Raw genomic sequence first — 64,702 nt, forward strand, 5'->3', positions numbered from 1 at the left:
TTGACTTCAAGCATTTGGTGAATCAAGTAAAACTGCAGGACGGTAAAGGAACACTTTGGGTAAGTCCAACAATTCATGCTAGAAACCTGACTCTTTTGAAGACGTTTAAAAATCACACATTTCTAAATGTTCATATAATCTGACATGCTTCATTTCATTTGCAGGACTGCACAGAAAATTGCGATAAGGTAAAGGTAAGTACTCACAACCCGTTTTTGATCTACTTGATTCAGAGCTTTTTGGAGTGAGTGCTGGGCTCCAGAATGTGCTCAATTTGAAACGTATAGACGTTAATACGCTGGATCTCATAAATGCTGTTGAACCACAGACTAATGCTTATCAGAACAACATGAGATAGCATCACAACTGTGCACTGTTCAGACTTCCTTTCTATTTGCATGGTCGTTCCATCTGTATAAACTGAAATCCTTTTGCCACCATAAGAAGAACTTTTGTTTTGACACAGCAGGTCTTCTCATTATTTTTTTCTCATCCTGCTGCTGCTAGACTAAGAAAGATTTTGCTTTAGACAGACAATACTTTAGACAACAAGTCTGCTTTAATAAAGCAATAACAATGGATTCTTTATCTCATCCAGGAAACTGCATGCAAATGTGTCCACTTCGACCATTGTAAGGTAAGAGATGTTCATTTTACATCACGCTGAACCACATTTATTAATTTCGATTTTCATTACTCAATTTTGCTTAAACCGTCTTTCCGTTGTTTAGAAGAGCACAATTTTCAGCTGCATTTCAACTGGCCTTCATAGGCTCAACTTTTCCTCTTCAGATGAATCAAAAGACTTCCTCGAAAGACTGGTATGTTTGCCTTACATTACATAAAATTATTTGTTTGCCTAATATTACAGGAAATTATGCTTAAAAAGCTGTTATGATTTACACAGTTAACTGACATGAATAATGTGCAACATAAAAAAAAATGGCCTCATTTTGTCACAACACATTGTGTTCTATTTAAAAGTCAAGTTTACTGTGTTGGGACTACATGAATAATTTTGGTTGAGATAACTGGGTCTGCAGTTCCCAGCATGCTTTGCAAGGGACTGAAATATGAGAGTAAATTTAGTTGTGGTTTTTTTTCATTAAAGGGAAATATATGTTCACTATTCAGTTATGTTGGATATTTAGAAGAGTTTCTGTAATGTTTTGGGATTTTGTGGGCAGCTGTGATAGTTATGCTGTGAGATTTGTTGCTTAATTTAGTGAGTAGGCTAATAACAATACTATGTCAGTACTAGTCTTCAAATTATTTTGGCCCTCTAGTGGTAAAAAAACTACACTCATTGGTCGTGATTCGGCTCTGCGTGACTGTGGATGAATATGAGAGAGAGAGAGAGAGAGAGAGAGAGAGAGAGAGAGAGAGAGAGAGAGAGAGAGAGAGAGAGAGAGAGAGAGAGAGAGAGAGAGAGAGAGAGAGAGAGAGAGAGAGAGAGAGAGAGAGAGAGAGAGAGAGAGAGAGAGAGAGAGAGATTACCCTACTGCTCATAAAACATTCACTACTATGCTTAAGAGATATAACCAGTTTAGATGAAGATGATCTGGACTCAAGGTGACTAGCTGAAGACGTTACTGTAGCTATACACATTAATAGGTACTTACTTGAAAATAAATTCAAGCACAGCTCTACAACATAACCAAATTTTGAATAAAAACGGTTACATGGTGTTCCTTTAACCCACAGTAAAGTTTTTTGTTTTTAAGTTGGGCCAACATAAAAAGTTTAGTTTGACAAATGTTATGAAGTTAATTTATACATACAGTACATTCATTTTATTTAGTAAATAAAAAGTTCTGAATTAGATATGCAATTTTGGTTGCATTTTGATTGTCACTTCAACAGCGTCTTGTACTTTCTCCATTTGACAGATTGATCAGATTCCTGGCCTGCTTAAAACACCAACAGACCCAGAGGAATGGCACAAACCGGTGTCTCCTAGAGTCTTCCTCAACTACATCCTAGAACAACATCAAAAATCAAATGCGCAAAGGGGTTGATATTTGTAATTATCTATTTGTTTGATTTAAAATGATGTATGTTTGTTTAATTTATTCATTATTTATATATGTATTCAGTTCAGTGTGAATTTTTCTAACTGTCAAGATAATTATTTTTATTTAATTTATTCATTATTTATATATTTATTTATTTTTTAATTCTTGTCAGTAAATGTTTCTAACTGTCAAATTATTACACAATAAAGTCTTTAAACAAATCCTCCGATGTTTGTGTTAAAATTCAGCAAATAACGGTATCTCATTACAAAACTGTTAAATCATACACATTAGGCCAATGTGTTAGATGCTCTTCGAGTTGAACTGAAATCAATTTGAGGCAGTGTATAGTCTTGTCAGCACATAGGCTATATGACCATTCCTTTGTATTCTGATGCTCCACAAAGATAGAAATAGAAATATACTTGAATAAAGATGTCCGAAAATCACTATTTTCTTCACCTTGTCATGTTAAGGTTGTTATTAAGCAAGCAGCATGCCATATTAATATTTGATATGTTGCCCCTTTGACATGGTACAAACTGTTGCTGGAATTGAACAATATTATAATATTCATATAGAATAATTTATCTTAAAACAAAACCTTCTTCATGCACTCATTAAAATATACATGTGACCTGACCATCATTTCTCCTATGTAAAAACCGGTTCCCAAATACACATTTTCCAGCACTAGAGGGCAGCAGCGGACAGCAGGACACACAAACAGAAACTCCAAACACTATAATGTGTTGTGTGTAATGTGTAATGTGTTATCAGTCATGTGTTCAAATTTGAGAAAATAACAGTAGCCTAACTGCTAGTTATTTGTGCTTAGACAAATATGAGAGGACAATGATGAATGTGAGAGTTTGGAAATTGTAACAGAACATAGCTACATACAGTATATTTAAATGATATATTGATTCTATATTTAAGTTATATATTAAAATATAGTTATATATATATAATTCATAAAATATAAACATTGAAATATAATCACATTTAAATACATAAATGTCAAATTTATGTAATATATTAAATACATATTAAAATGATATATTAGGCACAAAATGATAAAAACAATCAAATAATATTGTTTTGTAATATAGAATATTTTGAATTTAGTCCATCCGCATGAATGTAATTTTGCCTGATTTACGTGTCCAAAATATTTTCAAACAGTAGGTACATCTCTTGCTTGCATAAGAGTTGCATATTTGTGTGTCCTAGTGGATAAGTTCTTCAGTTTTTTGTTTTTTTTTGCTTTTTTTTTTTGTTTTTTTTGTTTTGCTTTTTTCGAGGTGCTGTGAATCTGAGTGTCTTGCTTCACTTGAAATCAGAGGATGGGACAGAGAAAGTGAGAGCTGCCTTTAGGGTTCCTTTTGGTGAAAGGTTTAAGTCTGTCTCCCATCCTCCCATCTCTCTCTCTCTCTCTCTCTCTCTCTCTCTCTCTCTCTCTCTCTCTCTCTCTCTCTCTCAGCATGGTAGTTTTTAATTCTGTGTTTGTGCAGATGGCTGGTTGCCCCATTAGCATTCATTACAGATTCCTTGAGCACTTAATTATGGAACAAGAGAGAAGAGTGGCAGACGGAAACATTGAAGAGTCTCTCTCTCTTTCCCTGTCACTTCATTGCACCTTTAGGTCCGTGTATGGCACGGAAAAGATCCATGAAAATGTTTTTCAGAATGCCAAAATACCATATTCTTGATGTGCATGGGGAATTATAGATATGAAATATAAAAATATAATTTGTGCGACATTTAGTGCAATTTATGATTCACTGCTCATTTTATGCAATGCTGTGGACACAGCTCTGTCAGAAAGGTTGAGCATATAAAATGTTGAGCTTTGTAACCAATTATGGTCCATTAAAAAATTCACCACATCTCAAGGATAATAAACCGACACATTAATTAACACTTGAGTAATTGTTATGAACAGAGATGTGAATGCTACCTTAATTTCAGATATTGAGAATATCTTTAAGTCATTACTCATTTTTTATGGCTAGATAATGCAGGCAAAATGTTTACAACTGCTGCATTGCAACTCATTCAATCAAAACACTAAATGCCAAGGGCACTTGAAAGTACTGGAAGTTTTAATTAAGTGTAATTTAATGTAAGTAATTTAAAGACTCAAATAAACAAGTGGTCTGTCTGACTTAATAACAGGACATCACAGGAAAGGCAGTCATGTGCAAAGGCTAAAGTTGTGTTTTGATGGGGGGAAAACAATATTCACCAAGACCAATTTAGAGGATATTGTTGTTTTATTTGCCATATAATGTTTAGTAGGCCTACTAAATATGCTTCTTGTTTGTCAGTTATGATGTGCATAAAACATTTTTTTTCGACGTTCAACAAGCCTTAAACAATTTATTGAATGATTTTGGCACAACAACTAATAATAGGCCTAACATTTGAACAATAAACAAAACGACCTTTATTCCTTTGATAGCGCAAAGAGGTCCATCTTAAAGCATGACTGTGCGCATTCACGGGTTTTTGCTTTCTAATTAGGCGCTCAACATGTTGTTCTGCCAACTGTAATGATTTTCTAATGCGCACTGGAGTTAACGAGCCAGTCAAACATTTAGCCTAATCATTACCTTTAAAAACACAACATGAAACGTTCGCTGAACAGCCACTCAAGTCCCTAAATATACATGGGCTTGTAAATTAATAGCGAGTCAGAAGTTTGTGAGCTATGCCGCTTGCAGGCTTCTTCCCAATGTTTGCGCATGCAACTCTTGTCAAACCCTGAGCTGAGACGGAATATTTTCAATAATTGACCCGCCCAGTCGCATGAGCCTCATAATGCCGCGTTGTAGGCCAGTCCTCTGCCCGCGGGTGAGGGTCGGGGAACAGGTGCAGGAGACTCGGCCTGACATGAGATCTTATCGATGTGCAGTTCTGGAAACACGCAGTGACCAAGTTAATAGGTTACTGCGTAAACGGGTCAACGATTCCCCATTTTAATGGACAGGCACTGGTTAAAGACTAAAAACGAAGAGTGTAAAAGCCTACAGTTTGTACAGTTCTTTAGGCTGGTCAGGCTAATGTCCGCGTCATCATGCAAAGCTTATTCTGTTTTCTGTTTTTTTTTATTTTTTTTATTATTAAGTGCTTTATTCTATAGCTCTAATAAAATTATAGCTTCAAAATAGTAATAATAATAATAATTATTATTATTATTATATAAATAAAACGTCATTTAATACATAGGCCTACAATATAATATAATAATAATAATCTTCCGGCGGCATGGTAATTATTATTATTATTATTATTATTACTAGGCTATTAGCCCAGTAGCCTGAATAAAACATAGGCTATTTTTATTCCGAAATTATCTAATTTATCATCTATATAATTATGTAAGTTAGGCCTATTAAAGGTGGATGAATGATAATAAATAAAACTCATTGCAGGCATATTTATCAGAGAACTAGAACAGAGAACTTTGGTCCACTCTCAACTCTGTGGACGCCAACATTATTAAGATTTCAAATTTAGTACAGCAGGGATGTGGATTTTGGGTTTGCTCAATTGAAAAACTCTTATATTTGTTTCATAGAAATGGTTTTTGTGGCAACAAAAAAACAATCAAAGCAACAGAAAAATCCACGTTTTTACTATTGTACTAGGCTATATTTTGGATTACTAGGCACAGCATCGTCGCTGTAATTATGAATAGGCCTAGTTGGACTTTTTTTTTTATGTTGGCCCATATGCTTATTATGAGTTAAATGAAGACAAGCTCAAAAGCAAACATTTTGCTATAGTCTCCTTTTAACGAAAGGCTGGAATGAACTGCAGATTGTAGTAGGCTAGTCTACACCCTGAAGGCTTGCGTAGCCCATAGTTGGAAGTGTGACAAGGAAAATAGTTTTTGATGATCTACCAGCGTAGGAACTGACCTGTTGGAGGCAGCCCCATTGAAGTGAATGATCAAACTAATAGAGTTCATTATCTGACCCAAATGAACATAGGACCCGCCCACCGCCCGAGCTCTATGCGCCAAGGGCTTTCATCCAATGAGTGGCAGTCTCACACGACACTGTGACTGTGTGGCGTCCCTCAAATCCAAATCCATATCCATGGGTCTCGAGCTTCTATTCTCACTTTTTCTTTCATGATTTATGGACACTCGTGGATCGATGGATTACACAGCAATCGGCAAAAGTAGGGAACATTAAAGTGTTTTATATTTAGTTTATGTCTGACTTAAATACTGCTGCTGACAGAGGACACTAAAGGAGTTGTGAAAGGACGTAAAGGCGAACCTCATCTGTTGGACTGTACTGGTACCGTCACGGACAATGTTCTCGGCAACGGGAAAGCGCTGTTTTACCATTGAGTCTTTGGTGGCGAAGGAAAGCCCTTTAACACCAGAAGACCCCATTCGCCCTACCGCCCTAAGCTACTCGACGCCTGCTGACAGTTTTCTTAACGGGTATCAAAGCCCCGCAGGCCGCGCGCTCTATCCAAACCCTGAACTGGTGTTTTCGGAGAGTGTGAACCACGCACCTCTGAGCATGCACCCACACCCGCTCGGCAGCACACACCTGCAGCACCCGCACTTCTTTGGCACGCAGCACCGTGAGCCACTCAATTTCTACCCGTGGGTCTTAAGGAACAGGTTTTTTGGCCATCGGTTTCAAGGTAAGAATCTAACTCGGTATTTTTGTCAATTACGCATTAAGAGATGTTCAACTTTTTCACCTAAATAAATATAATAAAACAGCCTATGCATCATTTTTATACGTGTCCAATAATAGAATAGGTAAAATACAATGCTGTGCGCCGGTGCGCGTGTCTCTGAACTTTTCTTGAAATAGGCTATTCTCGTAAATGTCCCCCGCGGCAACAGGCTATTACCACTGTGGAGCGGGATAACACTGATAGATGGAGTTTGTATTGGAAGGTAATTCCGGTTAAGCTGCAAATGAAAATCACAAATGATATGCTTACAGCTTTGGCCATGTCCTGAGGCGCTACTTAAAGAGGGACACATAGATTTAGACAAAGCTGTCCACGCACAAAAGCTCAATGTTATATCTCCCAAAATGAATGCATTATGTTCGTATAAGCATATAATAGCAGCATTGGAGAACAGCTCTGATAACATTTATTGCTTGATCTTGAATTCAGAATTTCCACCAGTTTTGTGTTGTCAGCCTATACGGCAAAATGAGAGATGTTTAAATATAGTAAATCTTAATGTCGTTTGTGAGGTTTTATTTTTAACGTCATATTAGGCTTCTTCTATTTTAGTGTCTAAGATAACCTTTAATTGTTTATTTTTTATCTTATTGGTTGACTTAATTATTGTTCTTTTGTAAAACCAGCTATTGCACTGCCTTCTAATGACAGATGACGAATCTGCTCTGATGAACTCGTTACAGCTCATCATTATCACTATTTAATTTCCATAGGTCATTCGATAAATTGTCCTCTTCTGGTGTTCAAGCTGTTGTCCAAAGACGACGAAAGTAAACGAATGTAGCCTATGAAATGAATTAATAGGCCACAAAACGCTTAGCCTATATAAAGGTCAAATATTTATTAAGCTAACAGTGTTAATAATTTAGCTAACTGTGATGACCTTTAAAGAAGAATATAATTGATGAGGGTAAGTGCATAAAAAAGTCTAAACAATAAGCTGTTCTTAAAAATTAATTACCGTTAAACAACACTTGTTCGTGAAACCTTTTTAAAATCGACAGACTACTTTTGTATACTCCATCATACGGTTGCAAAGCTATGCGTAATGAGTGTCTAACTCATTACATGGCCATTAATTATAAAAATTGCAGGCCAATTTGTTGCATAGCTATCAATTTTAATTAATGCTTACATTATTTGGACTTTATATTTTATAGACAAATATATACAAATAGACAAATATAGAAAAACATTTTATTCTATTTTATTATGTCCTAGCTGTAGCCAACTGTCCGCCAATTACCGTGATTTAAAAAAAAAAAAGTTCCAATCAGTTACAAATAAATCGCTTAAAATAGGCCTAATTATGTAGTCAATCATTTAGACTTTTCTTACAGAATTAGGCTCAGGCTAAAATAGCAGGGATAGCTAAAATTACAAAAGCTCAAAAACAAGTTGGAATGGCATAATGTTTACAAACAGTTTTCAAATATTCTAAAATTATAACGAATACACTAGTTCATATTATTTAATCAATTAAAGCCCAAATAATAAAGCCATTGAAGCAGGGTAGTCTACATTTTTGACACTTTTTGATAAAGTCGATAGTTGGTGTTAACTTTTGTCTAGGCTAAGGCTAGTTTTCTTGGGTTTAATTAAGATTAGCAACTTCAAGTTGTCCCGTGCTGTAGCTTCAATTTCACTGACCTAGTCTATCTCAAAAAGAATCACATTGCTATAATCAAGCTGTCTTTATTGATTAGTATTATTATAATTTCAGGGAACGACGTCTCACAGGACACGCTGTTACTACACGGACCTTTCGCGAGGAAGCCCAAACGGATCCGCACCGCGTTCTCGCCCTCTCAGCTCCTGCGCCTTGAGCGCGCCTTCGAGAAGAACCATTATGTAGTCGGAGCCGAACGGAAACAGCTCGCTAACAGCCTCAGCCTGTCCGAGACTCAGGTAAACATGAGGAAACGCATGCTATACCACACAACAACAACAAAAACATGCTGTTCCCATGCTCAAATAATATCTAGACTATTAAAACACAAAGTAAAAATGGTAGGCTATTGTAGCCGCTTACAATAGAGAAATTGCCCCGTGGAACTAACTATTTCACAAGTATAGTTGCAGACAAAAAGTAGGATATTGCTATTGGCGCAGTAGAACTACATGCTCGTTTAAAAAAATAGAATAAATAGCTATGTTTAAACGTGCAATATAGAAAACTGGGGACTAGCCTATATTAATAAGACACTGCTTTATTTTGAATGATTAATGTTGTACTGACATGCTGTTGCTGTTGGCCCACATGATAATGTAAACAACACTTGGGCTGCTCGCTAAATCCAGAAACGGGCCAGAATCCCCGAGTCTGAAAGGACGCTGGCTGGCCATGTGTCAGTTGTTTGCGGCGCTCTGACTGTGATATAATTTTATTTTAGACCAAGACTTCAGAGGGATGAGTTGCTATTGCTTTGCACAAATGCCACTAGGAATAAACCCATTCTCCCTGATCCGTTAAAACAATGATGTAAAGCAGATTTTTAAAGCGTAATTCTAAATGTCAGAAGAAAATATATTTGATTTGTTGAGTTTTACATTTCCAAAAATCCAAACGGTGGCAAAGTAATTGTTTTCTTCAATGTCCGTCTACAATCGCCATATGAACTCGTCAACTGGCATGATTTGAAGCATCGCAACATAGATATTTTAATTTACAAAATCTAGGTTTGACGCTGGGAATGATCATGTTCTCTTGCTGCTTTTTTAATATATTTTTTTTGTGGTGGAGTTTTATTGCAAAAACTAACCTAAAAACTAAAATAACAGCAAACAGGCTTGACGCGGCTAGCCTATTCACACATCTCAGGAGAGGCAATTTTGGTAAAATACAGGCCAATACATATAGCCACGTGACGTTTGTGAATTGTTTTATTAATTCATAGGCTAATATGGAAAGCGATTCAGGAGTCAGTCAGCATCTTGAGAATTTATTCAATGTATAAATTAATGTATAATGCGCGCATGAGACCACTTAAGAAATAAATAAATAAAAAATTATGGTAAGCTATTTTTTCCCCACTTCTGCACGGTTGTTTTCAACTACCCTATGTTCCTTATGACAGTATTAATCTCTTGAAATGTGTGAAATGTGAACCGTTGTTGCAAAAATAAACCCGTGTCTTTTTAATTAGAAGGCCAAATACACTAAATGCCTACTTTATATTTTGAAAATCTGTTAGTGGATGTAGGCTATTTGAATTAAATTAAAATGTAAAATCTAAAGACCTGTATGTTTTAAATGGAATTATCTAAAGAAACGTTTGGATTTCTTCTGGTACACAACAGTTCTGAAACAAGTTAAAAAAATTACATAAGCATTATATAGGCTAACATGAATGAATTCGAACGTATAGGCTGTCTCGTCGTGGACTGCGTGTCACGTGGTGTAAAAATGATTCGATTAGAACTCTAAATGCGTTTGAACTTTCTTGCGTCACTCACAGTCTGTCGCCGTTTACCAACTGTGTAATGTATAGCCATACTCACCAAAAATGGCTCTGATGTCCTGTCTTGTGCTCCCCTCAGGTGAAGGTGTGGTTTCAGAACCGCAGGACCAAGTATAAGCGACAGAAGCTGGAGGAAGAGGGCCCGGAGTGCACACAGAAGAAGAAGGGAAGCCACCACATTAACCGCTGGAGGATTGCCACCAAACAGAACGGATCTGAGGACATAGATGTCATGTCTGATGCCTAAGACCAACCTAAACACTGCCCAAATGAACACACAAGACCAAGAAAAGAACTATTTATTTAATGTTATTAGTCATGGCATTTCAGATTCGAAACCTAACTGCAGAGGACCTGACCACGTGAGTGTGGGAAACGTGAGTTATGGATGAATTAAACCAGTCAGCAAGTAATTTTAACCCAGGACTGAACACTATAGTTGTGTAACATACCTCTGCTGGAATTATCTAATGTTTGAGACATGCCTCACCTGTAAGAAGAAATCACTTTATAGGCTATGTCTTTCACTTTTTTTTTTTGTTTTTGTTTTTTTGGGGGAAATAAATTGTATTTAAAACTAACAATTAAGTTAATTTTCACAAGTCAATATTTTTAATTCTGATTATTTTGTTGTTTCTGTGCATAGTCAATTAGTAAATTTAGTTTTAATGGATATTTTTTATTAAGTTCAAAACTATGTTGCCTAACTTTATTCAAACAAAAAAGTTTGAAATGCTTTAAGACATGCTAATGAAATTGGTGGCAGTTTATAATAATTATTTTGTGATGACTCAGTGATGACTGATGTAATTAAAATTAAAATGACTGAAGTGATGTGAGGAATCAGTTTACCAGCCAGTTTTAACATGAGCCATCCTGTACCCACAGCATAGAGGCAAGGTGTCTGTGTAAATAATGGTCTCTGTATCTAAAGAAGTTTAGGAATTTGTGTTTCAAGAGCGTTTGAGTGTGTGTGTGCGCGTGTATGTGTGTGTGTGAGTAATTTGCGTTCTGTCATTCAGTAGGCCTACTGGTAAATACAGGCTGATGTATGCAGGTCCTTGATCATTCTACTGGAGTCATAAACAAATGAATGTTTGCCAATTTACACATTAGCTTCTTTATAGTGTTCATTCACCTATACTTTTCAAGAAAAACATGATAAAGAATGTCCATTATTAATAAAGATGTTTCAGAGACAAACCTCATTTGTAGCTCACACCTTATTGTTCTAAAAAATATATGTATTTTTAACTTCACTGATTGTTTTTATAACTTAAGAAAAACTATTTACTCTCTCAAAATGTTTGCACACACACATACACACACTCAGACAAAGGGATAACGCCCGCTGGAAATTTTCCTCTCATCTCACCCTGCTAACTTCCTGTCAAAAGACATAAACGAACCCGCAGGAGACCTTTCACCTCAACATTTGACCCTGAGCCTTCAGAGCGAGCAAGGGTTGTGAGAGTGAAATGCACAGACTGATGACACCTGAGTATCACTGTCAAGTACGACAAGAGCCAATTGAGATGGGGTGAAAAAGATTGTTTTGGTAGGTTTGTTTTGAGGCCATCAGATATCCAATCCTGTGTGCAGGTGCACACATCACATCCTCTGTAGCTTTACATCACACATTCCATGCATTCCCTAACAGCACTCTTTCCTCTGAGAAAGTAAAAAGACTGAGAAAAAGATGGATGTTTGTTTGTGCACACGCGACACAAAAGAGTGCAAACACGCATTTCATTTTGTGCGATCGCAAAAACTGAATGTTAGTAAATTTGATTAGAATTTTACATTTTAATGGCAAAATGCTACAGTAAAAACTTAAGTCATCATGGAATCAATTTTTTTTTTTTTTTTATGGAATATTGCAGTTGTTACAAATTATTTATCCGAATACTTTTTAATTAATGTGCTCTAGTAATCTTTAATCAAAATAGCTTCCCCTCCCTCTTACAATGATATCTCTTCTCTCCTCTGATGATGCGTTTACTGGCGTGAGGGCGGGGCAAACTGTCACTGACTTGAGATCGACCAATAGCAAACCACAACAATCCAACCATTCAATCAACTCCTGATGGACAAAATCAAATCCCAACCTACATTTTTTTTTCTTGTTCAAGAAGCCGTTTATAGGATATATGTCACAATAGGGAAAAAGGATGATCATATCTTCCCTTTCATCAATACGATGAAAACTGTAATAGATCTACTGAGATATTTCATGTAATTTAACATTAAAATATTGTTAAATGTAGTTTTTTAATTAAAAAATGTAAACTGACATTCCCAGAATTGTATGGAAGCTCATATTTAATGTGTTTTCCATTGAACATTTATTTAGCTTTCTTGTATGTACATTGGGGTTTTGTTGCATCTTATGTTGTTAAATGTATGTCCATTGCATTATTTTAGTATTGTGTGTTACCATGATGGTGTTTTGCAATTGTGTGCACCTTTTATTACTATTTACCTCAACTTGTGGAAAAGCTATTTGTGATTCACTTTGAAAAAGCAGATTTTATTTTATTTTTGTCAATTTAAAGGTGCTACATGTAGAATTCAGAAAGCCTTGTTATTAGCGACACCGGTGGTCGTTAAGTGAACTGCAGCTCATGCGCACCCTCCATAGTGATACGAGTAAGTCTCGGATGGCCAAATCAGTCACATAACGTACAAGAGACTGAACATGATTCAAGGCCTAATTTACTCACAGGGAAGTTCTTGTTCGTTCTTTGCTATAAGTAAAAGGAAGTTGGAAATACCTTTGTTGTAATATACTGTTAACGCCATCCTGACACCATGAGAGCGACATTTAAATGAGTAAATATGTGCTGCACGTTTTCCTCTCAATAATTACAATTACAATATTGATTATGTTTGGTCTTGGCGAAATAGATCTGCTAAGCTGTTATTGCTGCTGCAGAGCAAGTACGGGACTTGCTACTGCCAATAGTCACACTGCTGTGAGCAGTAAGACATGCTGTTGCTGTACAATATAGTAAACATGAATTACCTGAAGCAGATCTATACAGGTGGAGCTGGGGAAGGTGGAGGGTTTCTGAAAGTGCGCTGCTACAGCAAATGCTGACCAAGTATTTGAAAGTTGAGCAACGAGCTAATTGGCTACTGATACAGCAGGAACCAATCAGCTGTGCTCTATTGATGTGCTTGCAAGCAGTTAAGGACCTATATCAGCCTGCGCCATCTAGTTTCATGACAGAACTTTGAATTTAAGAAAGCACCTGATCATAGCGATGTGGATATTTTTGCACAAGCTCTGGAATTCACCGGCATAAGTTTGATTAAAAAAGTATATTTGAAACTATAGTTTGAATTAATCCCTTTTCTTTGCATTAAACACTGACACAGTACAGAACGGCTCTTTTGGAATTATCCTGAACATTTTATAAGCATTCATTTCATTTGTCATTGAACGGACATAAACGTCACATCCTTTTGATTTTCCCGGCAAAAACCTCCCGAGTCATTACATGAAAATTCTTACATATAACCCCTTTAAGTTCAATCTATAAAACTTAAATTGTTGCTACCATATTTTCTACGGTAAAGTTCTGGCAACCACAGCTGCAGGTTTTTTATGATTATTAATATTTTTAGGTACATTTCACAGATCTTTACAGTGTGAACTGCTTTAAGCGCAGTGGTGTAATGGAGAACCTATGGTAGGTAAACAAAAGCTTGTTGATGTAGAGTGCCACTCTAGTGGAACATGCTTGGCTGCTTGCTGCAAGAACTCAGTCTTCTGGGTTAACAAACTATTATTTAAAAAAAAATGTTGTTGCAATTGAAAGGATCCAGTTGAAAACTTTATCTTATGACAAATTACTGAATATATATGACAAGTGCAAGTGTGACACTACACAGTGGGTGCATGTACAACAAGTAACTACACCAACACTGGAACAAAGAAAATTGTATTTTATGAAATATTTAGATAAATTTATTGTTTTTTTCTGAAGATGAGAGTAGATAAGCCAGACCTGTCTGTCACAGGACAGATCATATTAGGCAAAACCCCATAACCATTTTTATCTTGATTTTGAAATTAAAGCAAAAGCTAACAAAAAGGTAAGAATAAGAATGTTACCCTCATTAATCCGGTCGTGTGCATGTTGTGCAACTGTTTCTGTGTATGGAAGCCTAGCACGGTTAATGATTCTACATGCGGCTTCATGTCATGTCTCTCCTCACTACTGCCCACTGTGATCTGTTCCCGTGACAACCAGGTAGAAAAACACACAGGTCCACTCCCTCACTCTAGCGATGGATCTAACGATAAAATAGAAGTTTACAGGAATCATTTTACAGCCCTGTCAAAGGAACTCAAACACATCCAAATAAAAGAAGATATAATCATCTAAAAACAATAGAACGAATGGATAGAAGAGGAAGAAAGTAAAGCAGGAATTGTAGACTTGTGTGCATTGTTTCCATTCATTAACCATGATAATAATGTTTTAAAGGATTTCTATGTATTTTCTCGAACAAAGCCAAAAGGCAAAAGCATGTGATTTTATCATACATTTGAGTGCTTGTACTTACTGCATTGAAAGAAATTCTAGATAAAATCTAGATAAAGTATATAGTTTATAAGTTTAAATCTTATAAAGTATGTTAGTACTAACTTGTATTAAACAGTTAGAGAATAATCTTTCTGTAGCAATAGTGCATATTCTGCTATATATATATATATATATATATATATATATATATAGTACTGTCAAATCATTTAATCGTGATTAATCGCATCTAACATTAAAGGTCTGTGTATGTGTGTGTGTGTGTGTGTGTGTGTGTATATATACACACACACATATATATTATATATATATATATGTGTGTGTCTGTGTGTGTGTGCGCGTGCGTGCGTCTATATAATATATACACACATACACACACACATACATTCTTCAGACTACAGTAGTTGCAGTAGTAAAAAAAAAAATATGATAATGACAAAAATGTAACAAATAAGGTTTATTAAGTAATATAGATCATAACAGAATATATCTTTTTCATATGTGAACTCATTTTATTTTTTAAATTTCAGTTTACATTCCTATTCATTCTGAGAATGATTTGTGGTTTGTAAAGGAATTATAAGAAAATAACACAAAGGCAGCTGAATTCTGTGTAAACAACATTTTTTCCTAATTACAATACAGTTTAAAATATCAAAACTGGTTATTTATCGTTTTAAGGCAATTACTTTGCAAACATTATAATTACAGGCAGTTAGTACAGAACTGTTTGTGTGAGAAGGCTGATAATTATGTAAAATTGTAAGTAGATCAGAGGGAAATTCAAATATCCTCTATTTGCCACTGCCATGTTCAAGTACAAGGCAAGAGGATGATTAGCACTGGTGTGAGTCTGTCTCTGTGTGTGGCTGGGAGAGGATTCACACACAGCAGGAACAATCCAGTGAGACGCAGTCAAGATTTGCATTTTTACTGTTCGCATTAGAGTTTTACAGTGAAGGACAAAGAGATTAGTTGCTAGGTGTCAAGCATTTACTGGTTAAAGACCCTTGTTGTAGGTCAGGATCTTGCACTCTGTTGCAGCAGAGATCTCTGGCTCTAGCTCTGACACGTGGATCTGAGAGACAGAAAGCAGGTGCAGTCAAAACACTCTTCAGGTCAGCGTTTACAGCTCCATTAATACTTTATTAAAATGCTAATTTATATCTCAATTATATTCATTTAATTCAGCTTCAGCAGGAACAGAAAAACAACACAGATATCGAAAGTCGTAAAATAAAATCGCCTCATATATGAATCTGCTGTTTTGATTACGGAGTGTTTTTATTTTTGTACTGACATTAAGATTCAGATCTTTTGGCTACAGTGAGACAACCATTCACAGCAATCGTTAAGTCATTAAGATGTTTAAAATGTTTCATCAAATGAGAATTAAAAGTGTGCCATGTCTTTCCAGCTTCGAGCATTTTTCACAGTCAAAACTGACACTTCTGCCATCATAAAAAGCTAAAATGAAGCAGCGAGCACTGGTAAATATCCAAACCAGGGCCAAAACTTGCAATATTTTGCTCAGAAACAGATGGCAATGAGCGTGTGAGTGTGTGAGGCAGAATCTGAAACAGACATCCTGTGGGGTGTGAAAAGGTGGGGGGGGACAGGAGTGGAGTTTTTTGGGAGCGTTCGTCTGGAACCCTCGGAAAAGTGTAAAGAGGGAGCGAGAGAGTGAGAGGAGAGGAGGAGGGGAGGGGTGGGAGAGGAATAGAAGTAGTTGGCAGCACATATGTCTGCAGTTCAGTAACCATATGGATGAACAGCTTAATAAACACCATTTTAAACCATAACCGTCTTCATGGCAGACAAAGAGAGGGGACGGAGAGAAAGTAAGAGCGAGAGCGGATGGATGGATGGAGGGAGGCGTGTGCGAGTGCTCACCTGACTGTGTTGGGGGAACAGGCTGATGGCAACAGGCAGCGCCAGGCCGAATGCAGAGAGACACACCATGCTATGAACAGGCAGCGCAAGACGAGGGTGCTTCTGCAGTGAAGGGAGCCTAATGCACAAACACCCACAAAAATGCACAAGTTATTGGCAGAACGCACACTGAAATCATGAGCATTCCCGCCATTATCGTTATTGAACTCGCTCGCTGACACTTTGGAACTGCTGTGCGTGATTGGTCTCTGACACCTCCCCCCTTCCCTCCCTGGCCGCAGTGTGTGTGGGGGGGGTTGTGGGATAGCATGCTCTGCAGGAGTCCTCCAGAGTAGCCCTGTTTTAATGAAGCCAGCGACTGCTTAATGATGACTTCATCAACACATACGCATGATGAGCTTTAATTGGCCACCAGACACTCTCTCTGTGCGCGCATGCTTGTGTGTATGTTAGGGAGAGAAAAGCTGCGGTGAGAAGGATCAAAGTACGTTAAAGACCTTTCATCGTGTCCGTCAACTGTTCTAAATAAATCACTCATCCGTCACACTTACGTGAAGAGGTCAAAGCCAAACTGAAGTGACAGAGCAAACAGTAGTGCTGACTTTACACGAAATATACACATAGGAATTCAATGTTTGCAAGACAGCCAGTCTACTCAGATGATTTGATCGGGGTGATGTATCCTTTGCTGCTTATGATATCCAGGACGCACAATATTTATTTTCATGTAACGAAAAAAAAAAGTTAAAATGTAAACTAATAGGCTACTAAAAACTAAATTCCATTTAAAATGCTGCAAGTGAACTTACAGTATAAAAAACTGGATATTCATCTTGAGATTACTAAAGATTACATTTTACAGTTCCACACTATTATCCACAGTATCCACACTATTAATTTAATTTTGTTTGCATCATCTTCCTGTTTATCACTGTAAAGATCCTTTGAAACAATCTGTATTGAATTAAGCGCTAGAAAAACAAAGGTGACTTGACTTGACTTATTAAATTATTAGTGTTTTTGAAGATTATTTTTAAGTGGGTATTAGATGGCAAAGGTTTAAAAAAAATCAATGTAAAAATGGCATTCACAATTAAATATTTTTTGGATAATCTTGACATGGTACAAATTAGTATATTATATATTGGTAGTCAATCCCTTTAAAAAAAAGCATCTGAAAGTAGAAAATTAAATCATTAATATCCTTTTTTTGTACTTTTTAAACCAACAAATAAGCATTGTAGTAATTAAATATTTGCTTGGTTATGGCTTAAGCTCACTTAAATTTCCTCCAGATCATTTGATGTGAACCTATTTTCCCTATGGTCCTCCTGGGAAGTTCATAATTACAACGTTTAAGTCACTTTCTTCTGAGTAAGATGGCAGTGTTCCTTCTCTTAATTACCTACACAGAAATATGGCAAGGTTTCTTAACTCTACTTCTAGAAAATGAAGAACAAAGAATGCTCATCAGGTGTATTTTGCTTTTTATGTTTTTGATTAATTTATGAAAATGTACTGTAAACTAAAGATGTTGATTCCATTGATTCCGCAATGTTTCTCACACACACCCAACTCGTAAACTTGGAGCTCAAAGAAAATCCTAAGTTTCTCACTCATAATTCCGACTTTGTTCTGGCATTCATGTGCGCTCAACTCGTAACCACGATATTTCCGACATGACTTGAACGCACCATTAGGCGGTACCTTCATGTAAAAATGCCGTCAATAAAGCCACTGACTGTTCAGCAAAGCAGCTGCCTTTGGACAAAGCAAGAGAAATAGGTGAAAGGTTGAAACGCCCCACATATATCACACAGGCTCCTCTCAGCGCTCTAATTAATCAAGGATACCCCTGCCACTCGATCTCACCCTTAAAGCAGTGACCCTCCTGCATCACTGTTCTTGCTCCATTGAGAGCCAGTGAGGGTGAGCTGACAGTCGGCATAGCAGAGGACAACTCACCATTTACTGCCGCTCACACAGACACACCTACACACACACATAACCGTACACACCTGCGAATCAGAGCAGCAAGAATTTGAGGAGGTTGCAACATAGTCTATCAGTCATAAAACCAAACAAATTCTGTTGAAGAGTAGATCCTATACATGCAATGAGGCCCAGAAGTCACAGAGCAAGTGATAATGTGCGTTTGCCTTTTATAATTTGATATAAAAGGAATTATATTATCAGCATAGCAATTTGAGTAGTTAATAAAACTTTTTTTCCCCATACATTCTAAAACTTCTCTTTAAACGTTAGTTTAAACGAAGAAAATCACAGATTTTTAATGTGGACTCCAATGTCACATAGCCTACAGGACAGATAGCCAGACACTATATATATATTTAACCTAAGAGCTAAAGTATCTAAACATAAAAGTATTAAAACTACTGTTTAAATGTTTGCGTTCAGTTTCAATTCTTTTGAAAGGAGTCTCTTAAGCTCACCAATGCTGTATTTATACTGAAAATCCAGTAAAAACAGTATGCTGTGAAATATTATTACAATTTAAAATAATGGTTTTCTGTTTTAAATGTATTTTTAAAATGTAATGTATTCCTTTGATGGCAACGCTGAATTTTCAGCATCATTACTCCAATGTTCAGTTTCACATAATCCTACAGAAATCATTCTAATATGCTGACTTTCTGAAATAGAAATCTTTTGTAACATTATAAATCTTTTTTACAGTCACTTTTTATTAATTTAATGCATCCTTTCTGAATGCAACTATTCATTTCTTTCAACAAAACTACATTTTGTAGAATGCTGACAGTAGTCAATGTGACCTGTGACTATTTTAACTATATTTTTATTGAATATTGAAGTTGCACAAAGTATATTTAAGAGCTGTGGTAAAGGGGAAGATTTTTGTGATTTATGGCTTCAGAAGCATATTGTATATACCACTGTTAAGGAACTTTTATAAATCATATTTTGAGCTTGACATACAAACATCTTTTGTTTTTTTGTGTGCCATTTTGCATTAAATTTGTATGTAAGCTACTCCTTTAAACACACACACAAATGTGTTCACATCAAACTGTGAAATAAAAATATTCAAGGACATATGGTACATATGGGTGTGTGAATTCCCGAGGTGATGGAGCTGTAAAAATAACTCTGAAGTCTGAAATATCAAATTCACGAGATTTTCTCTGACCTCTCCAGTATGGCCATTACTAAAGGCGGCAGCAGGAGAACAGGCATGGGCAGCACGACACGCGTCAGGGATGTCTCCATCAAAGCCTGAACAAAAACGCATTAATCAGAGCAGAACTCAGCTCTGTCATTTGCTAACAACCTTTCCCTTAACACATTTTCCAAAACGTCCATACTCACATGCCTGGCAGCCAGCTTTGAGGTGCCCACCACATTGCCTTTGTCGTCCAGTACACTGATGCCCTCTGATAGCTCGGTGTGGCGCATCAGCAAAACATTACACACGTTGGCACTTGCTAAATGAAGGTAGAATTGCAGTTAGAAAACAAAGGGACTTCCATTTGATGCCCAACTTTTCCTTATTTGGATCCAACACAGACAACTGATTATGATTGAAGAGAGAATCGTGTGAACTTGACTCTCTTTGTACCGTCACTATCCCGGATCCGTTTTGAAACAAGAAATGTAAGAGGCAGTCAATGGATGAATGTCGCAGTGCATTTTAACTTAGGGCAGAATAATGGGGTAAGCTGTGCAATTTTATTTTTAAAATGTCCTCTAGGCCAGGAGAAATGAGACAAAACTAATATACCTAATTATATTTCAGAATATATCCTTTCAATTAGAAGAAAGCTTCTATAAAGTGGGGCCATGGAAAAAAATAGTTAGGGGTAAGCTGTGTCACGTGAAGGGAAAGTTAAATCACTGGGGAAGACATTAACAATTTCCATTTGAAACAAAAAATATAAACAAAGTCCTTATTTAGCAGAAGACAACTTACCATTTACTGCCACACATCAACTAATGAACTAACAATGAAAAATATTTCCAAAGCATTTATTAATCTCAGATAATGTTAATCTCAACATTTAATAATACATTATTAAAATCAAAAGTTGTTTCTGTTAACATTAGTTAATGAACCTGGACCAACACATTGGGGTAGATTGGGGGTGACACATCTTACCCCACTGCTATATACTAAAAATGCAATAGAACTAACAGAACAAATTAGAGTACTAATAATCTGTTAGAGAGTCACCGCCTGTGAATATTGAAATAAAAGCAATCAAAACTGGAACACATTCTTGATCTGGAACGTCTGCGTTAAGAGGGGTTAACTGGATATAAAACAAATAGTTTCATATGGTCATGTCAAAGTGCGCACATGAATTACAAGCGTAAAAATGATTAGAATAATGATTTACTTTCTGGCATTATCATCTGTGGCATGTGGTGAGATTGGTGTGGGTGTGTGTGTGTGAACAGAGAAATAAAGAGAGCCTGAAGCATTTTTAATTTACAGACCTTGTGTTGTGAGTTATCAGTGTTCAGTGCTGCAGTGTTGTGGGGCTGAGTTAATTGGCTGAGTAAATAGCTATTCACCTCTGAGGGGTTCAGACCCAGGCCAATTAACCACACACACACACACACACACACACACACACACACACACACACACACACACACACACACACACACACACACACACACAGAGAGAGAGAGAGAATCAAAAATGGATAACAGTGAAAAACATATGCATACTAAATTTTACAAAGGAAGTCCTGCTTTAGGTCACCATATGGATGCCAAAAATCATTATAAACTGTCTTTAAATAGGCGCTGATTCCAAGTGTGTCATTTTGAGGTTAAGAAAAATGATAGACGAATGCTGTTTTACATAAAAAGTATATAATTGTGAAGCAAAATAAAATCCAAGGCAAATTTGTTTCCACTGCGTTTCATTAGCTGAGTTTGATTGCCATTTATAACTAAACACTGAAAAACAACAACAACATGGCGGCCTGGAGACAGGGAGCCCAGTGCTAACACAGAGAGCACTTTAGGCCTAATTAACCAATTAGAGAGCGGCAGCCGAGAGCTAACAAGGTCCCGTTACTCCAGTCCAGAGAGGTGAGGGGGGAACCTGCTGATTTAATTAAAGGGGTGGGGTGGGGGACGAAAACAATTTAATTACAGCCAAGGATCCCCAAGGCATTGTGGGACAGTCTCCCTCAGCCCCTCTGGACCTGTTTGAGCCTCAGCACGCTAATGGAACACTGAGATAACATTTCAGTAGCGTCCCCCTCTGACAACAGGATCAGTCAAAACACAACATGAGAACAAACAACAATAAACAAACGCTGGAGGTTTAATGAAAGTCTGAGCCAATGCTCATTTAGAAATTGAGTGTCATTACAAATGCAAAGACGTGCGCTTTCAGACAGCAAAAGAGCTGATAGAAAACTTCATGCATTAATTAATATCGTACATTACTGAATCAATCATTTTTATGTTTTACTAATCAGCAGTTTAGCAAGACCACATGACAGGAAGCCGTTGCTTGATTTCTGTCATAAACACATAAGGGCAGAGTAAGTGGTGAGGGAAATCAAGCTCACATTAAACACGTACATAAGTACACGCTCGCACACATGCACATACCAACGGCAGGAAACGGGATGAACCTCTGGACCAGGATTCTTGTAGCCGGACTGAAATGCTCAGCTTTCTTAATAAGAATATTCAGCCCCACCTGTGCACATAATTTCATTTAATTTTAGTATTTTAATTTAAAAACTGTTTATATATATATATATATATATATATATATACTTTTAACATGATAAATTCTTACATTTGTAGTTTTGGGTCGGTACGATTTTTTTATTTAAAAAAAAGAAAAGAAAAAAAATTATTCAGCAGAGGCATATAAACTGATCAAAAGTGAGAGTAATAACTTTTATAGTGTTACAAAAGATTTTCATTTCAAATAAATGCCTTTTCTTTTGAGCTCTCTATTCATAAAAGAGACCTTAAAATGTACCACAAAAATATTAAGAACACTAATATATTGTTATTATTACTAATATTCTATTACAACATTGACAATAATAATAATAATAATAGTAATAATAAATGTTTCTTGAGCAGCAAATCATCATATTAGTATGATTTCTGAAGGATCATGTGACACCGAAGACTGGAGTAATGATTTGCATCACAGGAATTAATTACATTTTAAAATATATGAAAATGATAAAATATCTATTTTAAAATTAATTGTAAAAAATATTTGACAATGTTACTGTTCTACTGATTTTTAATCAAATAAATGCAGCCTGGGTTAGCATAACAATTTTACAAAAACACATATACACATATATATATGTTAAAAAAATCTTACCAACCCCAAACTTTTGAACTGTAGTGTGTATATATTTTTTTATTAGAAAACATCATTTTTATTTTTTTTAAATTGAATTCGAATTAGAGTGCCCATGAACACAACAGCTTTCACATAAAAAAGCTGTGCCACTGTTCCACAGCTCCGAACTGAATTGTTTTTTCCATGTCTTCAAATTCAAACTCAAATGAAAAACAGAAACATGTGCCTAGTAAAACAATGAAAACTTACATTAATCTAATATGGCAAGTACTACACGTGAAGTCAATGACGTTATGGGTGACAATGAATACACATTTGTTTTCATAGTGACCTTAAAAAACTCCCAGTGGGCTTTATGACAGGTCGTGACAGGTTATGTTAAGTTGTTTCTGGTCTCGCCTTGTGAGTCTCTGGTCATCTCTGAGAGCCCGTCTAACAAACATCTGAGAACACATCGCTTCCCTTCTCAGCAGGGGTGTTCAGAGGGATTGTAGTTTTAATTAGTGCCCCCCTCCCATATTTCTCACAGGCATGGGGCCATTTGTAGTTGTCGTCACCATGGTTCTGCTTGTCATGCCCCTGGGCATCAAACTGCCACCCAGCAGGGCAGCTAATTGGCTCTAGAGGACACATGGGCGTGACTAGAAGGATATGCAATTCAGCAAAGTGAAATACAGCATAGGGCTCTGTGTGCCTATATGTGATGCTATTAGACTCCATCAGTTTGCTTATTAAAATTAAATTCACATAGTACCAGAAAAGTCACGGATAACATTATTCTCTGTTAGCGTGAAATGGCAATTCAAAATTTAAGGATTAAAAGAGAATTCTTTCTACACATCAAAATTACGTAATTTTGTGTAGCAGACATGTGAACTCACTGCAATAGTAACTGCACTGCTGACTGCACCAAGATAACCCTGGAAAAATGTAGACATTGGTGTGGGCTGAAAACAAACAAAAAATATATAAATTAATAAAAGAAATGATTAATATGGCATTTTTGCTAACACTTTCCATGAAGCCTGTATTTATAATGCATTATAAGTGTACTCTTACGGCATTATAATGCATGAATAATGCCTTACAAAAAAAAAAAAAAAAAACGAGTATCACTTTACAATAAGGTCTAATTTGTTAAAGTACATGCAAGTAAATAAAAGTAAAGTAATTTTACAGCATTTATTACCATTTATTACGTTAGTTAATAAAAATACAATTGTTGATCACAGTTCACAGTTCATTAACTGATGTTAACAGATACAAATTTCGATGTAAAATGTATTAGTAAATGTATAAATTAATAATTGCTAAAAGTTTTGTTAATCATTAGATCATGTTAACTAATGTAACTTAACATTAACAAATGAAACCTTATTGAAAAGTATTACAAAAAAACACATGTTGTATCATATCATGAATTGTAACAACAGCTACAATAACTTTTAATTACATATGGGTTATAAGTTGCAATGCCAAGATGTGAGACTTACAATACATTATAACTATGGGAACTATAATCTATTATAATTTAAGTGGATATAACATGGTGTTCAATGTGTGTTTTATATTATCTTACTCCTAAAAGTTATAACCACGAGTATTATTATGTATTATAATAGTATTATAATAGTTTTTACGATTATTCATAAGATGATACAACATAGTACATTTTGCATTTTAGTACTTCCAGTTCCAAAGTTTTGAAGTCAATGGGTTTTTTGAATGGGCGTTTGGTTAAATATCTGAAATAAGGTTTGTGGTTAACAATCTCAAGAAATTTTCATGTTTTATTCTATGACATAAAATACATCCATAATACCACCTTGTGATTTTTTTAATGCTTATAATTTTTATACTGTGTTGATAACATGTGGTTAAATGGGTTGCTGAGGACAAGTCGAACAGGTAAACTCATCCACTCGCTAGTCCGCTTTCACAGTCTCGGTGTGTTTAATAATCACGCTCTTGCAAACTATTCTTCCTCAACTAGTCTTCAGAAGCTTAATGGTGGTGACGTTGAAGTCATGTGACAGTGGTACAGATCCTTTATAGCCTAGTTTTAGCTTTTTACTTGTATTTAGACCTCAAAAAGTTGTGTTCATATGTGAAGAATATTATGATGAACAAAATGCGTAAGAATAATAAACTTATTTTCTGCAATAAGCTAAAAAACAATGTAAAAATCCTGTATTGGTTTTGTCGAGGGAACCAGGGTGATGCTAACTTATGGGTTGGCCTACAAAAATATATTATCTCTGTAGCACTCGTTTAATTGCTTTTTAATAACTTTAGTTTGCTTTCCATGTCATCATATGTACTGGTCAAAATTACATTAGTTACACCATACCTTAGTTGCATTGCGGTTGCAGTAGTTGACACAGGCGTTGTGACTCTGGTTCAGCCACTGTGAGAAACAGTGAGAATGAGTTCATAGCAAAGCGAGCTTGAGGTTAAAGTCAAGCATAAAGACCAGAAAAACACGTGTGTACCATACCTGCCAGAAGATGGTGGAAGCAAATGTCTGATTGGGTAAAAGAAGTCCCACAACCTATAAATGGAGGAGTGAGTGATTTGACATTGATTTAAAGTTAACATTTGGTGACCAAGACAAGAAATGTTTAATTTTTTTTCCACATCGACCTACCACTGGAGTACCAAAGGGCACAAAACCTGAAAGAAAAAGGAAAAACATGTGCCAACACAAATAATAGGAAGGAGATGATTTCAGAAAAAAAAAAAAAATCCTTGATTCAATAATGGAATAACACTAAGAATGTAATTTTGACATTTGAATATGCTGGATCAGGCCGCAGAAGAACATTTCAAGTCATGTTTGGTTTAATAATCGGAATTATAGTCTCTCATATGACATTATGACTTTATTACTGACCTTTAACAGATTAACAAAATCCTCATTACTCATAAAAGATAGCATTGTTCAGAGGTAGCCATCATAATTGTCAGGCAGGTCTCTCCCTATCTGTTCTCCCTTTAAATAGTAGTGTTAAGAGAAGACTAAAATACTCCTATTTCTGAGAGGCCCAACAACACTTCCAGACAGCAGGAGGGAGAGGGTTTAATCAGAGCCCAGCTGAGTGTGACCTTTGCCAACAGATCGGTCCAGAGAGACCCCCTACCACCAAGCTCTAGTCTCCAGAGCTGGTAACAAGCAGAAAACTGCCTACCACCCATGACACAGACACACACACTCACGGAAAACACACTCACACCCTTACCTGACATGCGAAAGGGCATGGGGATCTTCTCTCCTGTGTCTGGATGGATGATGGCCTGAGGACATAATGAATCCACAGACAGCAGACAGGATGAAGAGGAGAAAACGAGAGAGAATAAGAGGTGAGAGCGGACTGATGGGAGAATTACCATGCTGAGGTTCTCCGCAACTCTCCTCTCATTACACCACTATTCAGAACCACAGCTTGCGAGTGTGTGTCACACTGCGCACGAAGATGTTGAGTGATTTGAGCGGGTTCTTTCATCATAGGAACCTGTAAAAAGGCTTTCAACGCTGTTCACACTCACCTGTTTAATCTTCTGTGCTTCCCAAAGCTATGCGAAAAACAGAGAAACATGCATGACACATACATGAAGCATTCTTTACAAGTGAATTGTCAAATTCAGATAAATTGATTGGTTGATTGGCTATTATGCTTACATTCTCATTAGCTAGACACACTCTTTAAATACACTCTTTAACTGGCATATATGGCTCCATGAATAGCCTTTTACATCCATGGAACCTTTTCATTCTTCATAATGATTATTAGATTATTAAAATGTTCTTCACATAAAAAAAACATGGTTCTTTTAAGATCTGTTTGCTGAAAGGATCTTTGGGAAATCTAAAATAGTTCTACTGTGGGATCACTGTGAAAACCTCCATTATGTTTAGGAGTGTTCCAACAATGTACTTTTAATGGGCCCCAAACTTACCTGTACATTAGTCACACCCGGAGGCAGAGTTCCATTTTTGAACTGATCCAGAAGTTTCATACATTCATTTAAACGTTTCTAAAATAAAAAAAGAGAAAACAGCATTCACAGATAAACTATCAAATCAATTGAGGCTTACATTTCAGTAGACTCTCGCTTACCTCTGAAACAAAGAGCGTTCGAGGGTCGATCACATTCAAGAAGTGTCTTAATCTGCCAGAAAATGAACCCTGAAGTAACAAAGAAACATTAAGAAATAAACCAATAAAATGCACTCTCATGAGTTTCAAAACACTCTCGAGGCAATTCAGAACTACATTTTGGTGAACTGGTGCCTAATTCATATACATTTTTCATGCAATCAGCTTTTGCTCCCCTAAAGATTAGGTTTAGGCATGGACCTTCATGCTTGCCTTTTCCTTAAAAATCGTGGGGTTTCATACGAATCACATGGACCGAATTAATACGAACTTGTCACCTTGTAAAATAGTTCAGTTTTCTCATATAAATCAGTTAAAGGCTTATAGATTTACAGATCTTAAAATTTAAGATCTTAAAAGTTGAGAGAATGCAATAAAAGAAGTAAAATCATCATGAAACCCCACTTGTCCAAAGAATATTAATTCCACCTAATTAGATGATAATATCATCTAATATAATTTATAAGTTAAACATCTGCAGTGCAGTGTGCAGTGCATACCTGGTTTGTTAAGAGGGTCCATTGCAATAGAGATAAATGCAGCATAGGAAACATATAGGAAAAGTAAGACAATTTTGTATTTTATATGTCTTCCTTTTTACTGAGTATAGTGTAGTGGAGCTATTTAACTGTTTAAAATGGCATTGTTTGATAATCTAAGCCATTTGGCATCATATTTTAAAACGTCAATGACAAATAATCAGATATTTGTCTCAGCTTATTTGCAATAGCCCTATAACCACCATATCTTATAAACTAAACTATCCATTATTTGTTGGTTAATTTTAAGCTTGTGATTGTTTAGATTGATTTGTTTATTTATTTATTGTGTGAAAAAAAAAAAAAAAGATTCCCCCCCTCAAGAATCCAATGAATTCTACAAATATTACAGGCAACTCATCTTGAGGAGCAGATTTGTGTGGAACAAGAACAGTTCTCCCGAGAATAATGAGCATGATTATTAATAATCATATGTTCACAATTTCTTTAAATTATTCAACAGATTATTTCTGAGGTCCCAGAAACTTTCTCCAGACGCGGGAGTCAGCTGCTGATGCAGACTCTGACACCAGGGCCGAACCAGTTGTTTTCGCACGCCAGGTGTGTCCGCCTCATTATGCGTGCGCACCAACTGCTGCTGGCTGATCTGTGGACCTAAAAAAACTTCTTCCAATGCAATTAAAATGTTCAAATGTGTGTGAGAGAGAAAGATTTCAAAGCAGCACGCAACATATTCTCTGTTTATCACATCTAACAGGCGGCCCTTTACACATATGAAGGACGGTAGCGCTAGAGCAATAACAGCAGATGTGAATCATCTGTACTAAATAAATCAATGAATAAATAAATTACCTCTCAATTCCTCTTCCTCTGAGGTTAAAGTTATTGAATCACTAATGCATATAAAATGGCTTAAATTGTTTTTTTTGTCGCAGTGAATGTTCGAGTTTCCACATGTTTTAATAGAGTAGTGTTGCTAATGAACTTGCTTTGGCAAAAAATAGTTGACGATGCTTATCTCTTCATATTTGATGCTGAAGCTTGAAAATAATTAATTGAGGCCGGGGTTTGAATTATAAGGGTCTGGGGCTTGACTTCAAGTAAAGCTGAACTACTAAAGACTGTCAAGAAAGGAAAAAAAGTTTGCAAAGGGTCTCTAAATATGTAGTTTTTACATACAAGTAATATATATATATATATATATATATATATATATATATATATATATATATATATATATATATATATATATATATATATATATATATATATATATATTTACAAAAAAGTAACTCTGAAAATAGTAATCTGATTACGTAACTGTTACTTATAATGTGCTACCCCCAACACTGCGTGTTTTATATGTATATATATATATATATATATATATATATATATATATAGTAACGCAAGTTATAATCAGATTACTTTTTTCAAATGTGAGCATGCATTTACTCACCTCACTTGCACAAAAACTTATTCAGTATTCCTCAAAATTAATAAAAACTGTAAAATGCAAACTCAGAATATTACACAAACCTGCAATAATTAAATGTTAAATAACACAATTTGTGTACTATGTATTTAAATTCACTTTATTAACCAATGTCTTTGCCTCTGACCTTCGATGATCCAATTCAACCACACTAAAATGACTTAAGATAAACATCACATTTGTGTTTCTTTTTTTCTTTTCATTGCTTAAGAGTGTTGAACTTTCTTCTCCTGCGTCCTATTCTTTTGCAATTCAGAATGACAGAACCGCTGAAAGGTTTGTTTGAGCTGCGCCCTTTTATACTGTTATTAAAAACAAACAAGCAAGCCCAGCGAAAAGTCATGCAAAGTAACATTACTTTTTATAAAAAGTACTTGTTACTTTTGTAAGTAACTCAATATTGTAACGCATATACTTTTGTGGCTATGTTTTGTTGAAGATAGATAGGCCTAAGTATAATGTAGCCAGTAGTCACACCAGTTAGATTACAAGTTAATCAGGGCATACTAGACAGAACTTTACGAACAGGGGCCAGTTGCATAAACATAACCACTAAGTTATACTGGTTATACTGTGTCTTAAAGTTACAATTAAATAGACAATTCCTAAATTCCTATTTTCATGGAATATTGCAGTATTTTTTATAAATATTTAATTATAGACTTCGTTATATTTTTTTGCAAAACTCATTTATCCTCGTAATCTTTAATCAAAAATAACCTCTTGCAGCGACATCTCTTCTCCTCTCTGATGACGTTTTTACTGGCGCGAGGGCGGGACAACCTGTCACTCACATGACATCACAGCAATATCAAACCACAAAGATCCAGTCCTGCACTACATTTTTTCTAGTTCGAGAAGCCGTTTTACTCGGACATAGCCAACGTCACAATACAATCTTTAAAAAAAAAAAAGTTATTTATTATTTATAACCTTTCTATTCCACAAAAGACTCTTTATAGTGGAAAAAGATCTTCTTTAGATTATTATAATGCTTTTCACACTAAGAAAAAAAGTGCACCTTTAAGAAACTGTTCACATAAAGTTTTTTGGGAAAACCCGCTTTTGGAAGCATTATTTAGCTAGCTAGAGTAGGGAAGAAAAGACTAACGTTACCGCAACTTCTCGTGCAGAGCAGTTAAGTTACCCGCGGTGCAATAATCTTACTAAGTCTTACTTTACAGATTTAAACTAGATTAAAATATTTGTACGTAACTGACCTTTAAAAGTTATGAACAGTTTTGAAGAAAAAATGATGACTAACTTTCATAAGCAGTTCATCAGACTAGTCTAAGCAGTTCATGCAGCCGGCCACTTAAGGGGCCGCTCACATATCGCGCCTAAAAACGCGTTGAAAACGCTAGGCGCGCCGCGTTCTCCTTTTTTCCAAAGCGCTCGGGTGGTTGCGCTCCGGAGGCGTCTGTCGTTGCTAAGCTTGGTTCTTGTCACGTGACCTGCGGTGCGCTTGCGGCATTCTGAAAAGTTGAGATGTTTTTATCTCGATGCGGCGCGGACGCGCTTGGAAAAAACGAGCGCGTCGCACCGCGACCGCGTCGCTTCCATTATGAGCGCGCATACCGCGCGGCTACATTTGAAATAACGAACTTGCGCGCGCAAAAGACGCGATATGTGAGCGGCCCACTGATCTATATAGAATAGGCTTGTTTGAGATGAGCAAAATCTGCGCAGAATCGATCACCGGTGATCAGCGCGAGATGCATGCCGGTTAGAAATGTGTCCGAGTGCGGTCCGCCTTGCTCTGATGTCATGCTGACGTATGTCAAAAATCTCTCGCGAGCGCAAGGCGCACCTGTCGGATTCTGCAGTCGCGCGCAGTTGCTCTCCACCGACTGCGCTGATCAAAAGCATGATGGGAAACGACTTGCTGACGACACAGCTTAATGCTCATTGGTTTAAACAACCGTGATGTATTTGTTCTCTTTTAAAATGTTTGATTTTAAAACTCTGATATCATGTTTTATGTGTATAAATTATGTGTGAATATTCCCAAACTAACTAACAGTGCGATCTCTATGGGTTATGCAATGTATTTTTTATTTAAAAAAAAAACAAGTCTGTATTAAAGAAAAAAAGACTGATAAACATGTATTTGGAATGGAATTAAATAAGTAGGCTACTTTGGGTGTCTTGTTCATTCTATTTATTTTCATAAAAGCAACAGAACTTAAATTCTATCCAGTTTATTAGCAACACTGTGCACAAGCGTGAATCCGGTGAATCCCGCGATATCCATCTTTGATCTCACAGGTGTCAGATCCACTGCGAGAAGAGAGAACTGTCCGTCTTGCCTGCGCTTTTTTCACTCCTCCTCTCACTGCAGCCGCCTACTCTCGGCTACATTGCAGGCGAGGCAAGGCGCATCTCAAACAAGCCTAATGACTGGATAGCTCATGACGTCATAAACAGTGAAGCCACCGCGCCGCCATATTGGTATTCCCTAGTGAGCTCACGCGTTCTATTGAATCAATAGGAAATTTTATGATTTGACTGAGAAAACATTGCCTAACGAGACACAGTTTTTAAATCTAAAGTCTCCTGTATATTCTCACAACGCAAACATCCTAAGCATTTAAATGGGTATTTGTTTAAAGTCGGGAAATTTTTCCTGCTTATTAAAAAACGGCAATTTCTTTGCAAAAGGAATAAAAAGCTGTACGAGAACTAGCCAGCCTTCACCGAAGAGCTATCTTCACAGGTAAGAAAAACAGTTTGATAATATTAATTAAATAGTGAATGCTACTACAGACCTATATTTGTGTGAATTGGTGAATATTCAGGTGAATATTGTTTTGTGGCCACGAATTAATAATACCTCAGCACGTTATCTTGTGGCCACGTTGTAATTCGTTCAATCAAAATGAGGGAGGGAATTAGTTCAACGTGTCCACGATTTATTAAAACGAGGGAACAAATAAGTCGTCGTAACAACGAATTATTTAGATCAGTGGAAAGGGCGCATAAGAACAAGCAGAGAGAGCCCCGGCCGCGCGCGCGCGCACTCTCACCGCCTTCACACAACACGAGCGCTGTATGTGTATTGCTCTCTCTCCCTCACGCATAACATCAATTGACACAATAGTAAAAGGTCGGAAGACCGATTGTGTTTTATAGATTAGTAGTTTGTTCATATAAAGTGTTTGATTAGCAAGTACATGTTCAGGAAATGCATAATACAAATTGTATGGGTTAATGTAACGGTAAACGGAGTCTGCACGAAGCTCGTTTGAAGCTGTCAAACGGTTTCGCTATTGCACACTTACCGTAATTGTGATTATTGCTGCTCTGAGGTTTCTTATAGGCTACTGTTGACTGTTTTATCGTTGTTTTTGAAGAAGCAGCAGCATTACTCTTGCCTCGGAGAAAACAAAACGGGCATAGCGACAATTTTGCATTTAAATTATTACTTATAGGGCTTGAATTACAACCTATGGGCAGTTTTTCTACATCCTTTTATGAACGTCGTTTTACACTTGTTTACTGCACAGCGGGTCATCTTAAAAGTGCCGTCGGAGCTACCAATCTCTGTATTATGGGCGTTGGAGCCCTCTGCTGGTAGGGAATCGTAAGATGGCCGCTCGAACACTTCCGGTGGCTTCACTGCCTAGTGGCAGTTTAGAACGTGATGAGCTATCCAGTCATTATATAGATCAGTGGAGCGGCCCCTAAATCTGGTAACGTTACGCCTTATGAAGTAACCATAGCAACAGTATGCAATTGGTACAAGACGTGCATGTATTTATCACAAGAAGTAAAAAATATATATTGTAGCTATATGGCATTTTGGGCTGACCCATTGTTTGAAGTTATACTATTGTATTTGACTTATTCTAGGCAACAACATCAATATTTATCACATTTTGCAAAGTAGTAATATAACCAACAGAGGTCACTGTTAATGCGACTGAACCAGAGTGTGAGGGAGGCAGGCGGAACAGGCAAACACTGCAGAGCACTGTTTGGTCTTGTTTTGATATGGGTTTAGCGAGTAAAGTGAACTGCAGCTCATTCGAGCAGCAAAATGAGATTCCACTAAAACATTTCACTTGAAACATTCTGTCTCCAAACCCGTCTGCAGTGCGCCTGAAGAAATCCACCAGATACAAAAACACAAAGGTCTCACATTCGTATGGACTGGGTCCGGTTGTTATTTACCTGATCAAACCGAGACTCGCCGAGTCTAAACGGAGGGCACACAGTCGATTCAGGCATGGCAGGTTTTGCATTCAATAAAGCTGTTTTACTGAGCTCTGAAACTAGAGTAACGTTAGACTTCCCTCAGAGTGGGCGAGTCATCCGTATCGATGCATTCTGGGTAATGTCGTTTTCTAACAGGTCAAATGATAAATTACTTTACTGTCTATATGATAAATTACCCCCGTGGGTGTGATGAATATGGAAGCTTGTTTCCGCCACAAAATAAAAAATTAAAAGGGTAATTGTGACTTTTGTAAAAAAAAAAAAATCTAAATTTAATTTCAATTTACATTTCTGCAATTACGAGTTATAAAGTCAGAATGCGTGATACGCAATTCTGAGGGGGAAAAAGTCAGAATTTCGAGATGTAAATAGCCTATTTTTTTTACCATGGCAGAAACAAGCTTCCATAGATGGATGACGTTTGAAGAGTAGTTTTAAGATTTGTCATAAACGTCAGTAAAACATTGCTTTTCTTTTAACAAATTAGTTAATTAATTAATAATTACATTTTCAATCGCCTTAACTACCTACATCAATGTGGTTCAGTTTAGTCATTATGACCTTGTTATTGCACAGGGTGTGACATATAGCTACATAATTTATCCAAGATAGTCATTCCCCAATTTGCTTGTCTACAAGCTGTGTAATATTAATTGTGCTAAAAAATGATGTTCTCCTAGTAATACTCTCTAAAAATATATAAAAAATTAACCCATTCAGTGCAAAACACTTGATCACAAATGTTCTTGGGGAATCTTTAGCATATTTGTTTCACTTATGATTGCTTGAAAGATAAATATATCATCTAATCATTGAGGCAAATATATAATACAGTAGTGTAGTTGACAGTGTTGTAGTGTTTGAATAGTGGTTTAATTTTCAATATCACTGCATACAAAGACATATGAGTGCTTTGTTTTTTTTGCCAAATAAGGACAGTCAGAGATGCATCCCAAAGTGAAAAGTTTATTTCATCAACAGAGACCTTTTCCTAGCAGAGATGCATAAGAGTACACCAAAAGTCAATTGAACATCTCTCAGATGAGGCATTGAATTAAAAAAATACATCACAACCTCCAGTGGACACTCATGTAACTACACCCTAAACATCCAACCAAACAGCACCTCAGGGAAGCACTTCAAATATTTTGCACCGAAAACAAATTGTTCATCTGAACATTCCTATCATGTTCGGTGCTTATACGCTACTTAATATGTGAGGTTAATTTATGCCATTCTCATCCACTGAAATTTACAACCAAGAAGGAAGAATTGAGCCTATACTTTTAAGAATGAGGATTCGGGCATCAAACTTCTTTCCAATGCGTTCTTACAACTTTAAAATAACCCCTTTGTAATTCTTTAAAAAATATCTAGGTTTTAAAGTACCTTAACAGAAAAAGGACATTCCGCACCTCTAAAAATAAAATGAAATGTAGTCTAGTAAACACAAATTTTTATTTGCAAGTTCCAGAGTTTGTACTACATAAAATGTAGCTTTGATTATCAACTTCACCATTAAAAGCATACAAATCTTCTTCTACACACACATCTCATGACACATCTCATGATATCATTCAGCCAAGGGCACTTGAACACTTTCTTAATAGGCTGCAGGCTGTGTGTGTTTGTGAATATTTATTATATAAACTGTTGTTCGACACAGTGGCAATCTAAGCAAATATTTCATATTACATTCCATCTGTTTAGACCTAGAAAAGTATGAATCTCTTAAATTCTGCAAAAGCCTGGCCTTCACATCTATTGCTTTCTGTTACTACTGACCTTTAGAAAGGGAATCCTAGGCTTAGTAATCATGATGTACATAAACAGCATTCAACAAAATGAGCAAAAAATAATAATTACCACCCCCAAAATAAAGGTGACAGAAGACCTTCCCACAAAGCAAAATACAATAAAAAACCATAAATAGATATTTGCATGATTAAAACGTAACATATTCTTGAAAACTTGTAAACTTTTAAGTTTAATCCTTATTAAATGAACATTCATTGATTCACCTTCAATAGTCTGAGAGACAAACCTTCAGAGCACACAAGTCCTTAAAAGCTTCTAATCAGAAATATGTTGATAAATCTCAAGCTTTCTAGAAGGGACTAGCACTGAAACACCGTTAATATCCTGTGTTTAGAGGATTATTAGTCTGTGCAATGAACGTGTGCGTTTGACTGTGTGCACTTCCTAAGCTGTTGAGAAAGAATTGTTGCAAATGCCTCAGTGTGAGGTTTGAAAGTGCTGCGGCCTACGCCTCTATCACATATCTACATATAGTGCTACATTGTACACAGACAGTGGCAACACTGATGGTGGCAACATCATAAAAACACCAGAATAACATTACAGTGACATTAACAGAGCCGTTGCGGTATTGACAATCCTGTAACGTTAATTTAGAGCAGATAGTTTCTGGCATTTGCATTCTCATGGCTTTCGTTCTCTCTTCAGATCCATTTGATCATTTTGTTATTTAACAGTCTTGGGGAAAGTTAAACTTTGAACACTTCATCACCTTTTTTTTTGTAATATAATGTGCAATTTAATTAAAAGTGATGAGTTAAGCGACAACAGAATGGAGAAAATACTGTATGATAAGGCAGCATTTGGCATTTTGTCCGAGTGGCATATATGCAATGAATACAGTATTATATATCCTATTCATTACACCTGAAAGCACTGGCAGCGATGTACGTGCATTGGCTCAAGCAAAGGAAGGAAGAGGAAGGACACCGACCTACAAAACAAAGCTAGAAGGTCGGCTGGTGTGAGCCTCTGCCCTTAAGCTCTTAAGTAAAGTGCAGGGACATGTAGGGAGGCACAAGCAGATTCAAAACTGGCTGATTCGTCTCACGCTCCCTCTCGCACGCTTTCAAGCCACCTCGAGTTCTCAAACCTGTTCTTTTGTTTAAGCAGCTGAGCGTTACATGTCAAAACGTGATAGAAAACAAAACGCAATGCTTCTCTTCGTGCATTAAAAACCATTCACACTAGCACTAGAAGACTGGCACGTCACAGTCTTGCCTTCCTTTCGACTGGCGGGTGGTTTTGGTGCTTAGCTGGACTATCATGTATCTTAGTGACATGTCTGGTGAGTGAATGGATCAAACCAGCTTTGAAGTTTAGCAGCAGAGTGCCGACCTTTAACCATCAATGCAAACCTGCAGTACTATACAGACCCCATAGAAGCCCAGGTATTTTCGGACACAGTTAAGAACAGCAAATCTACACCCTCTCCTCCATGTCCATCACCTAGCTCCAGATACCTCTCTACATTTATATGGTTGCTGTAGCAGTGCAAGGTTGTGACGTACACCTGGGATTTATGGAAGGATGGTGAAGGCGTTTGTTGTATCATTTCATCTTGTTGCGGACCTGCAGCAGCGTGGGGGTCTGCTCCATGATGCGTACGAGCAGCGTGTCGATGTAATCCTCGAGATCTCGGATCAGAAGCTTCATCTTCTTTATCTCCGTCTCACGTTTCTCCAGCAGTGCCCTTCGCTTCTCGTAGTCCTCCCGCTCCTGCCTGAGCTCAGTATCTCGCTGGATCAGCAATTTAACCAGATCGCTGTGGTTCAGGTGATAGTACGAGCCTCCTCCCTCCACTAGCGGCTAAAACAAGAAAGACAAGCAAAGATTTACATTGCAAGACTATTTTGATGTTGAGAAAAAAGTCACTTCTGAATTATATTTTGATTTGTGATCATGGTGATGGATTTAAATGACAGAACTATCATAGAAGTACAGTAGTACACTGCAAAACCAAACAATCAAATTCATTAAATGAAAGGGGTTAATTCAATCAAATATTACTGAAACTTCATTGCACTTAATAGAAAAAGTTATGTGAACTCAATTACTGATTATATTAAGCAGAACTCAAACTGAATCAAGCTTAAGGCAGATTTCTAGTTCCCAGCATACTTTGCTTCAGACTCTGTAGAGAGAGTAAATGTTAAAGGTATAGCGGAGGATCTTTCCGAATTTTAGATAAGACCCGCCCTCTCCACTTTTTGAAAAGTTTGATTGATTCACCAGAATGATTGGCAATTAGGAGGACCAATAGTATAGGTGATCCACCTGGAAGTAAAAAATCCTCCGCTATACCTTTAAATGAAATGCTATTTTATGTTTTTGCACAAGATTAATGCAGGCAGAGATCTGTTAGTGTTTATTGTTGCTATGTTTAAAAGGTTTTCTGTTATGTCTGAGTTTTTGGGGAGTTACCATTGTGCTGAAGAGTAGAGCCTGTGGTTAGATCGAGGATGGGCCAAAACATGTTAAGACTATACATTGCTTTGTTTAAAAGTAGTAACTGCACTTACCAATGCAGTGATACGGTGCCACCAAAATCATGTACTGTCTGAGTAGGTATTACATTTGCATTTAAACTTACTTCGCGAAAAAGGATGTTTTATATAGTATGAATGTGTGTAGTATGAATGTAATCCGGACGTACTACATCCGCCATCCATCATTATCATGTGACCTACCAGCGTCAGTTGAGTCGCTTCACCTCCATTCATAAATCCCCTCCCGTGGCCTCATGGGATAGTAAAGTGTCCATTGAATGTGCACTTCAGAATCTCGCCGGAAGTAGTAGGTCATCAGGGGACTTTTCGCCTACGAATACTATGTATTTGGACATACTACTTTGTTGGCGTTCTGTTTTTCGCATGCTATATAATAGAGAGGCGATAGTCTCTTGTGGTATTAGCACATGTTAAGCAATAGCCTGCTAAGTAGCTAGCTAACTAACAGGTAACTATAAGGGAATATAGTTTTAATCAATTCAGTTGAGTTTCAGCAAGATAAAATATTTGAGTGAAGTTCAATTGTTTTTTAGGAAATATTATTTTAGTGAACTCAACTGAAATAAGTTTACAGAACTCATAACTATTGGTTTGTAAACTTAAATGAATTGAAGCAATCAGTTTCCTCAATTGAAATTAGTTTACAGTTGTAATATTTTACATTGTAGTAACTACTAGTACTAGTGCTTGTTTTAATTTGATTAACATTTAAACATTTTAATGTTAGTAAATTATATTTACAGAATGTTCATCTAAATATTAAAAAGAAAGAAAAAAAAGAGTCATGTCTGAGCATGATAGGTTTCTACAAAAATGGAATGGTTTCTGCAAAAATATTAAGTAGCACAATTGTTTGATAATAAGAAATGCGCCAAATCAGCATATTAGAATGATTTCTGAAGGATCATGCGACACTGAAGACTGGAGTAACGATGCTGAATATTCAGTTTTGACATTACAGGAATAAATAGAAAATAGAAATAGAAAATGGTTATTTTAAACCGGAATATTTCACATTTGTATTGTTTTACTGTATTTTTGATCAAATAAATGCAGTCTTGGTGATCAGAAGAACATGTGGGAAAATTACATCTAATACTTTTGAAATAAATGTGTGCAAAAATATTACTTTTACTAAAATAATGACAGAGTAGGAAAAATGTTTGCATTGTATTGAACTGTATTTAGATGCCATTAAGGAGACATGACAAGTGAAAGTTGACAAAAATGTTTTTTGGTTCATCAGTGTCCATGAATTCATGTGTTCAAAGGCAAATTTACCATAAAAAAAAAAACAGACTGCTTCATACTCATGCAGTACCTTCTTGTCAGCATCCTGATCTGAGTGGTGACTTCGTCCTGAGTGGATGGTGGATTTAAGCTTCTCTAGTACGGAGCGACCCTCTGACCTTTTCTCATCAGGGGGTGTCAATGGCTTCACTGGGTGCGGACTAAAAGACATATTGACACAGCAAGATTAGAAAGGGTACAGGGCAAAAAAGAATGGTGACAGCTTAATATAATAAGTCAATCAATTTAATCATAATAAGTCAATCAATTTATTCACAATAGCACACAATTTAAGATGTTTTCAAGAAAAGCTCTTAAGGCCCATTCACACTAAGGAAGATAATATAATGATAAAGATACAGTTCTAAAAATCGTTCTAAATATAAAAGAATAGCAGAGTCCACACAACAACTATAACAGCACAGAGAAACAATATAATTGGAAAAATCTGAACAATTTAAACAGCAGACGAGTTAACTGAATGATATCATCCACAGGTGTGGACGCTAATATAGTTATTATCGTTATAATTAAAGTTATAGTTCTTGTTGAGAACAGCCTTTAGTTCTGAGACAAGGAGAGCTCTTCTAGGACACAATAAATGTTACCTTCAGTTATAATCCAACAACTCATTAGACTAGCTGCAGTAAGGGTAATCAAGCAAACAAATATGAAGCTAAAATTTACTCAGGCAAGCTTCCTGTGGACTGAACCAAGTCACTCAATTGGTTAACACCTGCTAATTGAAGTGAGGCTCCCCCATCCCAACTGTAGGATTCACAAGAGAGTGTGAGCCTATGTGTGATTGTCCATGGAGAAATCAGTAGACATGCTGCTACCACAAACAAATTAACACAAGAAAGAAGATGTGGATGAAGGGAAAGAGAGTCACCCTGCAAGCCGAGAAAGTGAAGTGCATCGATTGCACATATAATAAGGAGTCCCAAAAGACACCTTGCCCAACCCCATAACACCATTTTCACAAGAAACATACCTTGCACCACATATCTGCTAAAACAGGAAATCTGTAGTTATTGAAACTGGCAAGACTGAAGAAATTGTAGATGTATGTGGAACATCATTTTATAGTGCTGTATCCCAACACCTAAATCATTTCTAGCATGGACGGACCATATGCCGGTCTTATCTGTATCAACCAATAAATGAGAATTTTTAATGATCCAATATATTTAAGCCTATACATAACAGTCAAATATTTTTTCTAGTTGGCCTACCTATCAATAATTATTAGTTGTCAGTATTAGCCAAAATTTCCATATTACTGTGGAAATGACCCGTTTCAGTAATTACAGATTTTACCTTTAAACATCATTGAAGACAAAAAGTTTTAAAGCTGAATGGAAGTGACTGGAAAGCCCAAGGAATAATAAAAAAAAAAAGATCTCCAGATGTGCCCATTAGATGTGCATCAGATATGCCAATCTCCCATAACAACCACAACAAAACGAACTGAGACCTCACCTGCTCTGATGATCAAATGTCTGTGTTTTATCCTGGATAAAAGGATTGTATGATGTAGAATTCACAGGCTGCATAGTAGGAAGAGGAGCATGATCTGGACGTGGTAATGCTGTGGTAGGGGGAATTATGGGAAAGGGGAATACTGCTATATGTGGTGTTGAGGAAGCTACAGGTGAAAGGTCGAACAAAGAGGATGTAAAGTTAAGGTTGTGGTCATGCCTTGAAGCCAGCGTTGGCTGTTCACAGAATGAAGGTGCTGATGGCTTTGGTAAAGAGGGCCAGTTCACTGGAAATAAGTCAGGTGTCTCTGAATCTTGAACAGCTGGGGTTGTCCACATTTCAGCATTTCTATCTAGACTCTCTGCAGATTCAAGGTTTGCGACTGGATTTGTGATCGTACAAAGAATGTGCTTTTCAGTTGGCTGGGGTAGAAAGATGTTTTTCAAGCCAGAATCAGTTATGACAAGGTCCTGTGTGATACTGGAGGTTTGTTCTAATGCACAATCGGATAAAAACTCGTTAGGTTCAGTCAGCCTGGCTAAATGTAGGTTGCCATCCGATAAAATCCCAACAGATTTAATATTACGGGATTCGTCTTTTTGCAGTTCTTGGGAATCGTTTTGTTTGGTTGGGCAGGTTTTACAGTTATGTACCAGACATGTTTCTGTATCTAATGGTGCAAGCTGAGCCTCAAGTTCTGCTATCATATCTGAGGTAACAACAATTGGCATCCTATCTTTGGAAAAGTCATATTTTTCAACATTGTCCCGTGAAGGGTTGCACTGTACCATTGCTTCATCAAAATCTAACTTTATCACGTCAGACATGTTCTCAGATGATGTATTGCATGGGGGGGCTGATTTTGGTGTAAAGGTATGTGTTTCTGGCAGGAGGTCCAATAAGCAATTTCTTGGTTGAACATCTTGAGGGGATTCTGGCTTTGGCAAGACTTCTTGAAATGGTTTAATGTTTTCTTCTATGACCTGATTTTGCTTACAAGCCATTTCTGGTAAAGCCTTTACAGATGTGTCATCTTTTGGCATGGCATTAGAGATATGGTTTGGCAAGGACTCAAATTTTGAAGTGTCCTCTACAGACCAATTATGTTTGGGTTTCACATCCTGTGTGAGCTCAAAGCTAGGGGAAACTGAATCCTGCTGAGATACACAAGTAATGTACTGGTCTGATTCTGCACTCTTGTACAGGCTGTGGAGGAGCACACTGCCAGGTGAGAGCACAAAGTCTGGATCTGATGCATCCTTGTCTGTCCCTGTTCTAATTCCAGTGGTGGGAAGGAGATGTTTTACAGGATGTGTTGTCCCATTAAAATCTGTTATTTCTTGCTCTTCACTGATGCTGGCGAGTAGATTACCCGTTAAGTCATTCTTGCATGGACTTGTGGGCAATTCACTGACTTTCTGTTTGCCCTCCTGCATGTCATTAGACATGGTTTTTGAGAGCCTTGGAAAGGAAGGGCCATCAAATAGGTTCTCAGGAACAGACTCTTCGATTTCAGAACGGATATCTTTACTACTCCCACCCTCTAAGAGACCATCTCCTGATTCATTCTGAAGCATGGTGTCCATAACTGCATCTGTTTTCTCCCCATTCTTCACTGGCAAAGCAGCTGACACTAGGGAACTCGGTGCTGACTGAACATGGCTTCTTGAAAGCTCAGTGGTTTCAACTAGGGACTTTCCACTTACTGCCACAGTTTGAATGAGTGAGGCATTTGATCTCCAAAATTCTTCATCACATTGTATTATATTACCTGGAATGATGTCACTCTGCGGAGAAAGACAGGGCTCAATAGACTGGTGGTCTAGATCTCCACTTAGGGATTCAGATTTCACAGTGGACTGTTTCAGGGTGTCACCTGAGCTGTTGTCTCTACAGAATTGCAAAGGATCCTCATGGTCTATCACAGACTCAATATCTGTAGCAGACTCGGGTGCTTCGGGCCTCTGTGATGTTTCAGGATTCACAGACACCCCGTCTGAGAGCTCATTGCAGATACTATGAAGAAGGTCAACGGTGTCTGCTTCTGATAATGATGGCTGTGTGACATCTGATTTGGCATTTTGTGAGTTTAGGGACATCTTTGGTTGGTCTTTAAGAGTTGCAGCATCAGAACGGTCTTCATTCATGGAGCGAGGTGACAGTGCAGGATAAGGGCATGCAAGTGTATTCAGTTCAGAAAAATCTAAACTGGAATTTTCGGGTAAGGAGATTTCGGATAAATTCATATTAAATTCTGGGAAGCCATGTGCCCCGTGATCGGTGTGGTCAGGCTTGTCAGAACTAGAGCAAATATCATTAACATCACTTCCTGAAACTTGAATTGTGTCAGCAGCAGTTTCCTTGGGTGTCTCTACAGTACTTGCTGAAGCAGTTTGCTCTAAATCAGTTAGATCATTTGTATCCGACACCATTAAGCCACCCAAAGCACCTGAGGGCTCTTGATTATTTGTTTTCAGAAGGACAGGAGGGGGTGTAACCAAATTCGTTGTTTCATTCACCTCATCTGAAGACTTCAGTCTATCCTCAGCTAAATGTTCAAATTCATCCTTTTCTGTCTTTCCCTCGAAGTGAGAAATTAAAGGATCAAATGAAAAATCCATTTGGGAAGGTCCTTTTTTGTTTCCAATCCTTAGCAAATCTGGGGTGGCATTACCGCCAGACTGTGAGCTAAAGAGAGAGGGCACATCGGGAGTTAAAGGAGCAGCAGAATGAAGCTCCTGAAAAAAAGGATTCTGCTGTGCAAGTGGGAGGAAGGGATTGGCTTCAGAAAAGGGTGGGAGAGAAGTGAAGGGATTAGCGTGTTTGTCAGCCATACTCTGTGAAGGGTCATTAAAGTTCAAGGGTACAATTGGACAGATTGCACTGGCACCTGAGTGTGACCGAGGAGACACCAGCGGGCTGTGAAAGGAAGGTATATACAGTGCACTTCATTAGAAACCGTGACCTCCATTAAACCCTTAATAACAGTGAGAAACAATGATGGCCAAGTGCAATGACCAGTGACCTTCACCATTTAAAATGCAAAATCCCTAAAAAAAACAATTGTGCATCATGCATTCTAAACAAAAAAGATGTTTGCTATAGGAAACTTCTAAGTAGAGGGCACTAAATAATTGTGTTAAAATTGTGTTGTGCTCAAAATCATATTTCTCATAAAACTCCTTAAAGAAAAGCAGTTTCCAGTGTACTTACTGTGGATAGTATGTTTGTTTTTGTATATATGTGATATCTTTATGACATTTTATGATGAATTTTATGTGCAGTATAAAATCAGAGCGCAAAAGGTCAGATAGTTTCCTAAAAAGCGATGCCAAACATCTTGAAATACACATGATAATATGCCATATGACAACTACTAAATATATTACAGTATTATACATTTACTAATGCGTACTCAAATGAAGTTTAAAGAATTAGCATGCAATAGTGCCTTGTGATGTGGCAAGCAGTACACTAAGACATGTAGAAACGCTTAGATTGAAAAGGCCATAACAAATCACCCAACCGTACTAGAGGGGGAGGTGAGCGATAGAAAAAAGAAAGAAAGATCAAGCAAACAACAGACTTTTACAGACTGACATCTTTGCCCTTTTAGTAAAGTTCATACATAAACTAAATCACTCTTTGCTTCAAGCAAGTAAACATAAGAGAGCATGTGATATTGGTTGGGGTATTTGACATGTTCCAGTAGCTAAACTTAAAAGAAATACCTATGAAATAATTTGAACTAGATGTCACAGTTAATAAAAACATGCTAGAAGCCAGTTGCTTAGGAAAATATTAACAATACTTGTGAGCTAAACTGCATTGTAAATGGTGATTTTCAAAAGAAAACTGTTTTTATGTTAGGTCAAGGCTTAACCTGTATCCATTTTATAGGTCATTAGCCATGAAGATTTAGTCAGTTATGGGACATTTCATGGGTGAATAATAACTTGATCAGCATAGATTATATTATCTTTGAGATCTATGTGTGTAAATCCGTTTATCTCACTCCAATCAGGATTTCAAGGGACTTTTTTCAAATTATTGCAGCCCAGAAACGGCACTGCTATTTGATGAATTTTTGTGTTTTTTTGCACTGAAATTCCACCATAAATTATTATGCAACTAATGTCAGAAACAGCAGAAGTGCAATTTTTACCTGTAAATATGTTTGTGCATAATAACTGAATATGCTTTAATAAGCGCGCACCAACTAGGCTCAACAATGAATAAATTTGTATAGTAAACAGTTTATTTTTGATCTTTACATAATCAAGTATCAAATTCCAGAAGGAATTCTGCATCTTTGACAGATGCAAGTATGCAAACATTTGTGCGCAAATATGGCACATTTAGTAGGGTCAAATGTAAGCAACTAAATTCTGCCAAAAACCCTTCCTCAGGGCTATTAGCGAAGAGTACAGATGACTGTCATTTCAATGAAGAATTGTGCAGTTTATGATAAGTCCAGAAACCAAGTATGATTATTTTAAAGGAGAAGGTTTTACTTGGACTTTCAAAACCCAAGACACAAAAGAACAACATTGGAAGCAAAAGTATTCGCCTGTTTTGTTTAATAAATAGGATTTAAAATAAAGTGGCAATGACGTCTTCGCACATGTACCAAATGTGAAAATATGAGATGTAATGCTGCTCTCTTCTGGGTAATCTCACTTCAAGTGCCCTTCAGAGTGAGTACAACATAATGAAGCTCACTGTGGAATTTGCTCCAAGACCTCAGCAGGAAACTTCAACATGAAATTAATTTGATAAGCCTAGAATTCACAGACCTTAATTAGTCAATATTGCTTTCTTTTTTCCTCTCAAGTTTTCATTTTTTTGTAGATGTGACATAATTGCAACCTTTAGCAATTAATGCAGGGATTTGTTTAATTAGCCAGTTTTTGCAATTGCAAAAGTTAATGCAGTTTATGAGCGTGTGTGTGCACATTTTTGTTGCACAGCATGAAGAGGCATTTCCCTGCTTTTCAAAACCCCAAACCAAAGCTCAGAAAAATGAAACAGAGTGTGATCACCATCACCCATGAAAAAAGAAAATATTTACCAAACAATGGACAGCATACACACCTACACCAGAAACAAGAATGTAGTTATACTGGTTTAGGTCAGTGACAGATTTAAACGGATTGACTCCTCCCATTCATAACGAACACAAACACTCCCACACACACATTCAGATCCATCTGTCTGCAATACAAAAATAGCACTTTCCGATTAAAATTGAGAAGTCGTAGCTTGGTATTTAGGGAGAACACGTGTGAAAGAGAGAGAGAGAGAGAGAGAGAGAAAGAAAGAAAGTTAAAGGAAATAATTCAAGAGTTCAGGTTTCCAGGCAACACCTCCCTCTGCAATGCAGATGCTGAAACTAAATCTATGGCTGTATGTCACAGCGTTTACTCTCACCGAACCACAAATACACACGCACACACTTCTATTTGGCATCTGTAACATAAATATGACAAAAGTATGTTACCTGGGTTTACTGTGCGAGTCCTTGGAGCCGAACCATCCTTTGTGTTTGACTTCTACAAGTGGTTGAGCGTGTTCTGCTTCCTCTTTACTCCTGATTGGCCCTTTCCCAGCCAAATCACCTCTCTCGTGTGAAAACAGGCCCCTCCTTTTCTTGCTCTGAGTCTCTGTCTCTCCAGCAGGTATCACTGTTTCCATCCCTGCCTCATCCGTAACTCTTCCAGCATGCTCTAATGCTGCTACGATGGCAGCTTTTTCTTCCTCTCCGGGTTTATCGAAGGACCAGCGACGGCCATCCACAGGGCCGCCGTTTTGCTTTTCTTCCCCACGGCGAGGGAGGTTCTGTAGGGAGAGGGAGAGAGAAGAGCCCTTCTGAAGCACCCCGAGGGCTGGGAGCTGGGGCTCAGGCCTTGGCTTTGACTCGGACTTGGATAGCCGGGTTTCTTGGGATTTCTGTTCAATTGATTGAGTTTTCTGAGGCTTAACTGGCAGCTTGGTTGCCTGTGGTTGACCTGACTGAGTTACTGGTTTGGTTGACTCTCGTTGAGGTTGCTGTAGTATGAGTGACGGTGGGTGGTGAGTAAGAGGAGACGTTTCCACCGGATTCCCGTTCACGCACACTGAAGGAAGTAGAATAGGGGTGTCGTTCTCTGACGTCACAGAATGAGGCACTGGTAAGCTGATGTCGTACATCATATGTCTGACAGGAGAAACCTGTGGTGAGGGAGCCACTGTGTGTTCTGAAAGAGAAAGAGTTTTATTGTTTTCTTAAAGTCGCACTGTAATGGACGCAGTAACATCTTTTCTACGTTACACACCCGAGTGAAACAGATTATTGAAAAACAAAATGTAGCATGGGGACTTGATTGGATGGAGGGATGCAAGTATGCAGTCGACTGTAAGAAAGGATTGGAATGACTGGAGAGTCCAGCATATGTCCCAAGAGAAAAGTCTGACATTCTGACTTTATTTATTTAAGAAAACAAGGGATAAATCCAAACAATTTTTTTTGTGGTACATACAATATAACTTAATGGGGCCAATTTTTGAAGGATTTAAATGCAGAAATGTGAAGCTTATATTTTAATAAAAGCAGGGTCACACTTATTAATAGTTAATAATGTAGTTGTTAAGTTTAAGTATTGGGTAGGATTAAAGGATGTAGAATATGGCCATGCAGAACAAGGCATTAATATGTGATTTGTAAGTACCAATAAAAAGTCAATATCCTAGTTAATAAACAACAAGTTAGTAGTGAGAATTGGACCCTAAAGTGTTACCAAAAGTATATTCTAGTATTAGTGCTGTCAAATTGATTAATCGCATGTAACATAAAGGTTTGTATTTCTATAATGTGTGTGTGTGTGTGTGTGTGTGTGTGTGTAGTGTGTATATAAGGCATATTCAAATGGCGGACTAAATCCAGAAGAACTGTGGCAACATCTCTAAGACACATGAAACCAGAGACAAGTTGAGATAAATTTTATATTGATTGAGTTGAACTTGTACTGAACCCAGGATAATCCTTTAAAAAACATCAAATGCTGTTGTGCATACCTGGACTGCTGTCTGCAGTCAGGTTGCTGCTGTTACTCGGAGAGTTGGACAGATCTGAGACCACCACGCTGATTCCTGCCGTCGGGCTGAGGCTTCCACCCCTCGATGAAGACTCGCTGCTCTCGGAGCCCAGTGACGTGCTTGAGCGGGTGTCTGAAGACTTCCTCAACCTCCCACGCAGGAAAAAACTTCTCATCTTACTCCTGCGGATCTCCCCGCCTTCATCATCCTCGTAGTCTTCCTCGCCGCCCCCATCACTTGGCAGCCGCCCCCGCACACTTACCGTTGACCCGTATCCTCCAGAGACGATGGCGGAAGAGGAATCTTCTTCTCTAGAGCGCTTCTTAGCCCGCATGCGTTCTCTGAGCTTGTCGAAAGCAGAGCGAGGTTTGTCCTTCATGGAAAGGTCATACATGCTGGCCGTCAGGTTGTGCCGAGTGAACTGCACAGTCAACTGAAGCTCCCCTCTTTCCTTCTCCTTTTTGCCAGTTTTAGAATGCAGCAGGTGCCACCTATGAACAATAATGAGTAAAGAAAACTGTTAAAGGGAGGCACAAATTATATAGTGGCCAAAACTTGTTTTTAAATTTTAATGACAATTTTAAATAAATCAACAAAATATGCGGACAATATTTTATATATTTTAAATATTTTACATATGAGGGAAAATCAAAACATTAAAGTTGGTTAAGGTATTTCTGACAAAATTATTTGGCAAAAAGGTTTTATTTTACCAAAAAAAAAAAAAAAAAAAAAAAAAAAAAAAGCTCACAGGAAAAACTAAACACGGATTCGTTTTTGCATGTTCATAAGTTTGTATGACAGCCTGCCCAAAAATCATATCCACACAATTTGGCATGTTTCATTGTGTGTTATCACAATTAAATTGACTCCAAGCACAACTACGCCATATGCTTACAACATCTAACAAAGTGTTAATAGTATTTGAATAAAGGGTGAAGAAGTTTCCTAGGCCGGATATTACTTTTGGCCACTGCTGTACATCTTCTCACTCTGTTAGAACAAATAATACTTTAAATGAGAACAATATACTAAGAGAGATCAAAACAAAGCATCAAAGTATTAGGCATCTAAAGTTCTAAAGTAAAGTTCATTCATTTCCAAATATTGCTAAGCCAAAAGTAATTTCAGCAATGAATGCTGACCTTGCATATCTGCAGTATTTGTATTACATTTTTACATTGTGAAACCTTTGCCATTTTTTATATTCAGTGATGTGTGATGATTTAGGAAGACACACAAAGAATGAATCCTCAAAAGAATCCTCAAAAAACATCATAAGGTGGGCTTCAGAGGAGATCCTCAGGGTATCTACACCAATTTTATATTGACATTATATATAACTGTAATTTACAAAATAAACATTGACAGATATTATAATAATAGATATTTAATTTTGAATGCTCATTTCCTGTTTTAACATCTAGAATAGCTTTGCCGTCATCAAATTGCCACATGAAGTTAATCCATTGAGAACTATTCTTTTAATTTGATTTTTAACTATTCCTTTAATTTGGAAAAAAACAAACAAACAAAAAATTAGTATGGATTTTAATACCAGCCATTTAACGGTTATAACATGAAAATAATTATCAGCTTATCAGTTCCTTTATTTTAATATTACACCGAAAAATGTCTGTCTTTTGGATTGGTGGAATTGTGAGAGAAACATTATATTTCTAGCAGTCAATCTACTGAAGGTTGAACTTAAAGGATAGATTAATTGATCTGATGTTCCAATGTTTTGCCATGTGCCCTTTCCCCTACATTCACATTCACATACAGTTTTCATTTTCAAGCAAACACAAATACACAAGCTTTATGTTTGAACTTAGATCAAAAGGTCTCCCTGCTAAATTAATTGAGGATTTCCTGATACTTGTGTTTTTTTTGTGTGTGTTTTTTTCATGTAAACACATACAGACAGACACACACACACGCTGACAAGAGCAGAGCTGGGACAAGAAGGTCAGCTTTCTTCAATCAGCATTATCGCTTTTCTAGACACTCCAAGAGACAGCACACACACACACACACACACACACACACACACACACACACACGCTTATACACAATTTCTTATTGTTAGAAACTTGGCTGACACATTAAAAGAAAACAATTAACCAATTAACAGATGAACAGATAGGCGGATCCACCCACACATGAATGCCCATTAATTATTCACATTTACTAATAAACACATTTGGCATTACTCCAGTGCACTTCTGTTGCTGTGGTAGAATCACATTGAAGTGACACTGGGATATGTTGTTTTATATTGCAATTAGTAAAGGTGATACATACATTATTATTATTTTTTTCAGTGTTAAAAATAATTTCTCAGTTCAAATTGAATATGCAGACACTACTATATGTAGGTTGAACTATAAGTAGATTTGATGAGCATTATAACTTGGATTCAATCCAAATCCATATATAGCTGAAAGTGAGGAGAGAGGACGTTTCTTTTCTTCTTTCCTTTTTGCAGAGTGTATTTCACTTATAAATTATAATGTACATTTTACAACATGTAGACACATGCACACTGTCTCATTGGACTATGGCTTGAAATGAGGGTAGTTTGATGTTGATGGACGCAGTCCATCTGGGAAACACAAATATTCACACACATGTGCACAAACAGAAAAATATAACGGCCTTGCGGTCATGGCAAAGTATCAAAGACCACCAGAATAATGACAGTCTCTAACAGGAAATCAACGTTCTCCTAGGTCGTACATCCGCAGCATTTCTGATACTCTCGCTTTAAACACAGAGCAAAGTCATTTTTATGTCTCATAGATCTGAGTACCTTATTATATTCCATCCATTCTCACTGTTGCCTCACCATGCCTTTTACAGTCTTTAAAATCCATATATTTCTATATCATTTATGCATAGTTCCTTTGACTAATGAACATTATTATGACCTATACTCAAAATGAGCAGACACAACCTTCTCAAAGCACAATAATCTATTAGTATGTATAACAGACACTTCGAATTGGGCAGATTGTTGAACAAGGATGTGCTATTTTTTAAGTGATCAGACTGAAGACTAGATAAAACCAGTGAATACCATATTCCATAGAATAAAGAGACAGGCGACAACGTTGTCAAAACGATACGCGAAAACGATTCAAAAGGCTGTATTATGCTGCCAGGTCAGTGGTTGATGATGCCACTAAAACTATGCGCCTATTGACTGAACAATTAATATTCATCCACAAATTCGTGTTTTTGGAGTTTACACAGAGACGCTAAAGGTTTAGTTTTCAAAAGTCTGCGTCTTCAGGCCTCCAAAACCCCGTTGTCGTGTAAATGAATGGCTAAAACGCATAAAAAAGTTTTCCGTTTTTAGTTGAAAGTGATTTTTGTGTAAACGGCCCCTCAATTAATGTTAATCTCAGCATTTACTAATACATTTTTAAGATCACACGTTGATCTGTAAAAATGAGTTAATGCACTGTGAACTAAACTGATCTTGGACATTTTTATAAAATATCATTAACAATTGATTAAAAAATGCTGTAAAAATAGCTACCTATATAATATAATATAATACCTATATTTCTTATTGTTAATTTGCATTAACTTTTTGTTAACAAATTAGACGAAAAAAATCCAAAATGTACAAAATGTGAAATAAATTAAGCCACCATTTTTCCTTTACCACCTGAACTTAACTGAAGTAAAAGCTTCTGCAATACCTTTTCTGCAAAGTTTATTAAGTTACGAGAGGAATTATGAACTGTATTATGCACAATGGTGTGATCAAACAATGCCTGGCCAGCAAAAGAAAAGCAACATGAACCTACTAAACTAGAAATTAGTTACTGAATATTTTGTCTTCTTTTACTTTTTATTAAAAACATTGTGTGGTGGTTGAAGCACAAAATGTTACTGCCTGTCTCTTTAAAGAGCTTAAGATTCAAAAGCGTCTAGTCAGCAAGTCAAATCAGTCCTTTGTTTCCTTTGTAGCATCTTTTATGTTTACCACACCAAACCAATGGGCCCCAAACACCCACTAGTTCCAGTATCAATGTGAATAACCCAGATTCAACGCTACAATCATTTCACCTCTGTGGTGAGCAGCAGACTCCTGCCCAGTGTGGTTAGATGTGGGCTTTATTACACGGCATCCAGCGGAACTAGCTCTTTCACAGTGTGGTCTTTTAAAGAAAAATTCTGTAAATACATGGAAACACTTTTTTATATCAGTGCCAAGTATAGAAAACTCACATCTGACGGATTCAAGTTTTAATCATGAAGTGCAGAGTCAAGTAATCTAATCGTTACGTCTTACAATGGTAATTTGCCAACCCACACACTAACTACATGATTCATCAGTACCCGACACACCTCACCTACACAAACAAGGGGAGATACCAACACGCAATCTGGAAATCACCAGGAACCAAGAAGTGAGCAACATATACAGCAAATATTAAACCCTCAGTGTCAACATTTAGTGCACTTAGTAAATTGAGAATAGAGGTCTGCTACCCAGGCCTGATGGTTTTGGCCCAGGCTCAAGTGTTCTTCCATGTATAACTTTGGGGTTGTAGTTTATATGGGCTAAAAAATATTAATCCTACAAATTGAACATCTTAATTTACACACACCCTCCATCTTTGAGTCTTTGAGTCAGAGCCTGTGAGAATCTGTGCATCTGGTCTAGTCAAAAAAGAAATAAAAAGAAAGCGAGCGATTTTGGATAGTTCACTCAAAAATTATGTCATCATCATTTACTCACCATCAAGTTGTTCCAAACCTGTATGAGTTTCTTTCCTGCTGAACAGGAAATAATATGGGTAACCAAACAGCTGATGACTTGAACACTGACTTCCACAGTATGTTTTCCTACTATGGAAGTCAATGGGTGCCGTCAACTGTCTGGTTACCCATATTCTTCAAAATATCTTCTTTTGTGTTCAATGGAAGAAAGAAATTATACAGGTTTGGAACAACTTAATGGTGAGTAAATTTTCATTTTGGGGTGAACTAGCCTATCCCACTATGGCTAAAATGTCATTCATGTGCATATATTTAATTGGGAGCATTATGTAGGCCTTAGTATACAGTTACAAAATAATTGTCATTGTGTCACATGACCTACTCTTGAGGTATTACTACCTATTCATGTCTTATACAAAAAGGAGTAGGTCTACCTTTTTTTTAAAACCTTTTAAATAAGTTAAACACATCCGTTCTGGTTACATCTCAAAAGAAGTGTTACCAGAAGAGCACTGAAGGGCCCCTATATAATAGCCTACAAATAAATGATTTCATATTTGGTGGCCAGTTACAGGAAGTGGGGCGTATACTGTGAATAAATATCTCACAGCTGTAGTGTTAGAGTCTAGATATAGAGCCTCACTCATCCACAACCACCCAGGCAAATAGATTTCCTCAGAATCATACACATAAAAATATGCACAGAGACTCTACACACAGGTTAAAATGCATCTTAAAACACTTTCCTCTGCATGCTACAATGAAACACATAAGAATATATTTTCTTTAGCCTCAGGATGAATGAGAAATGTTCAAAAATGTATCAATAAATGAAACATGAAGAAGTCATGCTCCACTGGTCTGATCAAGCATCCATCTTGAGCTATTCTGAGCCTCTGATATCTGTTATCTAATACCACAGATGCTTTTGTTATTGCTCAAAAACTCTTGGTTACTGGAGGATAATATCTTAATGTGAATGGACAAGTATGGCACATCCTGTAGCTGACAAATGGTCGTGCATTGTAACAAATTATTTTTGTAAGTATAAAAAATGCATTTTAAAATGGTTTGAGATGCTACATGAGTTTAGTAGCTACACTGCAGTCAATGCATGTTAACTTAATTAATTAATAGTGCGATACTTTTATTTTGTTAGGAAACTTAAATGTTAACCACCTTTGAATCACTAAGATTCTAGCATAAACGAAAGAAGAGCAAACCCCATTTTGAGAAAACAGCTATTTTATGAGGTGACGATCTCGTATTAATTCGCACCGAGTGAATATTACGGGGAAAAAACTATTTATTTTGAAAAAAGTAAGCATAAAAAGTCTATACCTAACCCCGCCCCTACACACTGGAGTGTACGCAGATAGAATGAAAAAGTATGAATAAGATTGTGCAAATTCATACGAATTAGCCACAAATTCCCCAAAAAGTGAAATAGTTACATATTGCCATGCGATTGTGTTGAAGCCCACAAAAAAGGGGCATTGTGGGTAAAGAGCCCTGATGCACCTGGTAGAGTCAGCACATGACCCAAGCCTTCATTTTCCTGCTTGTGCCTTTATCTTACATAATCAGAAAGCTGACAGAGCAAAACTAGACTGTTCATTCGCATAAGCGATGACACATTACTGAATCAGGCAGATGTGAAAAATACAGATCTAAACAAGCATTTCTAAACACTGATCCTGGACGCCCTCTAAGATATGTTTAAACTGTCAGTCCAAATCCATTTATTTGTGTATCCGAATGGAATCTGATCTAAATGATTAAATGTCCGCACTGTGTATCGCAACTGTTCAGATCCGATTTGTGTGGCCCGCCGCAGCACACTTTCGTTATTCGAAATAGCCTATCTGTGTTGGTTTTTATTGCAAAGGTGTTGCATTGGAAGGCCTATGCCAAAACTAAATGGAGTGTCTTACAGTATGACAATGTGTAGCCACGGCACTGGACTACTACGTCTAATGAAGCAGCGGCAGAAACGCAGGAGGCTGGCATGAGCAACTTTATTCTCAAAATGCACATCAACAACACACCCTTGTTTCTGTAATGACATCTGACGTGTTTACGTGGCGTGAGAAAAAAGCTATGAAAAATCCAATCAGAACGGTCAGAATAAAACAGATTTTCAGAAATGAGATTTGAATAGGATTTCAAACCACATATGAACGTAGCTTGAAACTAATTTGTAAAAATTTAAACATAATTGGAGTTATATTAAAATCATCCTGGCTCTTCCAAGCTTTATAATGGGAGTGAATGGTACCTTAGATTTTGAAGCCCACAACAGTGGGTTAATAAAGCTCAAGGGGGTTAATAAAGGCCTTCTGAAGTGAAACTATGCGTTTTTATAAGAAAAAAATACATTTTTATAACTTTATAAACTATAATCTCTGGCTTCTGGGAATGACCATTGAGTTCCGGCATAAGATGTAGGAGTGACCTCTGACCCGGCGTAGGATGTAGGAGTAGCATAAGCTTTGACGCCTCTCGCGGTTCAAACTAATAGGGCTGAGCAACAAACTCAAGCTTCTCTTCTATTATATCAAAATCCTTTGACATTTCTCTTTAAAATGTTTGTTTTAGACTTCCAATTTGTGACCGGTGTTTTCTTTTGCTCTATCCTCTGCGCTTCCGCGTTCATCAATACATCATGCGTCGGGTCAGGGGTCACTTTTCTCCCGGAACTCGACTCGCATATGGCCGTAACCAGAAGCCGGTGATTTTAGTTTATAAAGTTATAAATATGGATATTTTTCATTACAAAAACGCATCATTCGCTTCAGAAAGCCATTATAACCCCCCTGGAGCCGTATGGATTTCTTTTATAATGGACTGATGAGCTTTTTGGGGTTTCAAAAAAAAAATGGTACAATTTACTCCCCATTATAAAGCTTGGAAGAGACAGGATATTTTTTTTTATAGAACTCTGTGTTTGGCTGAAAGAAGAAAGTCATACACCTGGCATTTTTATTTTTGGGTGAACTAACCCTTTAACACATTTAGGCTGTCTCCCTTGTGGGACACACCCATCTTCAGGTCTCAGGGGTTGAATCTGCAGTGTTTGATGAGAAAAATGTTCAAAACTTGTACCATTTATAAGCCTCCAGAAACAGGAAAGGAAAACACCAATGAAAATTCCCCTACTTTCCTCAGTCAACATCCAGGCCCACTTAAGAGGGCGTGACTGCAGAGGAACAGATTGCAGCACTCTGAGTCTGAGCAAAACATATCCGACTGGGCTAATGGCACATATTAACCCTTATTCCTTAAGCCACAGTTGCTGCTTCAGACGTATGAATACATAAACAGTCAATGCAAAGACAAACTTACTCGTTTTTCATGCTTTTCCGATTCTGGAAGGCTTTATCTACCGGTATAACAGCCTGGCCCAGGAACACATCTAGTCCTATGAGAGCACGGTGCATAACGGTGAGGGTCAGGTCGCCACTACCGGGTGGGTACGCGTCTCGCCCTCCCTCCTCCAGGATCCCCGGTTGCAACTCGAACGCGCATTCCTCGCCCCATTCCGGGTCCGTAGTCTTCTCCATCACGCACGTGGAATATTTCTCTTTGCCCAGCTGGATGATGGTGTACACATCGCTGGTGCCGTGTTTACCCTTCCCGCGCAGCCCTCGGGCCCGTAGCACAGTTACCTGCACGTGCGTTGGCACCCATCGCTGCTCCTCGTCATTCTTTACCAAGGACATGGTCACCGGTGCACCGCACACAGACACATAGACAGTGGGGCAGCTGATAGCGGCTGATCTCCCGGTCGAGCGTCGCTTAGTAACCGCCAGCCTATCGTCGTGGTCCACAGTGAAACATTTTTAAGATTCAGCTCGCGATAAAGTGGCTGGTTTGTGTCCGGGTCGGGCGGACAGGTTTCCCTCTGCAGCGTTACAGCCACCGTGCAGACCGGTCCACCGACGTCACTGCTTCATCCTCTCCGCAGGACAAGGAAGTGACTAGAAGCGGTACGGTACCCCGGCTACATCATGCTGCATGCGTGTTGCTCAAATACACGTTCTCTCGTGTGCATTTAAGAAAAGCAGTTTCACTCGGCAACCTCAGATTGAATAAACAGTCGTTCGTTGTCGAACTTCGCGAAAATGCCGTCCAGGCGAGCTATCCTGCGTGAGAATCCGAACACTGCCTTACGATGACATAATATTGCAGATATACGAGGATGCGCGGAGTTTAAACCGGGAATCCTCTGATACAGGGCAGGGTTTTAACCCTCGTGCTATCTTGAAAAACTTCACCCACCAGGCTCCTCTTGTCAATTTTGGGCCACATTGAAAACCATTACAAATGAATGAATTCTTTAGTAGGATATCATGTTCAAAAATGTGTAAAAAATAAGAAGATAAATAATTTAATATTGAAGGAGAGACACAATTTCTATACAAATAAATGTTAAAAAAAACTTTGAGACTCAACTTTGGCACATGGTGTTTCTCTTCCTGGTTCATATCAGTCATTTCATAATATCTAATTTAATAACAACTTAACAACCCCCCATGTAGTTTTAGTTTGAACACAACTAAGATTTTAGTTAAACTTTATATTTTGGTATAAGGGATCTTTTCAATTCTAGTGATACACTTAATAAAATGTTTAAGGTAGAGTTTTTAGACATTGTTTCTATCACTAAGCATTCCACATAAACATTACAAATTTAATTATACATATAAAATCACTCACCCTCTACCTAGCTTAAAAGGTTGAAATATGTCTTACTTCCTGTTGGGGTCCTAATTAGCAGCATCAAGGATCCCCAAGAGATTCCCTTTTTTTAAAGATTTTTTGGTGACAAAATTTTACAATTAATGAGTAATATGACACCACAGGACAATTTCCACATTTTAAAAACAATAAAATGAAAAACAATAAAGCATCTGTCTACACCAAGGTATAAAAAGGTAGATTACAGAGTAGATTGTGGTAGATACTGTTTGCACCAAATAGCAGATAGCATCCTGTTTACAATGTAGCAATATATGATTTTCACACAAATTATAAACAGAAGTAACATGCTATACTAAGGTTATATTGTCTGAGCAATGGTTGGAGGAGTTTGTTAATATAGCCTTTGCCAATATTTGCACTTAGAGCAAGGAGATTTTAATCAATGATCTGTCATGAACCGGAAACCTGTTGTCACGACCTCTGACACGTGAAGTGGGTTTGAAGCAATGCACTAAAATAGCACTGACAACCACAACTTCAAAAATAAAAATTACTCACCTTCATGTCACTCAAAACCCATAAGTGTTCGTTGATATTTGGAACACAAAGATATTTTTAATGAAACCTGAGAGATTTCTGTCCCATTATTGAAAGTAATTTGCCCAAAACTCTGATGCTTCAAAACATTCATAAAGAGATTGTAAAATAAATCCATATGAAACTAGCAGTTTAATCCAAGTTTCTGAAGAAACACTATCACTTTGTATGATGAACTGATTTAATTGAGGCTTTTATTCACATATAAACATTAATCAACAAACATACATAGCATTCAAATTTGGTAAACGAAACCTCAAGCATGAGAACCAATGAGGTTCATTCTTGTGCATCAAGCAAGTACGGTTGAGCTTCTGTTTACCATACTTGATGTGCTCTATATGTTCGCTGATCAATATTTATATGAATAAAAGCCTATTAATTCACACCTCTTAAGAGGACTTGGATTAAACTGCCCTATTCATTTGGATTTATTTTACAATCTTTAATGAAATATTTGAAGCATTCGAGACAGAGTTTTGGGTGAACAGACTTTCAATGGAGGCACAGACAAAAATCTCTCAGATTTCGTTAAAAAGATCTTCACGTGTTCCAAAGATAAACAAAAGTCTATGGGTTTGTTTCAACATGAGAGAGTGAGTAATTTATGACAGAATTTTCGTTTTTTGGGTGAACTAACCCTTAAATTGTCAGTTTAATAATGCAATAATCTCAATCTCTGCTTTTGCTTGATGACATTACATGACAATTATAAGCTGAAGAATAAGCTGCCTCCCTAATGATGTCTTACTTTAGACCTAATTAACTTCTAACTGTGCTATTCTTAGAGATAAGATGTCTCTTTCCACAAGAATCCCTTACATGCGCATTGTCCTCACTTCGATCAAACACACACACTCACACTAAACATTTGTGCACATTCATAAGCTGACATTCATAAGCGCACTATCTGGGCCAAGAGAAACACACACATGGACCCTCTCTCACACATACTTATCTGGAAAGGGTTCAACTCCAGCACCAAAGTGCAAATAGACCACTTACAGTCTAAACTGGGTAATTAGATCCTTAATCAGGGATCAGAATCACAGAGTGGCTTCTACATAATGAAATTCCTCATTCTTCTGAACATACTCATATTCAACCTGACCCAATCTACTTTAAAGCACACTGCCTTGAACAGCTGTGACTGACACACTTCCTGTCACTCAGAAATAAACACTTGCACGTACACACAGACTATTTCCCATGATCTAGTCGTCAAGCATTTCTAACAAGCAAAATATAAGACAGAAGAATCTAAATAGTGAAACTGAATTAATATAGGCTAGGTCGAATTTTGTCAAACATGTATATTTGCACTTAGGCTAATGCATTTTGAAAGCAAAGAGTTTAATGGTTGGTCATTCATGAACTGAAAACCTGGTCAAGGCCTCTGATATAGCCTATATATCCTTTGTTAAAGGAATAGTTCACCCAAAAATCTAAATTTGTCATCATTTACTCACCCTCCTGCTGTTTCAAATCTGTATGAGTTTCTTTCTTCTGTAAGTCAATGGGTGCCGTCAACTGTTACCAACATTCTTCAAAATATCTTCTTTTGTGTTCAACAGAAGAAAGAAACTGTACAGGTTTGTGTACATGAGCGTGAGTAAATGATGACACAATTTTAATTTTGGGGTGAACTATCCCTTTAAAGTAAAAATTACAGTGATGGAAAAAGCCTATAAAGGCAGTGAAGCCTCGGAGGTCTTGAAGGAAAGGTAAGCTACATGTGTCCCATTGTCTTGCTGGTTCTTCTATTTGTTTATGAACTGGTGGTCTCATGGGAATAAACCGAATTCGAAATCCCCAAGTGAGACGATTAATAATATGCATGTTTCCGCTCGCTCAGACGGATATTATCCTGTCAAAACAGCTCGTGAGACTGCAGACGCGTCTCGAGGCCTTGTCCTGTACTAGACTGGCGTCATGGCCGCTGCTCCGGGCTCAAAGCGCACACTTGTTTGACGCAGCTGGTCGCACGCTGCGCTTTTCTGTGTTCTAGGGCTTTACTCGCGGTGTCGACTTTCAAACTAGAGGCATCAAGATTTTCTTTGAGCGGTTTAACTCGATTTAGAATTTAATTATCCGCTAAACTGCGCGCGGAAGCATTTTGTGGGAACAAGCGGCACTTAACAACCTCTCGTGTCAATCATACGATAAAGAGGGAACACAAATAATCTCAACAAGCGATCACGTTACCCAAATCAAAATAAGCTTAAAATTATATCTATTATAAAACATAAAAGTCTTTTAACATTTCAACAGATTTTATATTAGGCTACTATTACTAAAGTGTGGATGGTGGATTTATAGAATTTGATTAGATTTAACTATCTAACAAGTGTACCAATATAGGCCCAAAACCGAATTCAGTAGGCCTATTAATATTTGGGGGGGATTTTTTAAAACATACTTTTCTGTAATTTTTCCTTCTCTGTTAAAACTTAAGCTCAGTTGCTGCCTTACATTTTCTAAGCATAATCATTTTGGCTGTACGTCATTTACAATTAAATTATATTAAGCTACTTAAATTGAAACTTGAATCTTGTATAACTTATATAAAAAAGTTGAAATTGAAATTACTTAAATTATCAAGAGTCAAAAGTAATGTAAAACATATTTTGCCATGACTTATTGATCATTTCATTTTGACACTGTTGTCATTCAAATTCATTTTTAATTTAATTAATTTATATTTATCTAATTAAAGTAAAGCAGCACAATTCAATAAATTCTGTCACAATTTTATTGCATGCAATCCACTTAATTTTGTAAATAGAAGTTTAATGCATGTGTACTTTGAGTGCAGTAAAACAAGTGTACTTCCACTAGCAATGTTAAAACATGTTATTCAGTCACATTGCCCTCCACTGGTAGGTTTTTAAAACAGAAATGTGTACTCATAAATGCCAGATCTCTGGTTCAGCAGTACATTTTTGAATTTTGAAACAATATTACATAACACACACAATAACTTTTATTTATCGACACTTTTCACAGCACTTAAGGACACTTTACAGCATAAAAGAAACAATCAAGCAAAATACAAAATAGCAATAATCAGTTATATAAAGAATAAGATCATTTGAACAGACATGTTTCAATCTAAGATTTAAACATAAATTTAAACCTGATAACTTATATAGTTACAAGTTACAAAATTGACATGTTCTCAACATCATGTTCAAATGCAAAAAAATAAAGAAATAAATAAAAATAAAGTAAGCCTGTAAACGAAAGGAAACTGATTAAGTGCAAATAATGGCCTTTAATGTTGCGGATAAAAAAAGAAGAAATAATGATGCACCCTTTTCCAAGTAGCTGTGTATCATTCTGATGACAGATGTCTCTTTTGAATATATCACTTAATTTCAATCACAGACTGATCTTATGAACAGAGAAAGAAAGATTACAGACTCAATTTGCTTTAGGTTTTTGAGCTAACTGTGGTGTGGCGTTTGAATGAGGGTGCGTGTTTGAATCATAATGGTCCAATCTGTCAGTGATCTTCAGTGTTTATCTAACAGCTTAGACAAGGCAAATAGACACTTGGGTTTGATCTTGAGGTCTATTGTGATTGGACACCACAATGAGCAGACACATTTGAGCAGGTTAGAGGTTACAGGTCAAAGGTCACAGGGTTTGTGGTCATGATCATGGGTGGCATATCCCCACAAACATCATAATTTGAGATTCTCCTAGCCATCTGTGTGCATTTATGTGTAAGATGACTGAGTATGACAGAAACGCAAAGCACGCATTAACCTTTCTCCTCGTCTCTGAATCAAGGGAGATGGACCTCAGCAGAAAATATTGATTATGAAATTGTTAAAGATTCTTTGCTTTTGCTCAACACTAGAAGAAAAGGTTCTATCTTCTATGTAGAACCTTAAAGGATTCTGTCAGGTGCTTTATATTTAATGGATTTAGTTAATAATAATTAAATGTTATTTTTTAATGAAATCTTACGAATTAAACAGCTCGTAAACATACTTTATCACAAAAAAATGTAAATAACCAGTTAAACATGAAAGTATTATGTAATCGTTTAAGACATTTCTCTTTATTCTGGCATAAATGCTTCTCTAAAGTAAAGAGTAAAGAACCCTATTCAACCCTTTTTTCTAAGAGTGTTGGGAAAAAAATTATTTAGTTAACTGTGAAATGAGGACATTTTAAACTATATTTTATATATATATATATATATAAAACACACACACATATATAAAATATCATTGCATGTGAATTTATATTAAGATACATATATATATATATATATATATATATATATATATATATATATATATATATATATATATATATATATATATATATACATAGATAGACAGATTTCCTACCTAGCAAAAGGCCTTTTCTTATCAAAAGTATTCTTCCTATGTTCATATTGACCCGCTCACATGCTTCACTTCTGTGTGACCCTGGATTAAAGGCGAACATACACCATAAACTCTGGAGCTAATCGAACAGCGTCTGCAGGTTTAGTTGTGTCATTTGTTTATTTGTTTAGTTGGAGACCATCAATCTCTGGCAGTCCATATGTTGTGTCAAAGCCAAAGGCGAATATCTCTGTGCATTAATCAAAAGGATTTTAGTTCATTTATGAACATGCTCGCCCGGCACCACTGTTTTAAACTCCGCTGTCTTAATCTGAGTGAACTGTGCGTCTGCCGTTGTTTTGGTCTTTGCCCTTGACCGCTGATTGATTTGTGCTCAAACAGGTCGGTAGTGATGCATCTGCTAGCAGTTTGAAAGCCAAACATCATTAACCTTTCTAAGCATGGCCTTCGATTTTTAACTGAGCATAATCTGATGACCACAGAGAAAATGTTACTGTTATTAAGACTAAAATTAACGTTCATTAAAGGTACACTATGTAACTTTTTTGTTTTTTTTTTCAATTCTGAAATTGAGTCAATATCATCATCAATCCCTCTTCCAAAAAGTGTTTTTGTCTAAAATTGATTCGCTATGGATAGCATATTATAAGTGTTTATATTTTAGACCTGACGGGATGCCGAGCGAGAAAGGTTGACATGGAGCAGCTAAACAGGGCCGGCGCTCCGCACACGCACATCACGCACTGCGCGTAGGGCACCAAGTGCTTGGGGGGGCACCAAAAAATCTGGGTCGTGAAAAAAAAGAAGCGTTTTTTTTTTTGTTTGTTTGTTTTTTGGTGATTTTCGTTTTTTTTGCAGAATCTGTTAGTTTTACAAGCCTCTGTATGTTTGAGATAGCAGTATTGGTATATTTAAAAGCGTACATTTTGAAATCGGCTTGTTTTTCGGAGAATCTAGCACGCAGTAGGGGCGTGTCATTGTCGGTGTGTATTTCCACTGAATAAGCCGGCGTGGCTACTTATTATGCAGCGCTCTGGCCGGCTCTATCTGATTTCAAAATTCAATGACGATGGACGCAAATAACATTACGATGTCCAGCAATCGATTTAAATAGTAGGTTACATGGGGTTTAATTTGTCGTTTAATGAGATGTAGCCTAATACATGTTGTCAGTCCCAATATATAGATCCGCCATCAAAATTAACGTGTATCTCAATGGTCCAGTGGTAGAGCTTTCGCCAGCCGTGTCAGAGGGTGTGGCTTTAAATCCGACCTTGTATAGGTTTTTTTTTTTTTCGTATAGTTTTTTTTCTCTCATCAAAACGATTAGGCTATGTTCATCAGTGGTTGTATATCAAGCAGGGACAAGCAAACGTTTGCATTATGTTTTGTGATTTCAACAGAATGAATAGAGAGTATTCGCAAGTTGTTTTCACTCGACGCGCGCTTCAATCCGTTGCGTTGCGATTGAAGCGCGCGTCGAGTGAAAACAGTGCGGTGTGTGCGCGAGCCACGCGAGAAAACTCTGTATCCGTAGTGCCACTGATCGCGGCGGCAACGAGCACTTGATTTAAAAAAACACATTTCAGCGCTAGTGTCTTATTTAAAAAACGAACGAAATGAATGCTCTGCCAGTTAACTGGAGATTTATTTTTTTGTAGAATTGGTCCATTCGTGTCGCGAGGGGGAGGGAGGGGGGGGGGACCACCAAGCATTTGTGCCTAGGGCACCCAAATGGCTAGCACCGGCCCTGCAGCTAAATCCGGAGAATCACCCTTTTAAAAAAACGCATAACAGAGAGAGTTCGACAGAGCTTGTAATAAAACAGGAATCAACACTGGCTTGACTTTTTAGAGATGTCGAGAACTGAGGAATTTGAAATGTTGTAAAAGTGATGAAGAGATGCCATTTTTGTTACTCAACAAGTGAGTGAGGTATTTGATTGAACAGATAAATTGATATGTAGCTCTCTAACAGAGTTCATTGTAAAGCATTATCTATTGTAATTATGGTTGTTGTAGCGCTGCCCTGGAATTTATTTTCAAGGAAGTACCGTGTCTATTAATGAGTAGCTACAGTAACGCCTTCTGCTCTGCTTGAGATCATTTACATCTAAACTGATTAAATCTCTTAAGCCTAGTGAATGTTTGATGAGCAGTAGGATAATATCTCTCTTTTTTAGTTATGAGAAAGAAACATATTCATCCGCACAGTCATGCAGAGCCAAAGCACTCCCAAAACAATGTTCTTCCGCAAAATGCATGCAGTTTTATTTTTAACTGCTAGAGGGCCAAAAGCTACATAGTGTAACTTTAAACAAAAATAGCCAGCTATGTAGCATGTTGTCCATAATATATACAGTGGACAATATACTGGATAAAATATCTCACAATTAAGTGATCATAGAAGTAAAGACTTGTTTCACTACTTTGTTTTGTATGGATTTTGATATGTCACTGGGTGTTATCTAACTTGAAAATTTACTAAGAAATGTGTTTTTCCATTTTTCTAATCAAAATGGAATTTTTTTTTTGGATATTTTGTTTTAATTGGTTCTTATTTTATTGGTATTTCCTGTGTCCTTTATTTAACTTTCTAACCAAGTCTTTTGTAAAAATCATTTTAATAAACAAAAGCTAATTCCTTATGGAAGTAAACATCACTACTCAGTCTGGAGGCCAGAGCCCTTGAAGTGAGCTGTTTGAAACACATTTAGCGAATTGAGTAATGGAAAAACAACCACATTCTCTCTTTTTATGGATTGAC

At 37.0% G+C, this 64,702-nt stretch overlaps 3 protein-coding genes across 6 annotated transcripts; 1 reads left to right on the plus strand and 2 right to left on the minus strand.

Annotated features, from left to right (window-relative positions):
* Positions 1-6,343: 6,343 nt before the first annotated feature.
* Positions 6,344-10,454, plus strand: emx1 (empty spiracles homeobox 1; the record flags this gene model as incomplete). Its single annotated transcript, XM_081351256.1, has 3 exons — positions 6,344-6,686; positions 8,470-8,654; positions 10,287-10,454. 3 exons carry the CDS (start codon positions 6,344-6,346, stop codon positions 10,452-10,454), a joined length of 696 nt encoding a protein of 231 aa, XP_081207382.1.
* A 4,749-nt stretch (positions 10,455-15,203) lies between these two features.
* Positions 15,204-33,562, minus strand: sfxn5a (sideroflexin 5a). 2 transcript variants are annotated; one of them, XM_081351252.1, is made up of 14 exons: positions 33,316-33,562; positions 27,109-27,177; positions 26,948-27,025; positions 26,537-26,563; positions 26,230-26,284; positions 25,638-25,663; positions 25,488-25,541; positions 25,341-25,397; positions 23,872-23,937; positions 22,267-22,357; positions 20,002-20,117; positions 19,823-19,908; positions 16,654-16,771; positions 15,204-15,838 (listed from the first exon to the last, which is right to left on the minus strand). In XM_081351252.1, the coding sequence occupies exons 1-14, from the start codon at positions 33,370-33,372 to the stop codon at positions 15,761-15,763; spliced, it is 978 nt and encodes a 325-aa protein (XP_081207378.1). In that variant the 5' UTR covers positions 33,373-33,562; the 3' UTR covers positions 15,204-15,760. The 2 variants fall into 2 exon arrangements, with proteins under 2 accessions (XP_081207378.1, XP_081207379.1); XM_081351253.1 differs by lacking the exon at positions 33,316-33,562 and adding an exon at positions 32,424-32,692.
* A 745-nt stretch (positions 33,563-34,307) lies between these two features.
* On the minus strand, positions 34,308-56,553 carry rab11fip5a (RAB11 family interacting protein 5a (class I)). Of its 3 annotated transcripts, XM_081351220.1 has the most exons (6): positions 55,617-56,301; positions 47,514-48,025; positions 45,961-46,696; positions 40,461-43,379; positions 39,010-39,139; positions 34,318-36,987 (listed from the first exon to the last, which is right to left on the minus strand). In XM_081351220.1, the coding sequence occupies exons 1-6, from the start codon at positions 55,991-55,993 to the stop codon at positions 36,730-36,732; spliced, it is 4,932 nt and encodes a 1,643-aa protein (XP_081207346.1). In that variant the 5' UTR covers positions 55,994-56,301; the 3' UTR covers positions 34,318-36,729. The 3 variants fall into 3 exon arrangements, with proteins under 3 accessions (XP_081207347.1, XP_081207346.1, XP_081207345.1); XM_081351221.1 differs by lacking the exon at positions 40,461-43,379 and having other exon boundaries at positions 34,308-36,987; positions 55,617-56,553; XM_081351219.1 differs by lacking the exon at positions 34,318-36,987 and having other exon boundaries at positions 38,638-39,139.
* Between the last annotated feature and the right edge of the window lie 8,149 nt (positions 56,554-64,702).

Source organism: Scardinius erythrophthalmus (assembly GCF_964197995.2).
Source record: "Scardinius erythrophthalmus genome assembly, chromosome: 21".
NCBI lineage: Eukaryota > Metazoa > Chordata > Actinopteri > Cypriniformes > Leuciscidae > Scardinius > Scardinius erythrophthalmus.

Coding starts and splice junctions, on each gene's coding strand:
- rab11fip5a (XM_081351219.1), bottom strand. CDS start 55,993: ATGTCCTTGGTAAAGAATGACGAGGAGCAGCGATGGGTGCCAACGCAC. Junction 48,026..55,616: donor CGGAAAAGCATGAAAAACGA/GTAAGTTTGTCT, acceptor TATTGTTCATAG/GTGGCACCTGCTGCATTCTA. Junction 39,140..40,460: donor ACATTTGATCATCAGAGCAG/GTGAGGTCTCAG, acceptor TATGTCTTTTAG/TCCGCACCCAGTGAAGCCAT.
- sfxn5a (XM_081351252.1), bottom strand. CDS start 33,372: ATGCCTGAATCGACTGTGTGCCCTCCGTTTAGACTCGGCGAGTCTCGG. Junction 26,564..26,947: donor CGGGTGTGACTAATGTACAG/GTAAGTTTGGGG, acceptor TTTTTCGCATAG/CTTTGGGAAGCACAGAAGAT. Junction 16,772..19,822: donor GTAATGGCCATACTGGAGAG/GTCAGAGAAAAT, acceptor TTTGTGCATTAG/GCTCCCTTCACTGCAGAAGC.